Consider the following 72,089-nt stretch of genomic DNA (forward strand, 5'->3'; position numbering starts at 1 on the left):
GCCAAGGGCTGAAGCCTCTCCATTGAGTTGATCGTACCTATACTTGAGCTTCTTACAAAAGTCAAGGTCCATTATTCTATCGGCAACATTATAAGCTTTCTGGTACGTTAATTACCTTTTCCTCATGAGGCAGAAAATTATGTCAACATGCTGTGAGATAAGAAGTCAATTTTTAAATAGGTTAGTAATTGTAAAGATGTAAATGATGGTCCGTCTGTTGCATAGGGTTCTCTGAATCAATAATCCAACGTAACTTATGGAACAGATGGATAATAAGTTGCAATAGAACCACAACCAGTTGCACTAGTATACCCAGCTGTTGCAACAGATGTGAAATCTGTTGCATAGCTTTTTTTTCATGGGGTATATTAGAAGGGCTAGGTTAGGAAAAATAAACTTTCCTTGTCCTCGTACGGCATAAGCATATCAGTCATAGTCTGGAAGTCTTGGGAGAAAAAGAGAGGCCTGGGGTAATCTGGTGCACCTGTATTGGTATTTTTGGCCTATAGCAGATCCCTCTTCTCCTCGACACCAAGTTCCGTGTATATGTCCACCTTCTTGACTGGCCCCTGAACTTCAACAGCTTTTGGAGAGGGAGGAATTACAATTTCTTTTGATTTTTGAGCAGAGTGTACGTCTCTAATTGCTCTTTTCATTCTCCTAACCAACGCTGTAGGAGTGTGTGGCTCCCTCACCTTCTTGGATGGTATGGCACACCTATTTGATTTGAATTCCTCAATAGATTTAGACATAGCGTCTACTTTTTCAAAGAGTTTAACCTATTTGTCCTTGGACTCATCGCATTCGCAATGAGAACACGAGGGTGAAGAGGGGTGAGAGGGACTTATGTAAGGGCAAAAAAGGGTGTTTTCAAATATATTTATTATTTTTTGAGCATCAACATCCTTATTATCACGAGTGGTAGCAGCATCAGTATGTTTGCCACCAACACCAACAACTCCACCAGAAGAAGCACCCGGATCTGCCTTAGTAAAAGTTTGGTCATGAAGAGCCTCAACATTAGGCTGACCTTGCCTAAATACTCTTCTTATGGTTATTCCTCCAGCCAATTTCTTCTTTATTAGCTCCACTGTTGGGTCTGCAATAGTATCAACATGACCTAGAGTAATATAAGAAGTCGTCACCGAATTCTCCTCAGTAGGCATGATCCATGGATGCACAACCTAAAAAAAAGAAAAAAAAACAGATGCATTTAAATAATATAATATAATAATTTTCATAGTTGGGCTACATTTTTTTTTAAAAAAGACACATCTGTTGCATAGTTTGCAGTATATGGATAAAATCCATTTGAGTCTGGTTCAGAGAAACAGAGCAATACATGGATAATCTGATGCAAAATATCAATCATTTATTGCAACAGCTACACCAGATGAGTAATCTATTATGCAATAGATGATCTGTACATTGCAACAGATGAACGATATGTTATCAGATTACACATCTTTTGAATAATTTGCAGTAGATGGTTAATCTTTTAGGAGTCGAGTTCAGAGAACCAAAATAACAGATGGGTAATTTGATGCAAGATATATCCCATCACAATAGATGTCCCATCTGGTGCATCAGATATAACATCTGTTGCACCAGATATAACATCTGTTTAATATCTTTCTTATCTTTGAGTAGAATTATTTTACTTGAAAAAGACGTACTGCATCATTCGGAGGGTTAAAGAGATAAGCCTCTTTAATATTGGTGTTGTTCTTTGCAGACAACCACCTAAACATCCTTAGATGAGAAACCTCATTCGGGTAATCCATTAACTACTTTAGGAGGGGAGAAATGGCTTCAAATGCCCAAGCCTAAAAAATATAAACAGAAAGCAAGCAAAAAAATCATAATAACTATATTCAATATAAATTAATGGATGAGTAAAATTAGTGATTAATTTTACCATGAAAGCCCAAGGAAAGTCGTATAATGTGGTCATCCCTGAGGATAGCTTTGTCAGTAAATATTGGACAGTCAAGTAGAAGCTGTCATATCCCCAGGGATAATTGTTAAATTTATCAAAATCCTCAGCACACGCCAACAAATAATCTTCTATGACCTTGTTGACGTCTCTTGCTAATATAACCGAATGGGAAAACCAAACTAAGTACAATTGCTCGTTGTACTGCTCTGGTATGGTTTTATCCTCGAGATCTATCAACAAATCCGATGCTTTGTAGCCATGTCGAGCAATGTCAAACAACCCATCTATTTTTTCCTTGTATTTTCTTGCCTTGGATATTTTGTGGGGTGGTGGTCCTTCTGGACGATGGCATCTCAATCCTGTCACTATGGCAAACTCTTGCAAGCCAAAACAAACAGGCATGCCACAGTAGGTGATCCAGATTTCATCCATCTTCTTTTTCCCCCCTCCTCCAGATCTTTATCATCCCCCACGTACTTAATTCTATTCTTGAAAAAACCATATACCATCGTAATAGGGAAATGGATACGGGCAGAGGGTTCCTCAGGCACCTTAAGAAAGCGTCCAAAGCAGATCTTCTTAAAAAGTCCACCTATGTTTTCATTCTTCATAATTTTCATAAAATATTCAAAAAAATTCCCCATCTGACATTTAAGTACAATTTGACCAGTTAGTTGTTTTCCTTCTGGATCATTTATCAGCATTGAAACTTGAAACCTGTCAATACTAAAAGTTTTAAAAGGATCATGCTGGGATGTCAATATTAACTTACACCCCATCGGTGATCCATTATCATCATATTGATAATCATCCTTTTTTTTTTCTGACTCTCCAATTCCTCCTCTTTCTCATTTTTATTTTCTTCATCACCATCTATGGACCCTTGTCCACCTCTCTCAATGTTATTTTCACATCTCTCCTCAGCTTCACTTTTCCCTGAGTGAGATTATTCAGGAAGCTCCTCCGAATCCCTCTGTACTATAGCCTTTTTTTTGAGTGGTCAGACGTTGATCCACTTTCACTTTCTTTTCTTTTGTGAGATATGTTTTATCTATAGACAAAGAAAAACAAAAATTACATTACAGTTGATGTATGCATAGATTTTAAAAAATACATTACAAATACCACAAATACCGACACACCAACAGCCACCACCACAAACACCACTAACCAATGCCAACAAAAAATAAATACCACAAATACCGACACCACCACAAACACCACCAACCAAAGCCACCACCGTTGCCACCACGATGACCACAAACACCACCGCCACCACCACCACCAACACCACAAACACTATCCAACTATACCATGACAGTCAACGGAAACTAGGGATTTCTCGAGTTCTTTCTATGATTTTACCATCAAAACTCAAAATTGTAAACCCATTCTCAAAGATAATACAACTAAAAGTTTTATTTTTCATCATTAACTTTAAAGCCCTTATTTTTTAAAAAAAAATATAGAGCTCTTCTCAAAATTTTTTGCCTACGAAGGTAAAGAAAATGACTGATACAAGAAAGAATAAAGTCAAAAATAACACCTATGTGGTCAAAAATGAGAAGAAAAGTGATCTGTTGTGGAGGGTTGAGCAAATTTTTTGAGTAGTTGTTGTCTGTACTGTATTGTTGAGTGAGAATGAGAGTGAAAGAGCCAGACCTCGAGATTTGAAATGATGAAACATTTGTATGGGTTGATTTGTATTTTGGAAAAGAATGACAAATAGTTTTGAAAATGTTAATTTTGTCCAAAATGATCTTAATTATTTTTAAAATCATAAAATATATGCAAAATTTTTAACTCTCTCATCATGCAATTACTGAAAGGGTAATTCAATTGAAATTGTATAAAAATAATTGAAGTTGTAGTTGACCGAGTACTCTAGGAGGTGACCCTGTGAAAACTCACCCCTGGTCCTAGATTAATCAATTTAGATACTATTAGTCTAACATATGAACTCAATTGAAATTGCAAAAAAAAATGTTCAACATGTAGCGTTAGATTTCTCATCTGTTGTAAATTATCAATCAGATTAGGTAACAACAGATTACAAATCTGATGTAAATTATCAAATAGATTAAGTCATCTATTGTGACAATTACCCATCTATTATAAATTATCAAATGAATTGTTATATGTCATAATAGATTACCCATATATTGTAAATTATCAAATAGGCGTTGCCATCTGTTGTGGCTGACGCTATGAGAACTCACCCCTAGTCCTAGATTAATCGATAGTTTACCCTATGAGAACTCATCTCTAGTCCTAGATTATTCAATTAAGGTATTAGTACCCTAGTCCTAGATTAATCAATTAAGATATTAGTCTAACATATGAGGTAGTAAGAATTGGTTTGGCTCAGAGTGATCGATCGTCGACTCTGGTCGGGAGGAACGCAGTACCATTTCAACATGCAATTGTCAAAAGACTCAATTAAAGTTGTAGTTGACCCTATAAGAACTCACATTAAATTAAGGTATTAGTCTAACATATGAACTCAATTAAATTATATATAAAAAAATGTTCAACCTATTGCAACAGATGTCTTTTCTGTTGGATCAAATCAAACAGATTGTGTAATTTATTACAACAAATTACGCATCTGTTGTAAACTATCAAACAGATTAAGCCATTTGTTGTGATAGATCTCGAATCTGTTGTAAACTATTAAATAGATTAAGTCATCTATTGCAATAGATTACCCATCTATTGTAAATTATCAAATAGATTAAGTCATATATTTCAATAGATTACCCATCTGTTGTAAATTATCAAATAGGCGTTGTCATCTATTATAGTTGACATTATGAGAACTCACCCCTAGTAATAGATCAATCAATTAAGGTATTAGTTGAACATATAAGGTAGTAAGAATTAGTTCAGCTCAGAGTGATCGATCGACAATGTTTGTCGGGAGGAACACAGTACCGTCTCATTATGCAATTGACAAAAGACTCAATTGAAGTTGTAGTTGACCCTATATTCAATTAGGGTATTAATACCCTAGTCCTATATTAATCAATTAAGGTATTAGTCTAACATATGAGGTAGTAAGAATTGGTTCGACTCAGAGTTATCGATCGACGACTCTAGTCGGGAGGAATGCAGTACTGTCTCATCATACAATTGCCAAAAGACTCAATTGAAGTTGTAGTTAACCCTATGAGAACTCACCCCTAGTCCCAGATTATTCAATCAAGGTATTAGTACCCTAGACCTAGATTAATCAATTAAGGTATTAGTCTAACATATGAGGTAGTAAGAATCGGCTCAGCTCAGAGTGATCGATCGATGAATTTGGTCGGAGGAACACAGTACTATCTCATCATAAAATTGACAAAAGACTCAATTAAAGTTGTATTTGACCCTATGAGAACTTACATTCAATTAAGGTTTTAGTCTAACATATGAACTCAATTGAAATTATATATAAACAAATGTTCAACCTGTTACAACAGATGTCTTTTCTGTTGGATCAAATCGAATAGATTAGGTAATATGTTACAACATATTACTCATCTATTGTAAACTATCAAACAAATTATGTCATTTATTGCGACAGATCATAAATCTATTGTAAATTATCAAACAGATTAAGTCATCTAATGCACTTAAATATTTTTAGATCTTTTTTTTATAAAGCAATTTAGGTATTTCATATTCGAGATAAAATAGTTAAAATACTAAGGAGGTAAAAAATATTACTCGGTACTACTTGGATAACTCAAAAATCTCCTGAGTGAGTAGTTTTATCTGGTCTTTTCAATGTCACCATCTCCTCGTGCCCCTCAAAAGTTATTAATGAATATTTAAAATCTCTCATATCTAGAACTCTCTCTCCTTCATCCATAAAGTAGTCTAGACTCAACTCATAACTCTTCTTTATTCTTTATTCTCAATTATCTTTGTTATTTCCTTTTTCCCTCTCTTTTCTCTCTTTTTTCAGATGAGGATCCTTTGGGATCTCAACCAATCAATATCTTTTCTCGACTGAACTGGATGTTTTGATCCGTTTGCTTTTTTGAAATTACAGGTATGGTTCAAAGTTGCTCTTTTCATCACATCTTCTTCTTTGTATGTCATTTAAATTAGATATTTACATATGTTGCTATTAATGATTTACCCATTACCAGTTTGCTATTTATTGAGAAAATTGAAGGAAAGGTGGCTTTTAAGTCTTGAATGAATGAACCATTGTATTTATTACAATATGCAAAAAAAGTCATCTATTAGGAAAACTTAAAAAGCCTTGTTATCAGTATAGTTTTTTTATGTCTTTTGTTTGGTACTTTGGTGGTGCTGTTGTTGGGGGTGGTGGTTGTGTTGGAATATGTGATATTTGTATTATGGATGGTGTTGGAATATATGGTGTTGTTTTTTTTGTTTCTTTGTTGTTGATGTTGTTGTTGGTGGTGTTGTAATAGTTTCCTCAATTGTTGCAACTGATGAATCAGCTGTTGGAATATACGGAGAAACTTTTTGAAGAAATCAAACCAGTAGCAAGGCTGGTTTGATTTATTCCAATAGATGGCCTATCTATTGCAACATGTCATCCATCCTTTGCAAACGATGCCTCATCGGTTGAACAGATAGGTAATCTATTGCATCATATTGGTTATCTGTTGATTCACTCAATTTTCTGTTACCCTTTTGTAATGTTCTTTTTGTTTTTCTCTTGTTTGACATCAAATGTATTTCTCTTATTTGCAGACAAAAGGAAGTGAAATTGGATCCACTTTTTCCCAGCCAGTATTAAAGGCTAGAGTAGAGATGGATTCGGAGAAATAAGCTGCTTGCAGATGGAACCACTTCATATGTGGGAGGTATGTATTACTGATAACCTATCATAAAAACACACATCCAGTACAATGATTTTGTGAATGTTTGTTCTTTACCTATTAGGCATTAATTCTTCAAACAAGATATGGCATTTTACATTTAAAATTGTTAGGTTCGAACTGTTAAGGCTAAGGGAGCAAGACGGTGGTGTCGATACCCCGTTACAATTTAATGACAGTTTATGCTCATGTTTTTGTGTCAAGTTTGGGGAAGGGCTCAAGTTTTTGGCGGTAGTGTAAATATCCAATAGTGATTGGACCAGTTTTAATGGCACAATGAACTTGTTGAAAGACCTTCGAAGCCTCACACTGCAAAAAACAACGATGGATCTAATAGAAATTTCCCTGGTCCAAATTTATAAAGATGGATTATTGGAGGAGACTATTATACAACAGAAGGTGTTTGGGAGAAAACCTATGCGGGAAGAGGGAGGTTGAGAAGGCCATATATCATCTTATTACTTATTTAAGAAGATACACAGGGTCGAAAGGAAAGTGTAGTGAAATTAGCTTATGAAATTGACATGAAAAATGAAAAATTGGATGAGATGCGAATGTGAAAGTGTATCCAAAAATGAAAATCCATCAGTCGTTGAAGAAAAAAAACAATGGTCAAGAGAAATTGAGCTGGTCACTTTGCTAGAGACTGCAACTAGCGAGCGTGGCCTCAACGAAGACCCACAAAATGCAGGACTTGAACTCTAAGGAATCAGCTTTGCGAGCATGGAAGGTGGTAAGATTGTCGATCTGAATTGACATGTAGGTTTTAATTTTGACCGACAATCTTACCACCTTCCGTGCTCGCAAAACTTTTTCCTTGGAGCTCTTCTCCTGCACTTTATGGAGTCTTCATTGAGGCCACGCTCTCTAGTTGCATTCTCAAGCAAAGTGCTTTGTCCAGCTCCAGTCCTGTTGACCATTCTTCTTTTTTTTTCATCGACTGACGGATTTTTATATTTTGATACACTTCCATATTTGAAGCTCATCCATTTTTTTCGTTTTTAATGTGAATTTCATTGGCCAATTTCACTAAACTTTCCTTTCTACCCTGTGTTTTCTCTTAAACAAGGTCTGAAATGATATATGTCCTTCTCCACCTCCCCCTTCGTGCATAGGTATTCTCCCAAGCACCTTCTGCTGTAAAAAAGTCTCCTCCACCAATCCATTCATATAAATTTGGACCAGGGGAATTTCTATTGGTTCTATCATTGTTTGCTGCATTGCGAGGCTTCGGAGGTCTTTCAAGAAGTCCATTGTGCCATTAAAACCAGTCCAATCACTATTGGATATTTACACTGCCGGCAAAAATTTGAATCCTTCCCCAAACTTGACACAAAAACATGTGCATGAATCGTGTCATTAAATTGTAACAGGGTATCGACACCACCATCTTGGAACCCTTCGGCCTCATCAGTTTGCACCTATCAAACTAAACTGTACAATTCAGGATCGTGTTTGAAGGATCAGTGTCTAATCGGTAAAAAATTACATTCACAAAATCATTGCACTTTATGTGTGTCTTCACGGTAGCTTGATCAATAATATACGTAACTTGCATGCATGAAAATGGGATCCATTGCAAGCATCTTATTCTTCCTACCCCATCAGGACATGTCAATGTTATTTATTCATCTGCACGAATGTGATGTCTATTAAAATGGAGGTGTGAAGAGTCGTAACTTTTTATCTTAACACATTCAAAACAGCTGATGAATCAAAATCTCCATCTGTTGCAACGGACGAATCAGCTGTTAGAAGAAATCAAAACATCTCCTCCAATATATGGTCCATTTGTCGCAACAGATAGTCTATATGTTGCAACAGATGGTAAATCTGTTGTGATAGACCTAACTTTTTTTTAATTAATCTACACGCATGTGATTACTTCTTTCTAAAAATGTTTGTTTCAATTTAGTTTTTCTATTTATAAAATCAAGATAATTTTATTATATTCTTCCAAGATTACCCCTATTATTAAATGACTACATAAAGTATATTATTCACATTTATACTTTCTAATCATAATTAATAAGGCCAATTTAGTTAAATAATCACCTAATTTATATTTTTATTAATTGGTGTGTCAAGCCCATAGGGCCCAACTTATACGTAACGGAAGGACTATTAAAAAGAGGTGAAGACTTTTTATCTACCGCATTCAAAACAGCTAATGAACCAAATACTCCATCCGTTGAAACTGAAACTGATGAATCAGCTGTTAGAAGATATCAAAACATCTCCTCCAACTTATACATATTGTCCATCTATTGCAACAGATAATACATAAGTTACATCAGATGTCTTATTTGTTGCATATATAAACCATCTATTGCAACGGATGGTAAATCTATTCTGACAGCCATCTGTTGCACATTCAATCCATCCATTTGTTGCAATAGATGCTAAATTTGTTAAAAATATTGGACGATCTTTTGTAACACCTCAATAATAATAGCTTTTATCGATTCTCAAACCGCTATGAAAAGGTGAGAAGTAATTAGTGTAAAAGAAACAGTTGCGACTTTTCATAGAAAATAAAATACCACCAGTTTGAATATAATTAATACAATGGAGCTAAACAGTCCTGCTTTTTGGCCTAACACATTCAGATTATATTATAGATCCCTCCTTAATCTTCATTCAACTCTATTTATTTCTTGCATTTTTTCCTTTCGTGTGACATCTTCAACCACTTCTCTTCAAAGAGCATATTCCTTTCTCGTTGAGGTAAGTTTTTTTTGGTGTAAATTTACCAGTTGGTTGTATACGTTGTATTACATTGTGAACATTTTTCTTTACATTTGTCAATTCATGCGTGTTCTAGATATGGCTGATCCTTTTCCAAACATTACTATTCTACGCGACACAATACGGGAACTTCAAAGATAGGTTAATGACCAGCAGAGCGAGTTGGTCACTGTGAGAGCGACAATGTTCAGAGAGATGCAGAGGCTAATGAGAGCCCTGCTGCTGTGAGCCGATTGGCTGACTGTCATTAATGATGATGATGATGATAATAATAAATAGAATGTGTTTTTTCTTTTAGCGTATGTATTTAAATTTTTCTATATCGGATCTATACCTAATGTAATTTATTTTTCATTTAATGAAACATTTACTTTTAGTTAGACTTTGGCGTTTTAATTGTTATTCAATTTTCATTCTATCTATTTCTTCTAATCTAATAAATGTTAACATGTCAACGGTTGGAGGCAATGTTGAATCCAGTAGCACTAGCAATTTTGACTTTTGACTTTTTTCAACAGATAGACCATGTGTTGAAACCGATTGGTCATCTGTTGGGTTTTAACTGATTATCTATCTGTTTTGACTTATTTTCATCTATTGGAGAAAAATATTCCAGTTGTTTGTGCAACTGTTGAGAATAATCGTGGTCTGCTGTATTATTTAGTTCATGTTTTGCCTTATTTTATTGATGCAGAAGTCATTTTTTTAAAAAAGATATTTTATATATAATAAATGATAACATTAGGTTCACAATAATGAGTTAAATATATAAAAGTCCACAACAAACAAACAAACAAGCAACAACACAAGTTTCTGCAATTACAACGATCATGGTGGATTATGATTCGGGCATGTTGTTCTTTTGTGGCTAGCGCACTTACATATGGAGCACTTGTTTCTTCTTGATGAAAATGATTCTCCAACTCCACTCCTCCTTTTATATGGATTTCTTCCCGGTTTGATAGTGCTTGGGTCAATTTATGAAGAAGGTATTAATCTCCCCATAAGCTCTACTGGAATAACCCAAGATTCTTCGGGAGGCACCGGAGTAATATGCCCACTATATGCCATTTCATATTTTTCCACTGAATAATATTGAGAGAAGTTATCATAAACTTTAGGTCCATATTTATGGCCGTATTGAGCTAGAAGGGCTGCCATAGCATGTGGACAAGGTATTTTGTCCAAGTCAAAAACTCTACACGTACCAGATCTTATTTGAAGATCGACCGTGGCAGTATCACCATGATCGGTGATACAGAATTTGTAATCTGCTATTTTATCAGAGAATAACCTATTCCCCAAACTAATGTTCGTTGATATTTTATTTTCAATTTCAAGAACAAATCAGGTTCTTTTTTCTGGGTACTTGAACTGCACACGCCTTTCGTTAAAAAAATTTCTATATTTCTTGCTTATTTTTTCAAACATAGCCTTGATGGGAAATTCTCTTTCATCGCCAAACAATGAATTCACCGATTCAGCTATGTTTGATGTCATAATATTGTACCTATAGAAAAGAATCACTTAGTACGACATCAAACTAAACTTGTAAATCAAACAAGACATTAAATTCATAAGAATGTACCTATTTGATAGACAGAATGCCCGACTCCATCTCTCAAAACTAAAATGTACAAGAATTCTTCTACCTTGGGATTCACATCTGCTATTTGATTGAAATGGTCTAAAAACTCCTCTCTACTATATGCTTTAGCTGCTCTATAAAAAGGGGTGATGACCCTTTCGTTGTGATCGTTGTTTTGAATGTTCTCTCTAAGATGCCTGATACAACAACTAAAGTAATATGAAGTGAATAAAAGTGAACCCATCCTTGGAATACTTGGATGCCTATCCGGTACAAAATACAACTCTTCAGTATCTTCGACGCAGTGTCATAGTTTTTCAAAAATAAATCCATAAGAGGTATCACATTCCTTGTCCGCTACATAAAAAGCGACAGGAAAGATGTGATTCTCTGCATCCTGCACCACCGCCATTAGCAGAACTCCATTATACCTGCTCCTCAAGAAGGTACTGTCGACGGCTATTCCTTTTCTCATATGTCGAAAGCCTTGAATCCAAGCATCATAGGATACAAAAAAGTACTTGAACCTTCTGTTTTTATCCAGATGGAATGTCGTCTTTCTTTCGAAATTTGTGGAATCAATTATGTAAGGGTAGGCATCCAAGACTTCATACCCATGCTCGAGTTTCCCTCGAACCAGGTCCTTGGCAATCCCCATGGCCGTATATACCTTCCTTTCAATAACTGACCAGGACACCCAAATCCGTAAGGAGTTGATTGACCATAAGCCTTGTTGAAGGGCCTTTTCCATCGGGAAAACCACTCCTGAAATATTCACAGAGGACCTTTGTCGTTGCGTGAGGATTTTGGCCCGAGATGTGCTTCGAACCACATGTGTGATGCTTTTCATATTTATGAATGGCGAATCTATCAAAATTTGCGTACTTCACCGCTCTCAACCACCACTTGCAGTTCGAATTAGCACATTTAAAGCAAAAGACACTGCTCGAATTAATCACCTTCTTTATTCTGAAATCTTTTTTCAAGCAAGAAATAAACAAAGTGTTAGATAGTTCATTCTTGTCCTTGAATGACATTCCAATAAAAAAAAGTCGATCCTATCATCTTGAAGATTTCCAGATTGTGTTGATTGAGAAGAACTGCACATCGTATTGGTCGCATCAACGGGCGTAGGTGTTTGATCATCATCTGGAATATTCATGTCAAGATCATCCAACCTATCATCAAAGAAGTCTTCTTTTTCTTCTTCTTCTACATTTTGGTTCTCATTCTCTCTCGTCTTTTCAACCATGTACACCCTTAACATCGGCCTGGTTGAATCACTTAGATAAGAACGCAACCAAACCTGATTGGTTATCTTGAAAGGCAGTACCCTCTGGTTTTCAAAGGAGCTGTGCATGTAATTGATGGCGAATTCTTCCAGTTGATAATTCAGTCCACAAAAGCTGATGATTAAGTTCATAAAATCATCATACAAAATATCATTTTGGACTGTCATAGCTATCGTCTCTAGCATTTTACCCTCCTTCCAATGCCATACATATCGATTGCTTTTCTCGACCCATTGACCATGACAATCCACCCCTATTGTTATTAATCCCTCCATTTGTGGTACCTAAATAAAGTCATTTGTTAAAATAGGTTGATAGTGATTTCATAGTGCTATGAATGAATCCCAATAGATGTGTTATCTGTTGCAACAGATAAGTGATGAGTTGCAACAGATGCTTACCTATTAGGATTCATGTTATGGGTCTGAATATCTGTTGCAACAGATGAATTGCATGTTGGAATTGATGTTATAACTAAATAACCTTTGAAGCTGATTTCAACAGATGAGTAACAGTTGTAACAGATATTTAACCCATTGCGATAGATGACTTACCTGTTGCAACAGGTTATTTATCTGTTGTAACCTATGTTGGAATTATGTTTAGGTTCTATTGCAACAGGTAACTAATCTGTTGCAACATATATATTAAATATTGCAACAAATGACCCATCTATTTAAATATGAATCCAACATATCAGTCTTCCATTGAAACAGATGTCTCATCTGTCGCAACAGATGATTTATCTGTTTAAATAGATGGATTTTATATTGGATTCATGATTGGGCTCTATCCATTGCTGGAAAACAACAACACAATAGAAGTTATCCAGATGACAAATTCAACTAAAAATGGTCAACAAGAACAAGATGAAGATGATAATGAAGTAGAAGATGATGATAATGAAGCAGAAGATGATGAATGAAGCAGCAGCAACAATGAACAACAAAAATCACTAAGAGAGAAAACAACAATGGGAGAGAAGAGAGAGAAAAGCACCTTTTTTTCCTCCGTTTTCCGTTATATAGGCTAACATTTGGATCAAAGTATAAATTTAAAAACTTGTGGGTTATTTTCAAACTTTTCCAACTTTCTTAATCCATAATAAAGTAATTGTCACCTCCACCTAATAATTAGAACTTGTGTCACCTACACCTCATTTTAAAACTCTTTTGTCACCTGTGGCCCAAACCCCCTACTGACTTACACACGAGAATTTATTTTGTATGTATATTTATTTTGAATTAACGCTTGATACACTTATAAAATGACTTACACACGAGAATTTATTTTGTATATATATTTATTTTTAATTAATGCTTGATACACGTGCAACGCATGTATTCTAGACTGTTACATTAAATACCAATTTGGTAAAGTATTTACACAAATTCCAAACTAATTACATAAATTCTTTTTTTAATTACTTTCTCTCTCATAAACCTTACACATCTAAACACTATATTTTCTTTCGTATTTTGCTCCCCATCTGCTCCCATTACACCCGATTTTTTCTCCATATTTGAAAACCCTTTTTTCACGTCAAAATTCAAGTAATCTTCTTGGAGGTTATCAATTTGTAAGTTTTGAAGCTTTAATTGATTTTATTGATTTACTTTTTTTAAAACATTACCAATTTAGGATTTGTTTCGTTTATTCTCTGAATGCATGTTTGTTTCTATGAAATCACTGTATTTTGCAAGTATATTAACTTTCGTAGTTTGATTTTTTCATTTTTCTTCATATACTATAAGTTAGATTTTTTATTTTCTTGGTTTATATAACTTGCTTTTGCTTAATCGATATAGTGTAAAATTGGTAATGGATTCTCGTCCTAACTTTAGTTTAGGACTTAGTCAGTTAGATTCTCAAAAACAAGATATTCCCATTGGGTTTATTCCTGGTACATTTGATTGCGAAGAACCCAATTTTGCAGAGAATCATTCAAAGCATCGAAATGAACTGGCAATAATGCAGAAATTAAAGGAAGCAACTAGTTCTAGATCGAAGAAGTCAGGTTCTAAAGTGGCAAGTAAGAAGAAGTTTGATAATTCTGGTCGACCACGTCTTCTGAAGATATTGATTATGAGTTTATGTATAAGTTGACATATGTATAATAAGACATTATACATTAGCTATTTCGTCCCACTAATGCATAATGTAGGTATTCTGAAATATATTTCTATAGGTTATACATTGACAGTTATGAAAAAACAAACCATTATAAAGTATTAATTTTGTATAAGGTGACATTATACATTACAACAGTTTACTTTTTAAATGTGTAAGCTACCCTCATACATGTATATCTGTTGCTTAATTAGGTTTGATATTAATTTTGAGATGTGTAAGTTACCCTTATGCATGTGTAATTGTTGTTTATTTAGGGTCTGATATAAATTTTTAGATGTATAAATAACCATCATACATTTGTATCTGTTGTTTAATTATGGTCCTGATTTAAATTTTTAGATGTATAAGTTACCCTCATACAGTTTTAACTATTATTTTTAGATTGCAATGAGCAAATACATGGAAACTTGCTTCAAATTATCAACTTTCATATATTGATGAGAATGGGAAGGAGTTGTGTTTGGATTATGATACTTATTATTCTTCATCTAAAGTTTTGGTTAGGAAATGTGCTGGCTTAGATGAAAAAAGTATTGATAATTCTAAAACTCAATGGTTCAAGTTTGTGTCAGCCAATGTTTAGTAGAGTGCAAGAGATTTTTTCGATAGGAGCTCATATGTAGAATTGCATTGAGTATGCTGTTATGTTGACATGAATAGAGTTGCAACTTATTATATTTTTTACATAATTTTTGAATAAATAATTTTAGTAATATTGAGTTGATCTTATCTATTTAATTAACTCTCGAGAAGCAAAAACATTACTTAACTTGAAGCCGATTAAGTAAATAATAGGTCACAATTTGAAGCGATCTACATGATATACAAATATAGATTATAGTCTTATCTATTACTATTCCATACCAATCTTCTATCTGTTAAATAAGACTCTAAAAGAGAATGTGTATCTTATGAACCAAGCCATACTACAAATTTAACAGGTTATAGTAAATCATCTATTTTATTTTTCAACCAAGTTTACATAATATGGTAAATTATGGATAATTTATCTTTTAAGTGACGTGATTGGATACAAATGAAGAGATGGTGTATATTTGACCCAAAACATACTACAAACTTTTCACGTTATAGTAAATTACCTACATTTTGTTTCAACTAGTTTTACGTATGATAAATTAAGTATAGTCTTTTACATAACCTGATAGGATACAAATTCTTTTAAGCTATTACCACTTATAATTCGAACAGAATTCTCCTCAATAGATCAGATAAGGATTAGTTTTTTAAGATAAATTTTGTTTTGTCCGATCATATCAACATTAACTACTACTATAAATATACGAGATCAATCAATTCTTTTCGTTCAACATAATCAACTTTATTTCATAAGTGTAATCGCTATTTCTGATAGACCTTCAGCTTATGTTCTTTAATACTCTTCGGATAAAAACATGGTGAAATTAACCATAATATTTATTTTTCTTTGCTCTTTTGGAACTTTTTCTCATTGTTTACCATTATCAGCAAGTTCTAGATGGATAGTAGATGATGCAACTGGTGAAAGAGTAAAATTAGTTTGTGGTAATTGGCTTGGCCATATAGAGACCATGTTACCAGAAGGCCTAGATTTGCAGTCCATTAGCCATATTGCTAGGCACATTTCCGATTCATTCATAGAAGACGTCTTCAAGAACCACTTGCAGTCTTTGTTATGACAATTCAGTACATAGCTTTAATTTTTTTACACTGAGTCAATGTATTAAACAAAAGTATTAAAAAAATATATATATAGACAAAATGCAATTCCAGGCACTGCCCCAGTTTTCATTATACATTTTTCTGAATATATAATCAAATATTATACATTCATAATTTAATTATTCAACTACACAAAATCCAACTATAAAACACAAACTACTTCAGAATGTCTAAAACCATATTACCATACATTTCTTGGACTAGCATAGTTTCATTAAACATTGACATGAATGTATAATAACACATTATACATTCTTACCTTTATGAGCTCCAGCAACACAGAACCCAACTTTAGAACATAAACTTCTTCAAAACCTCTAAAACCATATTACCATAGATTATAAGATTAGAAAATAAAATTGATACACAATACATCACCTGTTTCTTTATCAAACTTTATTTCCTTATTGGATTTGTCGAAAGTGAAAATATAAAGTGAAAAATTAACCAATTCAGAAAATTGTTTCTTCAACTCAACATAAACCCTCACTCCATTATCGTTTCTTATGACAATTGGAGAAGAATTTCCTTCAACCACATATTTAACTTCAATTTTTTACGTACTTCATCGATATCCAATTCTTTGGCAATCGTAGCAACCGATTTCAAGAAAGTTATACTTTTCGAAATAATTATTGCGTCACTTTTGTATGACTGATAACTAATTTCTAACTCCCAAATTCCAGAATGTTGCAACAATATGGGGATATTCATATTGATTTTAGTAGTATTTAAGAACGTATCTAGAAGATATTGGTTGTTAGTGACTTTCCAGATCATGATTCCTAGAAAAACATTAAAAAAAATGATGTTTAAGAAAATTTTTGAAATTCAAACATCAGTTACTAGTTTTATCCATAAACGAGTTAATGTTAGCTAATTATTGTCGTTAATTAAGGAACTGTAAAATAATTTATTATTTTTCTTACCTTAAATTTAGGATTAGTTGTTTCATCATACATTCGACCAATGTATAATAGCAGACCGAATTTATGAGTATCTTGGCAAAAATTGGGAGAGAGAAAACAAGAAGAGATTTTGTGTAATTAGTTTCATTAACAAGGGGATATATGTTGTTTACACTTAAAATTAAAAGGGAGGTGGGTTTGGGCTGGTATGAAATGACCCAATTAAAAAAAATAGAAAATTTCAAAAATAGCAATTATAGAACCTTAATTATAACTTTTATAGCAACAGTTTTAAAATTACGAAAAATAGCAAGTTGTATTATGTATTTAAGTAAAATGTTGCTATATAAATACATATATAAATAAAGAATCCATTCCTAATATAACTCTAATCAGTTAGAGTTTAAAATGGAAGAAACTGTTCCTTAATTCAAGCAACATTTAATTACTCAGATTCCTTTACCTTATATGACTTTTTTTTTACCACAAACGTAGATTTAAATCAAAAAAGGTAATACAAATCAGCAACCCAAGTCAAATTCAAATTCATAAAACGTTTTGCATAATCAACAACTCAAATCAAATTCAAAAAACATAGTTCATTCAATACTATTGATGGTCGCCTAAAATTTTGATGAAGATAGTGAAAATACAACATTCCAATTACAGGTATCGATAATCAAATTTGATTGTGTTTGTGAATTTTATAAAATATAATTGCAAAAAATCCTGAAAATTTTATAATTCATTCGTAACATTCATCTATTTCAAAAGTTGAGATCGTATTTTGAATTTTATTAGTTCTGAGATCAAATGTTGACAGTGATTTTTTTTTAAATTCAAAGTTGTCCTTTTCCTTCTGTATTTATGAAACTAAATCACAATTGTTATACGTTAAATTTGAATTTAAGACAAGGATATAGTATTCGAATAAAAGATTTATTTTTGTTGGAATTCGTTTTTCAATTTTGTGTATACGCATTTGATAATCAAAGTTATATTTACAGATTTGTAGTGTTTCGGACATTAAAAATGGGAAGCATACTTGTTATCATTAAATAGTCTGGTAGATGGACATATGAACAACAATATGAAGATTACATCAGTGATGCGATATTGTTGAGCATAAATGCTTCATATAACCAACTCTACATACTATTGGCTTCACACATTGATGTAGATGTATGAATTAACAGATATATATGTTTTCAGCTATATATATTTATAATATACATATCCAGTCTATTTATGTGTTCACTGACAATTTCATATGTTTCCAGCTCTATGTATTTGTATTATGCATATGCAGTTTTTTTTCTGGCAGTTACATATGGCTCCAGCTATATGTATATATATTATACATATGCATTATGTTTATGTGTTCACTGACAGTTACATATATTTTTAGCTGTATGTATTTATAATATACATATGCATTATTTTATGTGTATAAAACATGTACTCTTATGTGTACTTTTTTATATGCAGGCCATATATTTTCATTGGCATATAGTGTACTAGATTCTGAAAATGATGCATTTTTCAAAATTACACACTACTGGTATTTTTTCGTTAGTAAAAAGTACATATGTTTTATGTATAAAACTACGTCTGCATGTAATAACAAGAAACCATACGTATTTTTGAAAAAATATATTTACATTAGATATAAATACAAATGCAAACTGGAATGCATATATGTATTAATCATAAATATGCATTGTTCAAAACCTCAATTGCAAATCTGTAAAAGTACATATTTTGTATGTGTATTAGGTAGACAAAAATATATGGACATCTTGTAATAAATACATATGTATTATTGATGGATATATACGCATAATTAGAAAATACATATGCATTATTTATAAATATACAGAAACTTACTTATTGATATATGCATTGCAGACAAAAACATATATAGAAGAGTATGAATACACATCAGGAAAATTATATTTTCAGACTTGTAAAAAAAGACGTATGCGTTATTAAAAGTACATATATACACTGGAATGAACATGTGTATTATTCATAAATACATATGACTCATAAATCTATATGGCATTCTGCTTCAGTCCACAATAACTATGCGTTGTTCAAAAATATATGTGCAATTCTGTAAAAATACATAAATACATATGCATTAGACATAAATACATATGCAAAACTGGATAGAACAGAAGTTCATAAGGACATATTGCTAACATTTACATAAACTAACCATGAAAATAATGGAGTTTAAAAGATTAAACATAAAAAATCTTAATATAACAGTAAATAAACATTAATATAACATCTTTGAATATTAAAGTGACATATAAAACTTAAGAAATATTCAACATATTGTTTATCCACCTAATGTTAACTGTTGTAAACTTCAACAAAATAAAAATACACATCAAAGATCATGCACTTCAGTGTCTTCTGTTATCCTAATTTTTGTAGGAGGCCTCATTGGTGCTTCATCATCACTTTGTGCCTTCGCTTCTTCTTTTCTCAAACAATAATCCCAGAAAAGTAAAACATATCTTGTGCGAATAAGATCTGGGTCAAAACCAACAGATGGAACACCTTCACCAAAAGTAAGACACTCAGCATATGTTAGCATATATAAGCCACAATCCCTGCAAATACATATATCAATAAGTAAGAACCTGTTATAAAATTAAGATGTTTACGAAAATACATCTTAAAGTTACATTACATCTTAAAGTTACATCACTGGTCCATATCTTAGTTATCAAACATCAAAATACAAATATTGTTATCGTCCCATGAATAACAAATACAACTGAGCAAAAAATATAAATGTTATCAATAACTAAAAAAAATATATCTAACCTGTAACAAATACATTTCATATATTTCAAGCAAATCAAATACATATGTATTTTATTTATACATATCTAGCAGAAAAATCATGCTTAGTAAGAAGAAAGAAGTACATATCATAGTCAAAATCTAATGATAACAAATACAATTAACATTAAATACAAATCATAACAGTAAACAAAATAAAAACATATCTAAATTGTAGCATGTATATACTTTACATGTCAAAACAGTGTCATTTATGTATTTACAGAATACATATTATACTTATATTACAACATATACATATGTATTTTATGAATACATGAATGGTCCAAATTTAAGTAACCAGAATATAATACAACTGAACATGAGAACAAACCTTATCAGTGACAAATACTAATGTCTTACACATAACATAAATACAAATACATACAAAAATATATATATAATACATAACATATACAATTCTATCAGTAACAAATCTTTGTACAAAATACATATCTTACATATAACAAATATAAAATAAATACAATTAGGGACTACAATTTCATATCTTAACAGCACATTAGGGACTACAATTTCATATCTTAACAAAACTGAAAAATAAATACACACCTAATAAATTGTATATATAAAATACATATATGAACATGTTGTCCAGAAACTATAAAATTTTACAAATAGCATCATACCACCTCCACTTTCTCTTCTTCGAATTAGAAATTAGATGAAATAGGACTTGAAATTTTACTAGATTCACCTTTTTCATCCAACTTCATCTTTTCATCAATTTTTGAATTTTTGTGGATTTTGGAGATGAAGATTTTCTCAAATTTTTTTGTTTCATTTTTTCCACAAAGTTTTTCGGATTGTTACGGTGCTTCAATCTCACATCTTCACTACTAACACCTCCCTTAGGCTGAATATTAGTAGAACACAAGTTAAAATCTTCATCTTCTGTTAACCTAAGACTAAACGATAGTAGTTCATCAAAAATCAAATTCATCGGTTGAATACCTTTAATGAAACTACTACGATTTACATGTTGTGCCATTATAGTGGAACTCCGAAAAATTTCAATACGCACACCAAAAAAACCTAATGAACGAAATCGACAAAGAAGAATGAAAAAATTGAAAAAAAAAAATTCGACAATAAACCACATAAAAGAATTTATACGAAAAATATAACTTGCATAAACTTTAAAATAAACTTACCTTAATTGAAGGATGCAATTTTTATCAAGATCTTGAGAGATAAAAATGGTATTTGAAAAAAAAAATTGAAGATTGTAGGGAATTGGATTTGGTAAAGTAGCGTAAAAAGGGGATGGATAAAAAGAGAAGTTCAATACACACGCTTTTATCTAACAAAGATAAAATATTGCTATGTTTTGTTATTAGTTGTAATTTTGAGAAAGTATTGCTATTGATTGTAATTGTCACACCCCTATTTTTACCGCATCCGACCCCGCTAGGGAGTTGGTTTTAGAGAAAATGAGTTTTTCCAATTAAAGTAACGTTTTGAGTAGGGATTATTTTATTTACAGAGTCGCCACTTGAAATTGAGTTTGGGTGTTCCAAGTCACCTTATTGAATCCCTATTCAAAAGGAAATGACTCTTTATTTTTGATCTGTGAACTAGAAATCCGGATAAGGATTTCTGTTGACCGAGGGGAAGGTATTAGGCACCCCTCGAGTCCTGTGGTTCTAGCATGGTCGCTTTAATGACTTACATCTGGCTTAAATTAATCTTTTAGATATATAAAACATTTGTTAGCCTAAAAGCTACTTACATCCTGCTTTTAATTTATTTTAAATTATTTGATATATTGTTTTGTTATATTAATGTGTGGCTTGCAAGTAACAGTACCCTCCCGCCTCACCACGAGTTTTGATACATTTCTCGTGCCTTTGAGGCATTTATGAGTCGTTCCCATTTTTCTAGTCTAAATAAGCACCTAATAGGTTTAAAATCTACCCAACCCAATTCAATCGGCTTCAAATGGTAGGTTAATTTATTATAACGAATGGTCAGTAGCAGGGCTTTCCAACTTCATCATTAAATTTCACTTGTATCAAATTTAAAGTTTTCTTGAGATTAAGAACCTAACTCGTTCTTTTACAAGTCTGCTCCCTTACAAATGAGTTTTTCCTCTTTTTTTATCCGTATGCAGTTATGATTATATATTTTAATATTTTTAAACGAAAAAGATTAGTCTTACGCTTTAACGAACAAAACTATATAGAAGCTAAACAAAATTACTTAAAAGTAATTTAACATAATAACATAATAAAGTTTAATTAATAAAATTACAGTTAACAAAGTTATCATAATAATGAAGTTAACAACAAAACAAAAAAAGAACAGAAAATATATAATCAACATAACAAATTTATTTATTAAAAAAATGATAATACTAAAATGAAATAAAGAAAATACTATTGTCCTCTTAAATCTTTTCTCAAAACTAAATTGTTGCTCTTGATTTTCTCTAGGTGATCTTCTATATTGAGCCAAACATGTACCAATTCTATAGTCTCAAAACTATATGAAACAATTGTACCCTTCATCAATGTCATATACTAGCAAACACAAACTCCATATCTAAAACAATTTTTGCATAGTAAGAAAAAAACTTATATTAAAACATTCTACTCTTTTCTTTTGTACTGCCTATTTCTTTCTTCTTTTTTTTTGTTTACTTTTCTTTTTCTAAGTCTATATCCATCTCACAATATTTTCTTATAAGAATGTTTAGGGTGGTAAAACGTGTGCATGAATGTGGATTTTATTTTTAAATTCTTTTTGCATGCATGCACACATATAGGTCGAAGATTCTAGTTACAACGCAATAGTACTAATCACATGTCAACCGAATACAACATTACATCTTTTAACGCTAATGACCCTAACGACTATCTCATTTGGAAATTAATCAAATTTAGTTAACGTTACTTTGGAATAGCAAACTAGTTATAAACGGAGACATAAAGTAAACTATATAAAAATAATAAATTGCACATAACGAATAATAGAAAAAGTCATGAAAATAACTCTATTCATGCTTTGATTCATAACCAAATTTACAAAAATAATGGTATAGGAATTAAATAAAAACCTGTATGATGAACTAAATCGAAAGAGGAGCTCTTATGTCAAACCAAAAAAAAAATCGAACGGAAAAACCCCAAACTCCACTTCTCACTCGTGTGTTTCTTCTTCCTCTTCTTTGTTCCCTATTATTTTCTTTCTTCTTTTCCTTACTGTTTCTCTTGTTTTCTCTCTTACTTTTCCTTTCTGTTTTCCTTAGTTTTCTTCTTGTTTTTTTGTTTTCTCCTCAACTTTCTTTTTTTGTAATACGTATGGGTTTCTCCCTCTTTCTATAGTGTGTTGTGAGTGTGTTATATAGGGAGTGTATTTGTATGGAATGTTGTGTGTGAAAGTGTGTGTTGTGCTTATGGGTCGGAGGAAGTTGGAATTGTGGGGTGGTTTGGGTAGTGGAGGTAATGGGTGATGGGGTAGCTTTTAGTTTTTTTTTTTAAATATTTTAAATAAAAATAAAAGTGATAAAATCTATTTAAAATTAATAAAATAAGTTAAATAGATAGCCTTAGTAATATGATTTAGAAATATTAATTTCACTGGATTCTTTATTAAAAGTTAAAAGAAGAAGACAAATATAATTTTTATTATTATTTTTTTAAATCAATAAATCAATAAAAAATAATAATAATAAAAATAAAAGCTTATTAAAATATGACCCTATTTTTGTATTTTCAAAACTTTTAAACAAACCTTGTAAAATAAGATAAACTTAAAATATCTAATTTAGACCTAAAAAAAAAAAATTAAACACTAAAATGACATAAAAACTTTAGGTTTGGTAAAAAAAATTAGGTGTTTACATTAATTAATGTCTTAGGGTTGCTAGTTTATGTAATTTTTCCTTTAAAAAAAGAAAGAAGTTAATTTTTGGGTTAAAAAAAGGATTTTGGGGTTATTTAAAAAATAGCCCCAATTAATTTAGGATTTAGCTAAATTTATTTAATTTTTAACCAAATTGAAAATCGATTGGTCAATTGCATTGTAATTGTTATCATTGTTTTAATTATGGTCAAATTTAATAATTTTGGCTAAATTTAGTTACAATCCGATACGAATTAATAACCAGTTTTATCTTGAGTTTCTTGATTTGATAAAATCAAACACCTTTTTTTTTTTCAAATAAATTATTTTTGACAACAAATTATATTTAAATCAAGACTTTTCCCATTTGAATTGATTTTCAAGATAAATCTTAATAATAGTCCAATTTTGATAAGATGTTCATTTAAGTAACAAAATTTATACAATCACGCATATGTAAATATGCAACGTATAATTGTCACTTAAATGACAAAATTAATCCAAAATAAATTTTTAGAGCACATTTATTCGAATGATATAAACATTCCGATTTTATTAAAAATTAAAGAAACTCAGGATTAAATTTACTCGTGGAGGGCAAAAATTTGGTGTCAACAGATGGTATATTGCTTATACATAATCATGGTTGGTTGATATATTGATTGGGATTCTGAGCTTATGTGTATATTTATTGAATAGATTTTGAGATCTTCATACTGATTTGATTGTGAGCACCACATCCTCATATCATACATACATTACGAGATATTACTACCATTGTGGAAATACTAATTTTGAGAGAAGAGAGATATTTTTACAGAATCCTCCGTTGTAGCTTATGAGTGGGAGAGAAGGTCTGGATATTGAGATTGAGATTGAGTATTGAGATAGTATATGGATTGTGAACCCCCTTGGGTTCTACTTGAAAATATTGAGGCTCGGTAGGTATATACGGAGGTTATTTGATAACCTTAGTCATATCACATCATTATTATCATCACCATTACATTTCATACTTTATGCATCTTCAGTGTTGTACTTTTATGTGTAATTTGATGCATATTTATTCTTGATCTTTTATGTACCTGTTTTATTGCTTATGTGCTATATTTAGAATTGTTAACTGAGATGGTGTGAGCTATCGTTTGGGATATTTTCTGATTGCATTTTACGTGCTTATAGTATGTATATACATGCTCATCTCTACTGTGTCTTTCGGTGTAGATCCAGGTATAAGGGCGTCGCACGACAACTGAGTTTGTGCGGTGATCTTTGACCCTTCGAGGTATTGACTACTCTATGCCTTCAGAGTCGACCTTAGACCTCCTCATATCCAGTTTATGTCTTATTTTGTATTTTGAGACAAACTTGTAATTTTTTAGATTTTTAATTATATTTGCAGACTTTGAGTTGTATTAGATTGCTCTTGCACTGTGATACTAGGTCTTGGGATGATGTGTGATATTATTATTATTATTCAGACTTCCGCTATTGTTGTACATGAATTATTCGACTTCGCTCTAGAAGTCTCACCTTGAAATTCAAATTATGATTTCCTATTATATATCAGTTTGGGTGATTGACTTATTTGTCAAGGCTTAGCCGTGATAAGTGTCATCATGACCTTAATTTTTGGATCGTGACAAACACAAACACTATATGTTCATTCCATTAATGTGTACTAATTCGAAAATATCTATTTAAGATATTAACATGAAAAAGTTCTTTTGATTTTTTTTTTTTAAATATACTTTTAATTGTCTAAATATTACTTTCATATCAATTTTTATTCACATCAAATGATGTTCTACAAATTAATAAGATCCAATTTTAAACAACTCACAACGCTTATAATGTAACAAGGTATTGATTGTTATTTTATACACGAGACTAAGAAATTACGGAACATCTCTTGATTTACTAACAACAAAATGTCTTGGCTTTATTCTCCTAAATAAATGTGGAAAATAGATCATAATTTGCTTTGTTTAAGTTTTAACTGTTGATTACTCCTACTATGGCATTAATTCGAATGCTAACTAAAGCAATAAAAGATGAATAAGTCAAGAAGAGTTGTATAGTTAAAATAACATAAGATATTTTATATATGCCAATTATTCACTCAGAATGCTCGACAGCTTTCATTTTCTTATCAGTATTATGTTCTCGCCTCTCAATAATTATCTAACCAATGACAATTAATTTTATTACATGAGAATTTGTCATTGAAGTTCAATCATTATAGTATTCTTGAAGATTATGCAAAAGTCAAAGTTTTTTTTAGAGGATTAAAATGTTAAATTTAGAGGAAAACAATTAAGTGGAAATTTTTTTTTTTTTAATATTTTTATCTTATATATTTATCTTTATGACTGTGTGAAGCATGAATAAGTTTATTAATTGGTGCTTTACCAAAAAAAAAATTTACTAGTTGGGGGGGGAGAAGAATTTTAAGTAGTTATGATAAATTAAATTATGATATGATATAATTTTTTTTTTTTAAAATAAGCTTTCGCAAAATAGGCTGACGAACAATTATGGTATCGGATAATTATATGTTATAGTTTTTGCATTTAAATTTCTATAGTCAATAACCATCCTACTTTTTCCTCTTTTTTGTTCACTATGTTTATTTACTATAAATGCTGGACTATTATGTTTACTATTACTTTTTTGTATATATTGTTTTTCTAATAATTCATCTATGTGCATTTTAAATTCTTTTAAATCATCGAAATTATATGTTAATGGTTTTTGTGTTATTATGCTGTTCTTATCTATTAATTCAATTTTTATAGTAGTTTTGTGTTTTTCCCATCCTTTTAATGGATCTTCACTATATAATTGTTCTAATTTTTTCTGAATTATTTCTATTTTATTTATTGAAAATATAGTTATTTCTGTTTTATTTATCGAAAATACTACTAGTTCTACTGTATCTTCAGTATTGTTTATATTTTCTAACTTTTGTGTAATTTTTTCACTTCCTTTTATCCAATCAGTTTTCTTTCTTATTTTATTATTAACTCTTTTTGCTCTTACTTTTTGTTTGCATGGTGTTGTAAACCATCAGTCTGTTTTGGTTATTATATGTGGGTATAATTTATCTAAAAATGGCATTCCTAAAAGTATATCTTTTGATGTTAATTCATAATTATAAATTTCTTCTATTGTTAATATCTTATCCCATACTTGTATTTTTACATTCCTAGCTTTATAAGTAATTAAGCTTCCTTCATTATTAAATCCTTTAACTATTATTGGTGTTTTTAGTTTATCCCATTTACTTTCTGGTAAGCAATTATATCTACATAAATTAGCTTCTGCTCCTGTATCTATCATAGGCGTATAATATCTACTGTAATATCCTTCTACTACTATCTTCATTAATACATATATCTTCATTTCATGTTAAGGCTCTTTTTAAGAATATCTTTTCTTTGTTATATGTTAAGGTTAGTTGTGTATGTTCTATATTATATGGTTTTACTTGTTCTAACCATTTTATTCCTAATATTATATCTGCCTTTTGCATTTCTTCCTTTACTTCGAATTCTATTTTTATTTTTCTAACTCCTAGCATTATTTCTTTTTCTGCTATATTTTTATTATTTATTAAACTTCTTGGTAGATCTGGGCATATATCATTGTCAGTTTTTATTTCTTCATTTTTTACTAGATACTTTGCTATATGATTTTCTTCTTGTCCTGTGTTCAAAAGTATTAAATATTCTTTTTCATTTATTTTTCCCGTTATGTAATATTAGTTTAAATTACTTATTGAATTTATTTCATAACTTGTTCTTTTTGATGAGCTTGATGATTCTGGTTTTTCATTAGCTATTCTTTTCGTTGTACTTAGTCTATCATTTACTATTTCTAAATTTTCTTCTGTATCTATGTCTCTATAGGTATAATCATTATAATCTATTGTTTTTACTATTTGTTCGAATGGGCTTTCTATTTGTATTTTGTTAATCTTATTTTTTCCTGTTATTTTATGTTTTGTTGTTAATACATATAGATTTTTACATCTTGCTGTAAATATTTTACTTCCTGGGTTAATTCTATTCCTGATATTTTCCAATATAATACTAATGATTTATCTATATTCCTATCTGTTACTGCTACTGAATAATTTGCACTTATTATAAATTTAAATTTTTGGTATATTAGATTTCCTTTTACGGCAGTTATTATGCTTTTTTCTATAGGTTTTATAATTCTATCGTCTGCTAAATATAATTCTATTGGTGTATCTATTCCTTCTCTAAAACATGCTTTTATTAATATCTCTGTACCTCCAAGGTGTACATATTTTATTGGATCTCCTTTACTTTTTATATCATTTATTTCTTTATTAATTATTCTTTTTGTTACTAATGGTATACTAGCTTTTCCTTTTGCATATCTGCAGTCTATTACATGTTCTTTTTGGCATACTACATAATATTCATCTCTTTTCCTAGTAAAAATATTTTTTATTGTTGGTATTTTAAATATTTTCTCTACGCTTAAATCTAATTCTTTTCCTTTTATTTCATCAAATATATTATTGTCAAATATTATCTTTTGTTCCGTTCCTTCATCATTTAAATATTCTTCCTTTGTTATTATTTTTATATCTTCTTCAGTCATTTGATTCATCTATTTCGCTATCTATTTCATTATCTGTTTCGTTTTCTGAAATTTCATATATACTGTCTTCACTTTCTAATTCATAATCTATATAATCTATCTGCATATATTCGGTATTATCTATCTTTATTTCTGATATTTGTTTATTTTTTGGATTTTTAGGTAATTTACAATCTCTAGCTAAATGTCCTAACTTTCCACAATTATAACAAGTACATTCTTTTATAGATTTCTTCTTTCTATATGGTCTTTTATGTTTATAATTTTTTACATAATATCTTTTTCTTGGTTTCTTATATTTATATTTTGATTTTTTATATTTCTTATATTTCTTATGTCTTTTTCTTTTCTTATAATATCTTTCTTCGCATCCAAATTGGGGTGCTATTTTATTTTTGCAACAAGCTAAATTTCTTATTAATGTTTTTTCCATTTTTAATTCTTCTCTATATTTTTCACATAAGTTTCTATACCATTGTTGTAAATATTTTATTCTTGCTCCTAGCGTATCTACTATTTTTGCTTCTTCCCAACTTTTTATTATTTTCGAACTAAATGGCTCGGGTAATTTATTAAAATATAATTTTCTTATTTCTTTACTTTCTTCTATACTATATGCTCCTTTGTAATAATATTCTTTAAATGCGCAAGTATATTCATCTATATAACACATATTACATATTGCTAATTTTAACATTAAATTTCTATTTGTATCTTTTTCTTCATTTTGTTCTTTTTCGATTGTTGTCGTACTACCAATTTCATCTTTTATAGCTGTTTCATATTTTTTTAATAGTTCTATAGGTGTTAGTTTAGTTGTTGTCGATGAGATTCCTTCTATAGGTTTATTAGTTCTTAATACTTTTTTGCTATTTTTGGTTAGATTTGCAAACCATAGTTTTACTGATCCTATTAGTGTTTTTTCTATATATTCCGGTGGATCTGTTATATTTATATTATTATCTAATAATTGTTTTGTCATATATCCTATCCATAATTGTATTGTTTTTTCTGTATCTATTACACAGTCTAGATCTAAAAAGTTATAATTTTTATTCACTATTTGTTTTGGTATCCATTTATCATATTCATTATATTTTTTAAACTTATTCTTATAATAAATAGGTTTTCTTATTTCTGTTGTTTTAGGGATTATATTTTCATTTTCTTTTTTATCAAGAGTATTTATTTCTGTTTGGGTATTTTCTAAGTTTTCATTAATGTTTTGTTCTTCATTAATTTCTAAATTTTTTGTATTTGTTAATATTTCTGTGTATGTTTCACTATCTTCGGACTCATAATTATCTGTCTCTTCAATATCTATATTATTTATTTCTAATTCTTCATTTTTTATTTCTATTTTTTCCTTAAATTGATTTATCTCATTTAGTAATTTCTGTTCTCTATCTTTTTCTTCTTTTTCTTTTTGTCTTTGTTCATACAGTTCTTTTAACATTTGTAATTCTTTTTCTAATTCAGCAATTCTACTATTTTTGGTTTCTTCTATTTTTCGTATTTCTTCCGTAGTTTGTTGTTTTATTTTTTCTATTTCCTTTTTCCTATCTATCTCTTCATTTTCTTTTTCTATTCTTACCATTGCTGTTAATTTATCTTCTAATTTTAATTCTTCTTTTTCTAACATTAGATATAAATGTTCACCTATTTTCTTATATCTTCGTCCTAGATTAGAAAATACTATTTTTATTTTTGATCCTTCGTAATTTTCATATATTTTTTCATCTATTATAAATTCTTCTTTATTCATTTTATTGTGAATAGGTCATGTTGATATACATATTCTAAACTATCTATTTGAGATTCTAATTTTGATATTTCATCTTTTTGTGTATCTATTGAATTTTTACTAACTCCGGCAAATATATTATAATGTAGTCTTTTTATTCTTATTTTTAATTCTTTACGTTTTTCAGAGATAATTTGTTTTAATTCTTTATATTGTTGTACCTTATTCATTTTAAATTATATTCATAATATCTTGGTGGATATCTAAATCTAATTTTAAATTATATTCATATATTTTATGTACATGGTTGAAGGGAATATTTTGAAAAAAGCAATTTTATGAAAATGAATGATAATATATCTGATGTGATGGTAGATAAATTCAAAATACTTATTTTGTATGCACTTAGAAATATAAAAGTAGCAGATATAAGAAAAATCATATTAGAAAAAGCTTTTGGTGAATATTACATGACTAGAGTAAATTATATATCATATCTACCTAACTACTCTTACAAATATTTACGATGGTGCCCATTTTCCAACTGTATATAAACTCGAAATGGGCGTTGGTTTCTTCGGTTATCCGTAGGAGTGTGTATCGGTCGGTTCGGTTCAATTTTATATATTATCAGTTTAGCTTGTCGATTTTTTATTTTTAAATATGCTAAACCAATAACAAACCAATAAGATATTTTTTTTATCAATTATCATTTATCAATTTTTAGTTTTAGTAGTTTGATTTTCGGTTTAACCAATAAAAAAATACTCATAAAATAAAAATAGTAGTAACTAACATGAAAAAAATTCGTTGCAACCAAAAATCCTACATGATACGTTTTAATTTACAAGAATCTTCAAGCTTAAACTAGATGTTGTTAAAAAATATTAAGAGTTTGTATATCTATTTACCCAATAACCCAATTAAAAAAAATCAAAACCGAATCAATAATCCAATAAATTTATTTTATAAAACAATTAAAAAATTATTAAGCCAATAACACAATAATATTTTTATCAATTCGATTTATTGCGTAAGCAAACACAAAATACCCAATAGTCGAATTTTTGAGGTGATTCTTTTTAGTTGCGTAGTTTATTTTTAAAAAAGAAAATTACATGCATGGGATTTTGAGATTTTGCTTGAATTATTGTAGTCCCCAGTTTCGTTATTTTCCGCCTCTTGTAGTTTTTTTAATTTTTGTGAATGTTTTTTTTCAATGATCCAACTCTATGTTAATTGTCAAATTAATTCGCTTATATCAACATCACATGTAGATGCAGTACTAATATAGATGTTGTAAATCGTTAACAAGAATTAACAGTTTCAGTGGTACTCATTATATATTGTTTGACAATCGCATTAAGCTTGACATTCTTGGCAATTCATAATTTATCCTTATGATTAACTATAGTTATTCTTCAATATATTTTTTTAGTCTGTCAATTTCCTCGTATATTATTATCCAAAGTATTAAGTCGTGAAATTTGAATGAGTTGAAGTCATAATGACATGTAACTTTTTTTGTTACGCATTTGAAAAATTATTTGTATTTTTTTTACGGGCGAAAGTAAATTGCATATTTTATATCTTTATTTGTAGAATGATCCACTTGATTAATTTGTTGTTGTTTTTGTATTGATAGGATGATCCTACCTATTGTGCAAGTATACAACTTAAGATTTCAGAAGATAAAGGAATGTCATAGCTAAAGTATGATTATCATCAGCTTCACTTCTTTTGCCAGAGTCTTTGAGAAGAGGCACTGATTAGTTCTGATGGCGGGACTTGAATGGGGTAGCAATTCTTTTTTTATCTGATATAAAATAGAGCTAAAAGTTGATCTTTACATTGCCCTATAAAATTTTTATATTTACACGATTTGTTAGTTTGCTTCCGTAGACATTATCTACATATTTAAAGATTTGGGATTTAGAAATTAAGGAAGAAAAAATTGATGATTTCTTCATTCTTGAGTTATCTACATATTTAAAGATTTGGGATCTAGAAATTGAGGCAAAAGTTGATTATTTCTTCATTCTTTAGTGACTAGCTACTGGATGGAAGAGTGCATTAATACACCAATTAGAACAAAATTTGTGAGGTGGAAGTATTAAACTTAATAAAGTGAGGTACGCGTGAGATGCGTACAAGTAAACTAGTATATATATATATATTCGGCAAATCGATTTGTAAGTAAAGAATCCAAATCCGTTTTCCAATTTTGAATTAAAATTATAAACTTCAAAGCCATTTACGAAAATCAATCGCCGTCCAAATAAATTGGGGCCATAATCTGTGCAAGTTTCAAGTTTTAACTTCTATTTGTTTTGTAATATATAAGGAACATGTAGGGTTTTATTTACTTAGCTTATAAATGAAATTTTAAGTCTTACAAGACAAAGAAACACACTTCCTCATTCCTTGAGGAACCCAAAACTGAAATTGGGGCTTAGACAAGTGTAGAATCACTTGTATTTGCATTTGCTTAGAAACATTGATGCTTAGGAGGTAGATTCCGATCTTGTGTCTTTGTAAGAGATAGGTTTATTATTGTGTGTAATTTTAAGGGTCCAAGAGCTATCATTATTGGGTTATTAACATTATAGCTTCATGTGGTCTATCTATCTATCCTTTTTTTCTTTTGTAATCATGTATCCGTTTTATATCTTGTATTGTGTAGCCGTTTTTGTTGTTGTTGTTGTTGTTCTCATTTTTGTAACATCTTGTGTTGTTAACTTAGTTTGTTATTGACTGCAAAAGGTGTCAAACACATAGTTATATTGTCCTTCTTGTATTTCATTCTTGAATCCGAGAGTGGTCTTCAAAAGGGTCCTCGATTCTTTGAATTAGTGGACTATTTTTAGAGTGTGTTTGGACTATTTTGAGCCAATTCCGTGTGTTCCTTGGTTTTCTTGTATCACCTTCTTGAAAAGAATTCAACCTTGAATCTGTACCTTACAAATCAAGAGAAGACAAACAAGTACACATCCTCATGGCATGAGGGGTTAAGGTTAGCAAAAATAACACATCAGCATGCCATGCTGAGGCGGGAAAAATATGAAGTATAGCCACGAGTCCTTTGTTTTAATCATAAAATATTAGTACAATTGCTACAAAGGAAGTGGCTCAGCAAGCATCACGACAAAAGGAAAATGGGCTGAAAGTCATCCTTTCCCACCCTAAATGGTACCGGGATTAAATGGAAAATTTAGCCAAGGGCCTAAGCCGAGGCTAGCCCTTTCTTCCCCTAGAATGTCACTCCCACATTCACGCACAAAACATTTTCATACATATGATCTCTATGAACAAAACTAATTGTAATACTTTTACCACACAAAATGTTCAAAGAGTCATGCGCATTATCAAGATCAATTCTATAGACACCATCACTAACTTGAGAATTTTTAACCACTCCATTTATATGCTCAAGTAGTGAACTAAATTTAAGAGTAAATTGATCATCATGCACACCAAGAGTACACATTTTTGAGACTACACAATCCTTGCCCATAAGAGTACTTTCATCTTCCAAGAAGAGATTTCCATCTTTCGGAGAAATGTTGTCACACCATAGTGGGTTAGCATATCGGATATAGCCTTCAAGGCAAGCTATACCATCATTTTCACCATCAGGTTCATTAAGAGTGTTTATATCATCTTCAAACAAAACATTAAACCTAAAAAGAGCATGATCTATCTCACGGATAGATTTGGAACTAGCAAGTGCTTCGCTTTCTATAAGTTCATTATCAAGTACCAAAGATGTTTCAATCTCCTCTTTACCTTGGTGTGGGTCGGGGTAGCCCACCTCTTCCTTTGGAAAACTCTCGGCACAAGGTGTTTGGACAAGAGAAGTTGGATTTTGTGGGATAAGTTTAGGTAACAATTGGCGTAGCCTTTCCAGGTGCCATTTTATTTCTTCAATATCGTCACTAATGCGATCAAACTTGGCATCAAGATTAGTGGCATCCATGGTACCTAAAGCAAAGGACAAAAACAAACAACAAAACAAACTTGTTAGTTCAAAATGCCTCACCACACTCTCACTCTCGGTTTTACCTTACACTTGGTTTCACAAGTGTTGAAAGCCAGCTTGTACTTCGTGAGTGATTGATGGTCGAGTTTACTCTTGTCCGGAATGTATTTTCGTTTGAGTTGACTCAAAGAAAATTTATTTGTGGACTTGAACCAACAAGATACAATGAATTCACAAAAGAGAAAAGCACACAACAAACGTTTAACACGAATGAACGAACACAAAAACTAACTAACAGTCTAGTAGATGAGTACTAGTTTGCCAATTAGTATTGGAACCAATGAAATTGAAACTAAGAAACAGGAAATGGAAACTACGAAATCTGAATTTGAGCCAAAATTTGACGCGTGAACAGTAACTTGACGTGGCAGCCACGTATTGGTTGCGGTCTTTCTAAGAATTGTTATTCTCAAATGTTCATGTCTTGGTCAAAAATTTAATTTGGATTGGTGGAATTTTGTTTTAGGAGGGGAAAATAAGTTTAGGAGCCTTTTTCAATTTTCAATTTGCAAAACTTTGTCTTAGTTGTACTTCTCCTTAAAAAATGGGTCCTTGAATCATGGAAAGTTGTTGGAAAGTTGTTGAGATATGATTGACTAGTTGATGAGGGATGGTAAGTTTTTCAAGACTAACAAAGCTGCACCTTTTTCCCTTCACCTTTATAGATCTAAGGTTCACTTCATTTTAACAAGCTATGAAGGTTGTGAAGAACTTCAAGAACAAAATCAACAATCACCAAGAACAACCAATAACAATCTCCAAGAATATCAACAATTTCACATGGCCAACTTCTAATTTTCACAATAGAATATCTTCAACACTTGGCCAAAACAACTACAACTTCAACAAAATGCTTCTTAGGCCACCAATGAACAACAATATCATGTGTCCAAGCTTATAAAAACAACAAGATGAAGGCCACTAGGCCAAAACAGTACACTATAACAATGTTAAACAACAAATCGGCCAAGTCCAAGTTCACGACTATAATTTGAACAATACAAGCTCAAACTTAGATTTAGACTTAAAGTGTTAGTGGTAAACAAAAATAACACTATAAACACTCAATACAAGTAAAAATCTCGGTTCAAACACAACAAGAACACAATTTTTAGCCAAGAACACAAAATGGATAGATTGTTCTTTTTCTAGAATTTTCAGATTTCAACTTTTTTTTTCAAGTGAGCTAGCCAAAGATTTGATCTTGTAGGAACAAGATCAATCCATGCTCTGATACCAAATGATACAATAATGACCACGAGAACACTAAATACACCCCAAACAGTCCACTAATCAAAAGGATTCTTGGACCAATTGGAGACCTCACTCGGATTCGACAATGACAACAACAATAATGAAATGAATAAGGTGTTTATCATACCAAAATAGCAAAAACAACAATAATATGAAGACAATATAAACAACAACAAAGTGGTAACAATAAAAACACCTCACGGGTTACATTAACAAACACAAGAAACAACGATTACAACAAAATAAAAAGGATAGATAGTTAGACAAAATAAAGGTATAGTCGTAAAAACCCAAGAGCCTATTCCACTCTTGGACCTTTAAAAATACACACAAAGAATACCTAACTCCTACGTTGGCACAAGAGTGACCTCGATCTCCCAAGCATCCAACGTTTCCAAGCTTGAAACCAACACGAGTGATTCCACACTCAAGTTGATTTCCCTAGTTACAATTTCGGCCAAGGAGGGCCATTCTTACAAGAGAGATGTTTCTAAGTGTTGCACATTCATATTTAATAAAAACTAAGACTAAAAACCCTAAGAGGTTCTATATATAGTGTATTACAAAATTTAATACAAAATGATCACAATACCCCTCAAGGGTGAGGTGCCCATCAAGTGTAACTTAGGGGATGTTTTTAGTGCATTTAGGCCCTCTTTTACACTTCACTTGTGAACTTCCTTGGACGGATTCAATACGCACTTGTTCTTGTCCATTATCGTGGTCGTACTCGTATCATCTTCCCCTTCTGATATGAGAATAATCACGGAAATAAACTTATGTGGGTATGTATTGAAAGCAACCAAGTGTATGTGCAAGAGAAGTGTAATTAAAAGCCCAAATACATGCCAAAGCAGCCCACTCCATACACTAGAGGGGTAACCCATTCTTGAAGGGCCTTTTTGGTCATTTTAACTTCTATTTGTTTTGTAATATGTATGGTACATGTTGGTTTTTATTTACTTAGTTTATGAATGAAATTTTAAGTCTTACAAGACAAATAAACACAAGTCCTCTTTCCTTGAGGCACCCAAAACTGAAATTAGGGCTTAGACAAGTGTAGAATAACTTGTATTTGCATTTGCTTGGAAACATTGATGCTTGGGAGGTGGATTTTGATCTTGTGTATTTGTAAGAGATAGGTTTATTATTGTGTGTAGTGTTAAGGGTCTAAGAGTTACAATTATTGGGTTATTAACATTATACCTTCATGTGGTCTATCTATCTATCCTTTTTTCTTTCGTAATCTTGTATCCGTTTTGCATCTTGTATTGTGTAGCCGTTTTTGTTGTTGTTGTTGTTCTCATTGTTGTTTCATCTTGTGTTGTTAACTTAGTTTGTTATTGGCTGCAAAAGGTGTCAAACACATAGTTATATTATCCTTCTTATATTTTATTCTTAAATTCGAGAGTGGTCTTCAAAAGGGTCCTTGATTCATTGAATTAGTGGACTATTTTTAGAGTGTGTTTGGACTGTTTTGAGCCAATTCCGTGTGTTCCTTGGTTTTCTTGTATCACCTTCTTGAAAAGGATTCAACCTCGAATCTGTACCTTGCAAATCAAGAGAAGACAAACAAGTACACATCCTCATGGCATGAGAGGTTAGGGTTAGCAAAAATAACACATCAACATGCCATGCTGAGGAGGGAAAAATTTGAAGTATAGCCACCAGTCCTTTGTTTTAATTATAAAAAGATTAGTACAATTGCTACAAATGAAGTGGCTTGGACAAGAATCAAGACTAAAGAAAAATAGGCCAAGAGTCATCTTTTTTACCCTAAGATGGTACCGGGATCAAATGGAAAATTTAGCCAAGGGCCTAAGCTGAGGCTAGCCCCTTTTTCCCTAGAATGTCACTCCCATATTCATGCATAAAAACATTTTCATACACATAATCTCTATGAACAAAACTAATTGCAATGCTTTTACCACACAAAATGTTCAAAGAGTCATACGCATTATCAAGATCAATTCTACAGACACCATCACTAACTTGAGAATTTTTAACCACTCCATTTACATGCTCAAGTAGTGAACTACATTTAGAGTAAATTGATCATCATGTACACCAAAAGTACACATTTCCGAGACTACACAGTCCTTTCCCATAAGAGTACTCTCATCTTCCAAGAAGAGATTTCCATCTTTAGGAGAAATATTGTCACACCATAGTGGGTTAGCATATCGGCTATAGCATTCAAGGCAATCTATACTATCATTTTCACCACTAGGTTCATTAAGAATGTTTATATCATCTTCAAACAAAACATTAAACCTAAAAAGAGCATGATCTATCTCACGGATAGATTTGGAACTAGCAAGTACTTCGCCTTCTATAAGTTCATTATCAAGTACCAAAGATGTTTCAATCTCCTCTTTACCTTGGTGTGGGTCGGGGTAGCCAACCTCTTCCTTTGGAAAGCTCTCAGCACAAGGTGTTTGGACATGAGAAGTTGGATTTTGTGGGATAAGTTTAGGTAACAATTGACGTAGCCTTTCCACATGCCATTTCATTTCTTCAATATCATCATTAATGCGATGAAACTTGGCATCAAGATTAGTGGCAGCCATGGTACCTAAAGCAAAGGAAAACAACAAACAACAAAACAAACTTGTTAGTTCAAAATGCCTTAGCACACTCTCACTCTTGATTTTACCTCACACTTGTTTCATAAGTATTGAAAGTCGGCTTATACTTCGTGAGTGATTGTGGGTCGATTCTACTCTTGTCCAGAATGGATTTTCTTTTGAGTTGACTCAAAGAAAATTTATTTACGGACTTGAACCAATAAGATACAGCGAATTCACAAAAGAGAAAAGCACACAACAAATGTTTAACACGAATGAACAAACACAAAAACTAACTAACAATCTAGTAGATGAGTACTAGTTTACCAATTAGTATTGGAACCAATGAAATTAAAACTAAGAAACAACAAATGGAAACTACGAAATCTGAAATATGAGCCAAAATTTGATGCGTGAACAGTAACTTGACGTGGCAGCCATGTATTGGTTGCGGTCTTTCTAACGAATTCTTATTCTCAAATGTTCATGTCTTGGTCAAAAATTTAATTTGGATTGGTGGAATTTTGTTTTAGGAGGGAAAAATAAGTTTTGGAGCCTTTTTCAATTTTCAAGACTTTGACTTTACTTGTACTTCTCCTTAAAACATGGGTCCTTGAATATAGAAAGTTGTTGGAAAGTGGTTGAGATGTGATTGACTAGTTGATGAGTGATTGTACATCTTTCAAGACTAACAAAGCTTTAGCTTTATAGATCTAAGGTTCACTTCATTTTAACAAGCTATGAAGGTTGTGAAGAACTTCAAGAAAAAAATCAACAATCACTAAGAACAACCAACAACAATCTCCAAGAACACTAACAATTTCACACGGCCAACTTCTAATTTTCACAATACAATATCTTCAACACTTGGCCAAGACAATTACAACTTCAACAAAATGATTCTTAGGCCACCAATGAACAATAATATCATGTGGCCAAGCTTATAACAACAATAAGATGAAGGCCACTAGGCCAAAATAGTCCACCATAACAATGTTCAACAACAAATCGGCCAAGTCCAAGTTCACGACTACAATTTCAACAAATACAAGCTCAAACTTAGATTTAGACTGAAACTGTTAGCTGAGAACAAAACTAACACTATAAACACTTAATACAAGTAAAAATCTCGGCCAAGACATAACAAGAATACAATTTTTGGCCAAGAACACAAAATGAACCGATTGTTCTTTTTTTGGAATTTTCAGATTCTAACTTTTTTTTTCAAGTGAGCTAGCCCAAGATTTGATCTTGTAGGAACAAGATCAAGCAATGCTTTGATACCAAATGATACGATAATTACTACGAGAACACTAAACACACCCCAAACAATCCACTAATCTAAAGGATTCTTGGACCGATTGGAGACCTCACTCGGATTCGACAATGACAACAACAATAATGAAATGAAGAAGGTGTTTATCACACCAAAACAGCAACAACAACAATAATATAAAGACAATATGAACAACAAAAAATTGGTAACAATAACAACACCTCACGAGTTACATTAACAAAAAAAGAAACAACGATTACAATAAAACAAAGAGGATAGATAGTTAGACAAAATAAAGGTGTAATCTTAAAAACCCAAGAGCCTATTCCACTCTTGGACCTTTAACAATACACACAACGAATACCTAAATCCTGTGTTAGCACAAGAGTGACCTCGATCTCCCAAGCATCTAACGTTTCCAAGCTTGAAACCAACACGAGTGATTCCACACTCAAGTTGATTTCCCTAGTTACAATTTCAGTCAAGGAGGGCCATTCTCTCAAGATAGATGTTTCTACATGTTACACATTCACATTTAATAAAAACTAAGACTAAAAACTCTAAAAGGTTCTATATATAGTGTATTACAAAATAGAATTCAAAATGATCACAATACCCCTCAAGGGTGAGGTGCCTATCAGGTGTAACTTAAAGGCAGTTTTTAGTGCATTTAGGTCCTCTTTTACACTTCACTTGTGCACTTCCTTTGACGGATTCAATATGCACTCGTTCTTATCCATTATCGTGGTCGTACTCGTATCAACCTTTAACCTACAACCCAACATATGTGACCATATTTGTTATTTTCTTGTTCCTAGTGATCGCATTATCTTAGATGTTATACTGTATTATTGGCCGGATTTGAAAAATATGAATTGGTCTTGAAAATTTTGCCTAAACGTTAGCTTTATGGATACTTATTTGTTCTCTTTGTTGGATATTTTCTATCTGAAATGGGATTTCCATCATGTGCGCCTGTTGGATTGTGTCTTCGGGATAACTTGGTGGTTCTGTGGATCTTCTAGACCATTATAAATTTGGAAAACATCTTGATTTTTTCTGTAAGAGGTCATTACCACCCTTTATATTTGGGATACAATACCTCAGGAATATGGTGGGGGATACAGAAATAAAGAAAGCTAAAGGGATGGAACTCAATCAGCTGTCCAAAAACCCTCTTATGTGAGACACCAACGTGTACACTCTTGGATCTTCTCACCGATGCATTTCATCTTAGAGAAGCAACATCTGTGGATAATTTGTTGGTTTGAGTCCACCTTATAATCCTTGATGTGCTCTCTTAGTGTTTTGGGATTGCCAACTCAAGGCTTGGTTTGCTCTACTAATGCAGTTTAGTCGTAAGATTTCCCGAGTAACTTATCTTTATGTTATTTATAGGAAGGTATTGTGTTACCTTCAGGTGCACCAAATTTAAAGAATGAATATAAGGAAAAGAAGCATAAAAAGAATAAACATAGAGATGGGTTGAGAAAACAGGATCCTAGCAGTTGCATTGACAAGGATCACATTCTAAACAGGGATAATGATAAGAAAAATGGGAGTAACTCGCAGAATTATGGTCCAGATTTTTTCCTGAGACAACAAGTAAAGGTAACACGTAATACGGGATTCATTTTTGCAATATTGGTTAAGATCCAAGATTAAAATTTGGCATTTTTTTTGCTGTAGCAATTTTCAACAACAACAACAAACCCAGTATATTCCCACATAGTGGGGTCTGGGGAGAGTAGAATGTACGCAGTCCATACCACTATCTCTACAGAGGTAGAGATTGCTGTAGCAATTTTCAATGGCTTAAATGATTATGCTTGGCTTGCAGACTTCAAATGAATTTTATGCTTCTTTCCATGATCCAGTTGCTTTCTGTGTTCTCCATGATCAATTCTAAGATATCATCTAATATTTTTTATGAACTCTTTTAGCATAAAAATGTGCAATTGTTGAAGATGTTATGCATTTGGTGGTCTATGTGGTTGAGATATTTACAACAACAATAACAAACCCAGTGTATTCCCACAAAGTGGGGTCTAGGGAAGTGAAGTGTACACAATCCATATCACTACCTCAGATCAAGTAGAGAGGCTGTTTCCAACAGCCCTCGACTCAGGACATATATTTCTATTATTTGTTCAGATGTTTGTTTAAAAAACTTCTACTATGGCATTAATAGATTAGCTAGTTAAAAACTTTTTTCTCTCTCTAAACGAAAAACCCTAAACCCTAAAACTGCAGTCGGCCAGCATGGCCGGTACCTCCGCCGGTGGGCTATCCCACCGGAGGTATTTCCACCTTTAACAACTAGAGCTGATATTAACTAAACAACAATAACTCCCTCACCCACAGTTTCATATTTCAAATTTCTTAAACCTAAGGTTCAATCTACGCCTACTGTTCCTCCTAAACTAGTTATTATGATACAAGGAAACCCACAATCACATGGAAGAAATCTGAGATAAGTGCATTGATCATACAAGAAAATCTTCAATATGCAATAGGAAAGTTTTCGTATGGAAAACCGAACATTAATAATTTAAGGCGAGTTATACCTAGTCAACGTGGCATTAAAAGTGCATGCACTATAGGAGTATTGGATACATGACATATTTTGCTGAGGTTGTCCATATTAAAAGATTATGTTCATATATTATCAGCAACAACATTTTATGTAAAGACTAAAGAGATGTACTGACAGATGAGAACCTTTAAGTGAGATCCATGTTTTGAACCTAAGGTTAAAACAACAATTGGGGCTACTTGGATATCATTACCAAATCTCCCACCAAATTTTTTTGCTAAGAAGTCAATATTCTCTATTGCATTAGCTGTAGGAAAACCACTTACAACAGACATGGCAACAAAGAATCAGACTAGGCCCAGCTTTGCTAACGTGAAAATTTAAGTTGATTTGGTGGCAAAGCTTTCAGAAAGGTTTAAAATCAAGGCAAAATGACCTTCTGGACCCCTGTACTATGTCGGTTTTGTAAGTTGGACACTTTTACTTACATGTTTGTGATCTGGACCCTTGAACCCATTAAAAAATAATATTTTGCACCCTATGACCATTGACCTTGCCTATGTGGCATTGAAATGGTGACTAGGACAAAGAGAGTGTAGCCACTCACTTGGGGATGCGAGTGGGGGTTAATTTTTGGCCAATTTTTCATTAAAATTATTTAAAAATAAAATATAAATAATATTAAAATTAAAAAAAATTTAAAAGGTGTCCTTTTTTTTCCTCCATCTTTTTTAATTTAAAAATATTTTTAAAAATTTAAATATAATTTAAAAATATTTTTAAAAATTTAAAAATATTTTTAAAAAATTAAAATATTTTTTTCCCTCCCTACCCCAGCACGTCCCCACCCCCACCCCACTCAGCCCCGTCCAACCCCACCCTCAGCCCCCACCCCACCCCAACACCCATCTAGCCCTTCCCCACCCTCCACACCCTACCCACCCCTATCCCACCCCACCCCCTTCTAGCCCCACTACCTCACCCAGCCTAGTCCCTACCCCCCACATCTTACCAGCCCCATCCAGCCCTTCCTTACCCCACCCCTGCCACACACCCTTCCCAGCCCCCCCCCTCCCCCCGACCTTTACTTTTTATTTTAATTTTCCCTCAATTCAATTCTTTTCATTTTTTTTGAATAAAAATTTAAATTTGAAATCTATTTTTTTGGGAATTAAAATTTAAATTCGAATTGAAAGTGAGTGATAGTGAATATTGAAAAAAATTAGTGAATTTCGCTCGAAAAAAATTAAACTTTTTGTGATTTTTTAAAGATATTCAAATTTAAAAATAAAAAATTTATTATGTTTGTGTATATGAATTTATAGTTAAAAATTTAAATTAGTTGCATAAGAATTTTAATTATTTGGAATGAATTTGAGATTTAATTTGTGAGCAAAAATAAAAACATGATTATTCAAAATTTTCTACAATTATAATTTTTTCTTATTTAATTAAATTAATTTTAATATTTAATTTATTATTTAGCATTTTAAAAATGACTTGGAATTTAATTTAATCCTTTTTTTAATTTTTTTAAATGACGTGGTAAATGACATGGCAGATGACGTGACAGATGAGGCAGACGTGGCAGCTGACGCGGAGAGTGTGTGTTACACTCACCAAAAAAGGGTTTAAAATATTGCTTTTTAGTGAGTTCAGTGGTCCAGATGACAAACATGTAAGTAGAAGTATCCAACTTATAAAACCGACATAGTACAAGGGTCCAGAAGGCCATTTTGCCTAAAATCAATGAAGAAGATGACGTTATAGGTGAAATCAAGTCAAAGTGGATACAAATTTAGTATGATTATATGCTAAAATATTATAGAGAATGTTGTTTATAAAGGCATGATGAGGAGATTGTTAGTATGTACATCCAGAATTATTTGAAAAGGAATAAGAGAAAAGTATCAAAAAAACTCCAGCAGAAAATATTAGTGAAGATAAAGGAAAAGATCAAAAAACAGGAATGCAAGGATGGAAAAAGACTGACACTAATAAATACAAACAAGAATGGATGACTAGGAGAAGGAATAAGTACAAAAAGGATCAGTATGGTCATATTCAAGGAGAAATTGAATACAAGGATAATAATTCATTTGACGCTTTACAAAATGTAGAGGAAGACAACTATGCAGAGAAATGCAGAGAAAGGCAAGCAAGTGGAGAATATTTCAAAAGAGAGTACTAAAGAATGGCTGACACACACATTTGGCAAAATAGTATAATTTTAACAAGGTGAAAATAAGAGAAATATAGATCCTAACACAGTTAAATCACATGAGATCAATAAGGATTTAGTGGAGAATATAGAAGATGCAAATAACAAGGAAATTACTCAGATTTAGAGAATGTGAAACAAGAGAACACCACAGAAAATAAGGCAACAACAATACAGCATGCATAACAGGAGAATATGGCGGAGGAATTAAATGCAATTGTTGTGTCGAAGGTGGAGTGTTGCCATTAGAAATACAATCAAAAATTGGCAATAAGGTTTCTTTAGGAAAGGGGAGTCAAGACATTACTGATATGGATAAAAACTTACCAAAGTGGCTAGGGAAGGGTATCTGTCTCCTAAACATGTCGATAAACTTAAAGAGAGTCACTCAAAATGAAAGAAGAAAAGAGTAGCTTGATATTTGGCTGTGCATGTGTCACACCCCTTTTTTGCACCCCTTTTTCGCACGAAGGGTCGAAGGGTTTTTTCCAATTAAAGTGATGGTTTTGAATATGGATTAGTTTATTTACAGAGTCGCCACTTGAAATTGAGTTGTGGTGTTCCAAGTCACCTTATTGAATCCCTATTCAAAAGGAAATGACTCTTTATTTTTGGTCTGCGAAAATAGAAGACCGAATATAGAATTCTATTGACTGAAGGGAAGGTGTGAGATACCCTCCGAGTCCCGTGGTTCTAGCACGATCTCTTTATTGACTATCTTGACTTAAACTATTTTGAATAAATTGTGTTAAGGCCTAAATTCGCTCATTTTTAATATACTAAAATTATTTAAAACTCTTGTATTAAATCGGAAAAATATTAATTTTTAACAATATTTATCAAGATGCATTATTGCATCCTTCAAATATTTTTAAATGTCTCAAAAAAGATGCGTATGCCGCATTCTTAATCGGGACAAAATTTACATATTTTATATTTGCCTAATGTTTGAAAGCTTGATATTTATCTATTTGAAGTTCTACTTAACCTTAACAATAACCTTAAGAAATATTTATTTGAGGCGATTTCAAGACAAAAATTAATTATCTTATACTTGCCTAACATTTAAAAGCTTTGCCTACTCGAAGTGTTACCTAACCTTAACAGTAAACTTGAGTAAAATTCATCTAAAGAGATAAATTACTTTAGCAAATAATTATCAAGCTTTGTTAATGACAATAAAATAACATAAAATAAAATAAAATAAAACAAATAATAATAAAAAATAAAATAGTACAAATACACAAAAAGTAAACCATATTATATTAATTTTATTATGATCCCCAAAAATTTATTCACTTTAAAATAATACAAATCCCAAATCATAAGATATATTAGTGTAATCAAAAACACAAATACTCAATGGTTTGAATTCAACTTTTGAAATAATAGAGGGGTCACTTTCCGATGGGCTTCGCCGGAGTAATGACGGATAAAAATCCAATCAGATCCAACCATTTCAGGTCAGTAGTGGCTGTGGATTTAGGGTTTTCAACGGTAGTTATTCCATTAAGGGTGGACGACTCAGGATCTTTCTGGTAAGACACGAGGAAGAGGAAAAAAGGAGAAGGAAGTAGTGGTGGAGGGAGACGGCGAGGCAGCTGGTGGTTGTTGGCGTCGCTTCACTGGCAGCTTCAGCGACTGGTGGCCGAGTTTTTTGGCTAGGTTTTGCCGGTTTTGGGGAGTTCTCCAGCGGATCTAGTTTTTTTTTGGAGGAGGGGTCATCGGAAGGAAAGAAAAGAGGGAGGTAGCGTCGAAATGGTTGATGGCCACCGGACTTTTGGTGAGTTTCATCGAAACAATAACGAGTACCGCCAATGATGTTTCTCAGTTGCAAATTTGGTGGATTTCCAATGTAAAACTCATCGGAAACAGTCAAGGATTACCATATTTCTCTCTCTCTCTCAATTTTCTCTCTGCTTCTCCTTTTTCTATTCTTATATTCTCAATTTTCTACTCTATCCCTTATTCAATTCTATCCTATTATTACTCTGTTTTCTTTATTTTTCTGTTATCTCTATCTATCAATCACTGATTTTTTATTTTTTTATGTGTGTGCCCGCAATTTTCCAATAAGGGTGTGTGTTTATGTATTGCTGTGCATGAGCATTTGAAAACCAGTGTGAACTACGTAATTTCATTGGTATGTGAGTGTGCAATATCTGATTGTGTATTGTAATGTCTATTTTTCTTTTCATCTGTTTCTGCTTTTCCTTTTTGTTCCAAATTTTAACTTAACAGAATTAATAAATAGAATTTTAATATTCAACACTTCTACTGAACAAATATATAAAAATTCAGTAAATTAATACTATAACATGTGGTAATAAAAGGTTCACATAATCAAACATATATACTAAATAGTGTATTGGGTCAAATATTTTTCATTCATGCTTTTTCATAACAAAACTCAGAACATAAGTGATATGGAATTGGATAAGGACCTGAATGATTTGCTGAGTAATGAACAATGAAGCTTGTCACCGGAAACATCAAGTGAAACTCATCACCGACAACTCGAACAAAATCTGAATTCAACTTCACACTTTTTTTCTGTATCTAATTTTTTATTATTGTTTTTCTCCCTCTCTAATTTTTTTCTATCTCAATCTCACTAATCTTGTACGTATCTGTTTTGGGGAGGGGTTGAGGGAGTTATATCTGACAAAGAGGTGTAGGAGGGCAGTTGAGTGAAGATAGAATTGTAGGTGAAAGTTGGGTAGTTTTTTTGGGATAATGCTATTTTTTTAAATATAAATAATGATAAAAGAATATTAATTAATTAATTTTTATATTTAAGAAAATATAATAAAAGTTTGTAATAATCTAAAATAAATATTTTTAAGAGAATAATAAAACTACTAGCCTATTTATGAAAATTAAAAGAAATATATATATATATATATATATATATATATATATATATATATATATGTATGTATGTATGTATGTATGTATGTATGTATTGAATTTTTGTATTATTTAAAAAAAATCTCAAAAATGTAACTTTATTTATTATTTTTTTATTTATTTTCAACCAAAACTTATCAAAGATAAAATAAAAGCTAAAATAAATATTGGATAATATTTAATGCAAAAAAATATATTAAACTCAAGGAGGGTGAAAAATCACGTGTGTACAACATGCATATTCAAGACAAATAAGAAGTACTACTTTAAAGGTAATAAGTCAACATGAATGCTTTGATTTGTAATATTAGATCTGTTAATACACAAAAAACATTCATAAGACTTATTAATTACAAAGGAGATACAAAATTTATTTTGTTGGGTATATGGAACCATTTTAAAATAGACAAGAGTTGGAGTTGTACAAAAGAAGATTGAGGCTCAAACACGCTTTTGTAAATATGAATGGTAAAATCTGGGCCTTTGTAAATGGATGTATGGATGCAGAAGTTTTATGAGATGAATATCATCTTTGAGAGTTTATGATCAAAACAATGAAGTGGATGTTGTGATAACTCTTGTGTATGCTAAAAGCACCCAAGGAGAAAGAATGCAGTTGTGAGAACTCCTGTATGAAGTTTCCATGGATTATCTAAAACCTTGGATAATGGGAGGTGACTTTAATGTGATTACTAATGAAATAAGAAAAGTTAAGGGGACAACTATATCTTGTTTTGATGATGATCAACTGACAATAAGGGACCAGGTCCCTAGGTCTTTATGAATTCAGTACATCTGTCACTATCCTGCGCAGATTTTTCTATTAGTGTAACAAACTGCACAGGTGAGCTTATACCTATCAGGACACCTAGCCCAATAATATTTCTATCCTAATCATTATTCAGTTATAAATAGAAAAGAATGATCCTCAAATCACTAGTTTTTGCAATCAGATTGTTCAAAGAGAGAAATCGACAAAAATTCAAATATCGCCCAAGTCCCAATCTTTTGTGTGCTGAGAGATTGTGTGTTCTTGAGTCAAGTCATGATCTGTAATTGAATTACTCATGTTATAAGAGTAATGTTTTTCTTTTGTTCTTGAGAGTGCTTAGGTAGAGTTACCTAAGTTGATATTGATTAGAGTTAATCAATATTGAGGTAAGTTCTTAGCAGAGTTGTCAAGGTAGGTTTGTAATAGAGTTGTTACAAACTGCTGGAGCTTAGAGTTAAGTTCCCATTTGAGTTTGTAATCAAGAGTTTGATTATAGTAGATTGTTGAGTGCTTATGAGGGCAAACTATGGGTTTCCTCCCTTTAGCAAAGAGGTTTCCACGTTAAATCTTTGTGTACTTTAATTTCCTGCGGTGTTTTATTTCTTTACCACTTTACTGTTTGATTGCCTTTGTTTGACTCTAAGGAAACTGGCCCCTCATAGTGTGGTGAAACCCCCACAGTTCAATAATTGGTATCAGAGCAAGGACACTCTAAAAGGCTCATACCTAGAGTGATTTGTTGATCATGGTTGATCCATCTAGTCTGGAAGAAGGGCAATTTACCACTAGACCACCCCACTTTAATGGGAAGTACTATGGTTGGTGGAAAACCAAGATGTATGACTTTAATATAGCTAAGGACAGTGAGATAATGGATATAATACTTGATGTCCTCATATGCCTATTATAGAGGTCAAAGAAAGAGACATAAAAATGACGGTTGTCAAAAATAGGAGAGAGTTTGATGATGCAAATCAAAAGAAAGTTGAAAAGAATTATAAAGCAAAGAAATTGCTTGTCTATGACATAGGACCTGATGAGTATAACAGGATTTTTTCTTGTGAAAATGATAAAAAAAAATCTTGGAATTCCTGAAGATTATTCATAAAGGAACAACTAATGTGAAGGATTCAAAAGTTGACATGATGACTAGTCAGTATAAACTTTTTCTATGAAGGAAGGAGAGACAATTCAAGAAATGCATACAAGATCCACTTCTATCACAAATGAGCTGCACTGCTTAGGAGAATTGATTCCTTTATATAAGTAAGTAAAAAAAATTCTAGGTGTTCTTTTTAAGTCCTTGGAAAGCAAAGTGGATGCCATTACTGAGGTAAGAAACCTGAAGACTCTCACTATGGATAAACTCATTGATAATCTAAAGACGAAGGAAGACGAAGGAAGCAAAAAAGGAAAAAACTCTAGCATTAAAGACTTCAAAATCTAATTCAAGTGAAAAAGACACTGATGTTGCCTATTTGGCCAAAAGGATTGTTAGAGTTGTGAAGAAAAGTGATCAGTTTCAAAGAAGAGGAAGTAGCAACAAGAAAGGAGGCAATGTAAAAGTTTTTCATAAAAGTAGAAGTCCAGAGCATTTCATTAAGGACTATTTAATGCACAAAGTGTATTACCAAGAATATCTCAAGACTGGAGGTTACAAAGGAAAGAACAGAGACCAGATCCCTATAAAATCTAAAAGAAAGACTGCAGCTGATTATGCAGTGAAGCAGGTCCTAGCAGTGTAGGGATATTTCTCCCGTGAATTTGATAAAGCTAAAAAGGCTGAAGATATGTCTATGCTGGTTGTGGAGGAGTATGAAGTTACCTATGATTCGTTGTTTTATATCATGGAAAACACTGAAGATAAAAAAAAATGAGGTAACTCTCTCTGACATTAAGGAAAATTTAGATAACTACTCTGCTTGAAAGATAAACAAGTTATAAAAAGTATTGATTGATTCTGTGTAAACTAACTACTGTGAAAAATGTTCTAGAAGAAAAATTAGAGAATCAAGAGCTTGAATTAATTACTTTAACTCTCCAGATATCTGAAACAGAGGAACAGTTTACTAAATTGAAATTTGAAAATCTGAATTTAATGAGTTAATAGGAGAAAGTAAATGATTCTAATGATAAAGGAAAAAAAGAAGCTTTAAGGATTTAGATTAAGCTTAAGAAATATTGATGGATTCTCAAAATCATCTTATGATTGCACCTCATAAGAATGAAAAATTAGAAATAGACCTGGTCCATCTAAGGGAAAAACTTAACAAAACACTAAAATGGACCACATTCTATCAAATACTTTCTAATTTAACTGGTCAGAGTGTTAATAATGGTAAATGTCTTGGATATCAGTATCAAACCCAATCACTTGGGTCTCAATGGAAAGTTGTTCACGGTATTAGTAACAAGGTCCAAAAACCTTTATGTACTTATTATGGAAGAGATGGACCCATGAAGGAAAACTATCAGTATTAGCTTAAAATCTAAATGAGCAATACTAAATACTTCCATCAGGAGAATTATTATCCAAGGGTTTTATGCCGTTGAAAAATATGAAGAAGAACTCTTTACCTAGACGGGACAAAAGGAATTTGATCAAACCTTTGTCTTTCTATTAGGAACTCAAACTCAAGTGAGTTCCCAAATCTAATAAATGTCTATATTTGCATATAGGAGGAGGGGAATACAGTCAAAGATGGTTCATGGATAGTCGAATTTCAAAGCATATAATAGGGAGGACTGACTACTTTCTTTCTCTTAAGACACTTCAAGGTAGACTCTTTTGAAAATGATAAAAAGGGCTATATCCATGGTGTGGAAAGATTGGAAAATCACTTGATCAAGAAATAAAAGATCTGTATTATATGAATGGCCTTAAGTACAATCTTCTAAATGTTTCTCAAATTTATGACAAAGGCAATGAGATTAAATTCTCAGTTGATGGATGTACTATGTCAAGCTTGAAGTTTGGGAGAGTTATTCTCAAAGACAAGAGGATAAAAAATATGTATGTAGATGATTTGGTGTCTTTGGCTAATGGAAAATTAACTTGCTTAAGTGTTCAAAGTGAAGATGCTGAGTTATGGCATAGAAGGCTGGGACATATAAGTTCTTCTTTGCTAAACAAGGTGATTTCAAAGGACTTGGTCTGTGACATGCCAAAGCTGAAATTTCCAGACAACAAGGTTTGTAATACTTGTGTTAAGGGCAAGCAAACCAGGTCTTCCTTTAAGTTGAAAAAGCAAGTGAGTACTTCTAAACCCCTTGAGATATTGTATATGGATCTATGTGGACCTGTTAAAGTCCAAAGTAGAGGATGAAAGAAGTATGTGTTTTTAATTGTGGATAACTACTTAAGGTTTACCTGGACAATGTTCTTGAGAACAAAGGATGAAACCTATGAGGTTCTGGTTACTTTTGCCAAGAAAATTCAAATAAAGCCAAATTATAAGATTACAGAATTCAAATCTGATCATGGAACTGAATTTGAGAACTCCTAAGTTGCTGGATTCTATTCTGAAAATAGAATCAGTCATAACTTCTCTTCTCTAAGGACTCCTCAGCAAAATGAAATTGTTGAAAGAAAGAATAGAACCCTCATAGAGATTGCCAGGATCAATAATATGAAGTAGGATGTGACTAGTTTTGTGGCTAAGTTCATGGTGTTCCAACAAGTGAAATTTAAGCACATGAGGCCCAGAGGATTGAATCAAGAGATTGAGTTATTTGTCAGAAAATGGGAAGTGATCAACATGGATTTCATTATCGATCTTCCTTGGTCTCGAAATCAGTTAGATTTGGTTTAGATTATCATGGATAGGATGACAAAGTTTGCTCATTTCTTGCCAGTGAGGATCAATTTTTTGTCAGAGGATTATGCAAGGTTGTACCTCTAAGAAATTGTGAAGTTGCATAGGGTGCCTATTTCTATCATCTCTGATCGTGATATGCAGTTTTTATCTCACTTTTGGCATTTATTTTAGAAAGATTTGGGGATCAAGGAGAGTCTTAGTACTGCTTTCCATCTGCAGTCGGATGGACAAGCAAAAAAACTATCTAGACGTTATAGGATATGCCTAGAGCTTGTGTAATTGGCTATGGTGGTAGTTGGGTTGAGAATTTGCATCTTACAGAGTTTGCGTACAATAATAGCTATAACTCTAGTATTAGAATGGCTTCATTTGAGGCATTGTATGGTAGGAGGTATAGATCTTGTATTGGGTGGCTCGAGGTTGGTGAGGCAGAAATGTTTGGCTTAGATTTGGTTCACAAAGTTATGAAGAAGGTAAAGGTGATTCGGGATAGGCTTAAAGATGCCCAAAGTCGCCAAAAGTCCTATGTGAATGTAAGTCATAGAAAGTTAGAGTTTGAGGTTGGGATAGGGTGTTCTTGAAGGTGTCTCCCATGAAGAGAGTGATGCGGTCTGGGAAAAAGGGGAAGCTTAGTCCCCGGTATGTTAGTCCTTACTTTGTTTTGAGAAGGGTTGGTAATATTGCATATGAGTTGGAGTTACCTTCTAGTTTGAGCTCCATTCACCTGATATTCCATGTTTCTATGTTGAGGAAGTGTACGGGTGATCCATCACAAATTGTACCTATCAAGGATATTGGTATTTTGGATTCTCTATCTTATGAGGAGATCCTGGTAGTAAAGGTTCAATAGAGGAACCACAAGGTCGAAGAGGCAACTTGGGAAGCTGAAGTGGACATGAATTCCAAATATCCATACCTATTTTTTGCTCTAAAAATTCATGTGTAAGGTGTGTGTTGTTCTTAACATCTTTGTTTTTTAAATTAGTTAAAGGAAATATTGATTTTCTTAGTATCTTTGTTTTCTAACTTGGTTAAAGGTAAGATTAGAGACATCTGGAGTCCAAATTGTGCTTGTACTTCCTTGTCCCATCATTTGAGGATGAATGATCCAAGTGGGAGAGAATTGAAACACCTTGGGTTTTGGCCCATGGAAATTTCCTGAGCTTTGAGCTCACTATTCTTGTAATGACTCATCCTATGAGTCGTATGATGTAGGTGTGGGTCATGTGGCCTAACTTGTAAGGTGTCCAGTGATGGTGGTTGAGTTTTTATTGTGGTTATGGTTTGGTGGTATGGGCCATTCGGTATGGTGACAGGTCATTAGGATGGTCCTTCATCAAATTAAAACTTAGTAACTTGACTTGGCTTTGAGTAAGAGTGGCTCACTAGGAGCCGTGAGGATTGGTTATGATTCATTTTGACAAGTCGTACGTTATCCAGTGTCAATACCTTTGCATTCTATCTTGAGTACTCTAGGACCATATGAGTCGTATGATCTGGTCACGAGTGGGGGAGATGGATCATATGATGGATAGTGTTTGGGTTTCCAACTCATTCTCTTGGTGACAACTTGATGATATGAGTCATATGTTGTGGTCACAAGTCACGGGGTCGACTTGTAACCACCTGTGGCATATTTACAGTTTAAGTTGGGGGTATTCTGTACATTTCCCTCTTTTAACTCCTTTGGATACCACGACATAAAACACCTTTTTGGACTTTATTAAACTATTATTCTCAATCAAACACTATTAAAATATCTCTCAAACTCTTGATTCAAGCAAAGGCTACGATGTTTTTAGGATAATCAATTAGGGGCTTTCAAGAGTGATTTTCTTCATCTTCCTTGGTGTGTAAGGCATGTTAATCCTCCCTCATTGTTATTTTACAGAGAGCATATGTTTTAATGTATGATTTTTATGGTATTATTATGGTTATGCAATAAAGGTTGGGGGTTTTGGGATGTTCATGGTTGAATAATGTTTCTCGTGATTTAATTATGCTTCCTTTCATGCTTTTAGTATGATTTTGACACTGTGGGATGCATGTTAATGGCAAATGGATTTTGGGATACTATGGATTCTAATGTTCCAGCTTTTTACGGAATATTTTACATTTTTTTTTAAAGGGAAATTATATATTTCAAGCAACTAATGTTGTATTTAATACTGAATTTTAGTGTTTTCAAGTTATGGAGTTAGTTGAAGAAGAAACTTGGAAAAATAGCAGAAAAAGGCCACTGATGGGCACACTGGTAGATCGTCAGCCATGCGACGGACTGCTAGGGTGATCGTCAGAGTAAAACAGAAGAGAGTAAATGATTGACCTCTGTGACGGTCCAAGTGGCGGACCGTCAACCATTCGATGGACCGCCAACTTGGCCGTCAGGATGAAATAGAACATGAAATTTTAGAGGACCAAGTGACGGCGCATGCGACGGACCGCTAGCCCCTGACAGCCCACCAACATGACTGTCAACCCTTAACCAGAATTTGTCACTTTAGGATCAGTAGCAATAGACCGTCAGTCTTTCAACGGGCAGTCGAGGTTACCGTCAACCTGGACGCAACTTTTCTGAGTTTAAATTATAAATCCTCTGTACCTGGGAACATATAAATACCCAGTTTAGGTTTTATTTAGGTATTTTTTTTTATCATATTTCCATCTGAGAAACAATCTTGTACGTATTATTCTCTGTGATTCAAGCAAAAATTATGGATCTAGTTATCTTTATTTAGATTCTCATTAAAGAATCAAGAACAATTATTGTAACCTTTGTAAGTAATCCTTTGAATCCATTTATGAAGAACACAATGATTTCCTCTTCTTCTTGTTCTTCTTCTTCTCTTGAGATGTGTGGCGAAACTCCCATAACTAGGGTTATGGGAGCCTTGATGTGATTAACTGATTGGGGTTGTGAGAATGCTTAATTTCTATTTGTAATAGAGATTGTACAAACCCTTCTTCACATTAAAGACCCTTCTTGGTTGCAAACTTAAAGGGTAAGCCCAAGGACATTACTTGTCTGAGAAAAAAAGTTTATGTTGGGAAAAGAAGGAGTTTACATGATATCTAAAGGCCTTAACCTTTGGGGTTATGAGTTGATGCCTTAACAAGGATTGACTCACATGAGAGATTAATTTAATAATTCATATGTTCTTTGAGTTCGAAAGAATTAAAGGGTAAACTACCCATTGAGGTTTAGAAACAAATGGGTAATCTTTAGAATTAAAATAACTCTTGCAATTGAAGTGTAAATTGGGAATTTAAGAGAATTCATAACCCCATCTGTTTGAACATCTTGGTGAACATAACTCTAGTTTGTTTGATATTATTGAATTAGTACTTGTAATAAAATTTATTGGCTAGAATGTTACTTGTTACAACCATTTAAACACTATTACAAATTCAGAACCCCCCTTACTCAGGAACCTTCGATCAACAGTCTGTTAACAACTATAACACTTAGTTTGCACAGTATTCCCTATGGGATTCAACCCCAACATAGTTGGGTTATATATTTGACAGCGACCGCTTACACTTTCTAATGAGAGTTATAAATTGGGCGTATCAAATTTTGGTGCCGTTGTCGGGGAATACGGTTGTCAATTAAGTTTGTCATTGTTAATTGAACCTTGGTCTAGTTTCCCAAATTTTACCTTTATTTGTTGTTTTTGATTCATTACAGGCTCATTGTTATTTATGCCACGCACCAGAAGTTCAGGAGAACCGTTATTACCCTTCAATCCTGAACCACATCTAATAAGTAGAATAGAAGAACAACAAGAAGCTGATAGACTAGCCGCCTTGGCTAGAGCACAGGTTAATTAGCAAAATGATAGTCAACCAGCTCATGACCGTAATCCTAATAAAGAGGATTTGGGGGATGATGATTTGATCAACCCAATAAATAGGAGAAGTGTGGAGAATGTAGAGGTGGCTGTGAATAGAAATCGGGTATCTAGAGGTAGAGCAAATTGCCAACCTGCTATGCAATTTAATCATGATGAGGATAAGGATGACTTGGATAAAGATGGTGCTACAAGAGCGATTATTGCACCTCTATTGGCACTTGAGGTGAAGTTCAACATAACCAACACCATGATACAACTGCTCAATCTCAAGGGGTTGTTTGGAGGACTTCCAGGGGATGACCCGAATATGCACTTGGTGAATTTCATCAACATTTGCAAATCCTTTGATAACCTTGGTGTTAACCAAAATGCAATTCGTCTTTAGTTATTCCCGTTGTCTCTATCTAGGGAGGCAACCATCTGGTTGAATGAGTTGGCTCTTAACTTTATAACAAACTAGAGGCAATTAAAAAGAGCTTTCCTAGAAAGGTTCTTTTTTCCTTCCAGGATGTTATAGTTGAGGGATGAAATCAGCAACTTCAGACAATTACCAAACGAGGCACTGCATAAAACTTGGATACAATTTAAAAAAAATTGACACAGTGTCCCAACCATAAGATGACTGATGAGCATTTAATGGTGATTTTCTATAGAGCTTTGAACTCTATAACCAAACCAATAGTTGACAATACAGAGGAGGTGCATTCATGGAGATTACATTCAATGAGGCTGTAGATATATGGAGCGGTTCACTAAGATAAGTAGAGCTTGGCATACCAAGGATTCTGTGGTTGCAAACCCCACTATATGTAGTTATATGTCGATAGAGAAATATAGGAAAGAGGAGGAACGTGACCAAGATATGGCACACATGAAAACCCAGATGGACCTGCTTACTAAACATCTGCTATCTGGGAAGACTGAGAAGGTAAATGGTGTGAGGTTACCAAGTAGAGTTGATTCTAATTCTGATGAGGAAGCCAACTATCTATAATCAGGGGGTTTTTGAGGCAATATCCAAGGGAATAAAGTTCGGAATTATTACGACAAGGATAGTTACATAGATAGGGACCAAGGGAGTTGGAAAAACAAAAATGACATGAGTGGACTGTATGTACCTCCTAAAAACTAGGATAATGCAGCTACCAGTTCAGGTAAAATGTCCATAGAGGATTTGATGGAGAAACTATTAAAGGGAGTTGAGGCAACCAATGCTGGGGTGACAACGATGAAGAGTGACATATCTTCCATGAGCTAGCTAGTAAATTTGCACTCAACTTCTATCAAGAAGTTGGAGAAGCAGATGATCCAACTCTTATCATTATTTAATCAGAGGAAGAGCAGTACCTTGTTGAGTGATACAGTGCATAATCCTCAAAATGATAGCTCTTGCATGGCAATCACTACTCAGAGTGGTAAAGTACTACCTGGCCCATCTGTGGGCAAGGCTGTGATTAAGGATGTGATTGAAGAAAAGGTAGAAGATAATGATACCTATCTAGTGGAGTCTGAGATGCTGGATGGTAATAAGAGTACATCTAACCATCAGTAGGTTGATGAGTTAGCGGAAGTGAAGAAAAAGGAGAAGGAGGCAATGGTTACTACTCTTCCAAAACCACCACCGCCCTTTTCTCATCGACTAAAGAAGAAAGATGATGACATAAAGTTCAGCAAATTTATGGCAATATTGAAGCAGCTGACAATTAATATGCCTTTAGTGGAGGCATTAGAGTAGATGGCAGGTTACTCCATGTTTATGAAGGATCTCGTGATGAAAAAAAGAATAGTTAGCTACAAACTGGTGTATAATATTCACCATTATTGCGCCATCTCGACAAGATCCTTGTTACAAAAAAAAAGTTAACTCAGGAGCATTCACCATCCCTTGTACGGTCGCTTGACATTTCTAAAGCCTTATGTGATCTCAGAGAAAGTATTAACTTGATTCCACTTGCTATTTATAAGAGGATGGGTCTAGGGGATCCTACACCTACAAATATGCGATTAGTGATGGCGGACAGGTCTATGAAGCGGCCAGTGGGGATATTGTATAATGTGTTGGTAAAAGAAGCCAACTTTATATTTTCTACAGATTTTGCAATTTTGGATTGCGCGGTACCCATAATATTGGGAAGACCTTTCCTCGTAATCGGGAGTGCCCTTATTAATTTGAGGGCCAATGAGTTGTTGTCTAGGCTTAGTGATGAGGTGGTTCACTTCGATGTGTGTCAATCGATGAAACAACCCAAGTAAATAGGTGTATTTTCTATTGTTGATATTTATTATAAAGATGAGAAAGAGGTTCCAATCGATGAGAAATTTGCTGTGGAAACTCTGGCTGCAGTCTTGATGAATTTTTATAGTAAAGGCATCGAGGAGTATGAAGAGGCAGTGTGTTCTTCGATGGGAATGAGATCCTATTCATATTCTCCCAAAAATATGGACTTAGATTTGAAGAACCAACCAACACCTCCAGCTAAGCCATCCATCGAGGATACATCGGTGTTGGAGTTGGAGGAGTTGCCAGGGCATTTGTGGTACGTGTTTCTAGGCAGTGGAAAAACTTTACCTATGATTATTGCTACTGATTTGGGTGAGAATTAGGTTGAAGCACTCATCTCTATGCTTAAATGATATAAAAGGGCCATAGGATGGACTATTGCTGATATCATTGGGATTCCTCCCGGTATTTTCACTCACAAGATCCAGCTGGAGGAAGATTACACACCAAACATTAAGCACCAACGTTGTCTTAATCCACCAATGCAAGAGGTGGTTAATAACGATATTATTAAATGGCTGGATGCAGAAGTTGTATACCTAATTTTTGATAGTAAGTGGGTAAGCCCTATCCAATGTGTGCCCAAGAAAAGGGGCATGCCTGTTATGGCAAATGAGAAAAATAAGTTGATTCCCCTTAGGCCTGTGACTGGGTAGAGAGTTTGTATGGACTATTGTATTCTCAACTCATGGACTTTGAAGGACCATTTCTGTAATACCCCGATCGTTTCTTAAGCCTAAATCCATCTTTTGAGTGGATATGTATAACTTCCAAAGTGATTGATATTTAAACCATGTTGTATTTCTCTAATTTCTACTTTTTGTCGTGTAGAGCATTGAATAAGATTTCCATCGATAACAATTTCATTGAAATCCGACATCGAACGAGGGAGTTTTGGCTGTTTTACTAAACGGTATCGGATCACCCAGGTTTGACGGTCGACCTGGCGAACAAACAGGTCCACGGTGGACCTTCAAGTGCCTCGTCAAGCCAAGGTAGTGACTCTTTTTTTAGGCCATTATGTGATGGCCAAGTTGGTGGACCGTCAAAAAGTTGACGGACCATCAAGGAGTTTGTCAGGTCGAGACAGAATGTCTCGTTTCTAGCCCTCGAGTGACGAATGACTTGGTGGTCCATTAGTTTCCTGACGGACTGTCATTTCGACCATCACATCGAGGTAGAATGGCCTAGATTTGGCACTCTAGTGATGGGCGACTTGGTGGTCCATTAGTTTCCTAACGGACCATTACTTCAATCGTCATGTCGAGGCAGAATGTCCAGTTTTGACACTCGAGTGATGGACGATCTGGTGGACCATCAGTAGACTTGACGGATCATCAGATCGACTATCACAGGCCTCGATTAGCTAATTTTAGCTTTTTGAAAAAGGCATTTTGATCATTTCTTCCCCATATGGTCTTATATATATATCCTAGTAGAGAATAGCCATTCATTTTCCTCCTTTCTTCTTTCAAGAAATATCTAGAATTTAGGGTTTTTTTCGAAACCCAAAAATTCAATCTTCTTCCAAGAAATTCAAGGATCTTCCATAGATTTCTCCAAGTTATTCGAGAATTAAGTTCCCAAAGTATAGGGCATCAAGAATCTTGGTCTAAAAGTGTGAGAAAGAAGTTCCAAACAAGTTTCTACATCTCCAAAATTATAATCCAAGGTATGTGAGGCTTGAACAATAACACTCCTTTTGTTTTTGTGCCTAAAGATTTAATTTCTATTATTGATTTACATGATTTTACAAGTGGTTTTACACCCAAACTTCTTTATTTATGATTTATGTGATTTGAGTTGAATAAGTTTGATATTTATGATTATTTCACCAACATGTTTCTTAAATTGAGAATTTATTCCGTGAGTTATATATTGTCATTACTTATTGATGATTTCTAAGCGATTTAAGACAAGTGTCATGATTTATGCCTTTCCATGAGAAATTTGACTATTGAATATATATCAATATTTAAGATTGAAAGTCAAGAATGAGTCCTATGATGTTTTCTTGAAGCTTTTGATATTTGAAAATGATTTGAAAAGCAAATGTACTTGATGTTGAGAAAAATTGTGTTGAGTTGAGTCAGGTTAGGAATCCATAAGATGTTTATGATTTACAGATGAGATATATATTTATGTTTTGGTCTTTAAAATAGACCCATAAGTTGATATTGATTAAGGTGGATTTCCTAACGCGTTCTGAGCTGAGTCTGGGAGGAGTATTTAGCACCGAGCAGGAAATGTGGTATTTCCCCAAAACTACATGCCACCGTAGGATTGATGTTGATAATTATGGGCCAGAGGCCGAGTATGAGATTGTGATAACGAGATTGAGGTTGTACTACATGGCAAGAGTATGACACCCCCGCTAATGTGGGGTTCTCTCCTTAGGAGGGCAAAATGTTGGACTCCATGTGGCTCACATGGTGTAGTTATGTTGATTATAAGAAACTCTCACGTCCATAATGATCTAAGTACCATGAGATACCGAGTCACTCTAAGTCATGAGTCAAAGAGTTTGAGTTGAGTTAAATGATTTATGAGATTTATGAAGCATATGTTATTACTGATGACTTACAGAAATGATGTTTTAGATAATTCAAGCGAAGAGAGTTATTATTGTCAGTATGCATGATTTTCTTATACATTTATGATATTATTTAAAATGTTGCATCCACCCCCACATACACAGTACATTCCCAAGTACTGACTCCCATACTCTTCTGTATTCTATATTTCCTCATGATATAGGTTCAGGTGCTCAATCTCAGCAGCGACAGTGATCTTTGAGTACCTTCATCTGTATTTTTGCGGTTGGTGAGTCCTCATGGTTTGAGGACTTGTGTCTCCAATTTTGTCTTGTTAATAGATGGTTATTTACTTTCAGTTCAGTACGAGTTAGTTAGGGATCTGTCCCAATGGCTCCTCAGTCCTATGTAGTAGAGGCTTTGTCAGACTAGTGTCCCAGCATGTACAGTGATTTTAGTAATTTGTTTGTACAGAACCGTATTAATTTGTATCTCAGTATGTTCATGTTATGATTATTCTTCCCTACTTTATGATGATTCGTGTCATAGAGAGTTCTGAAAGTGATGACAGGCTTAGAGGGTTAGCTTGAGGCCATGTGTGGCCTTGAACACCATGTGATTTCTCGGGATAGGTTCTCGGGGCGTTACAAGCTTGGTATCAGAGCCTAAGGTTCAAGGAGTCCTAGGGAGTCTGACATGCTACGTTACGTAGAGTCTTGATCATCGGTGTGTAGTGCGCCATATCTATGAGTAAGAGGCTACAGGACATATTAGGAAAAGTTATTTTTTTCTTTCAAGATTGTATCGTGCCTATGACTGTTTGTCTCTGCTGTTAATTCTGCTCTCTTATGATAGAAAATGCCTCCTCGTAAAGCTTGCAAAACCAATTAACAACCTCAACCCGTTGATTTTTTAGGTGAGACGATGTCCCTTGCCAAATTCCAGGCAACATTCTAAGTGCTAGCCCAGGCGGTCACCGCCAACGCCCAAGCTAACACCCAGGCTACTATTCCACCTCCGTAAGGGAATAATTCTACTGTAGCCCAGGTTTGTGACTTTATGCAAATGAATTCGCTTGAGTTCTTTGGGTCGAAAGTAGGTGAAGACCCATAAATTTATTTAGATGAAGTGAGAAAAATCACTCAGGTTATGCACGTGACTAAGGAGGAGAGTATTGAATTAGCTACCTATCAAATGAAAGATGTTGCTTATGATTGGGTGGAGATGTGGAGAAAGAGTAGAGGGGAGAATGATACTCCGGTGACTTGGCAATTATTCCAAGATGCCTTGTTAGACAGATTCTTTCTCCCAGAGCTAAGGGAAGCTAAATTTAAAAAATTTATGAACTTGAGACAGGGCCCCATGACAGTTAAGGAGTATTGCCATATGTTTAACCAGTTATCTAAGTATGCTCCCAGTATGATGGCTGATTCTAGAACTAGTATGAGTGAGTTCTTGGTCGATGTATCTAGTTATGTTGTGAAAGAGTATAGATCTGCTATGCTTAATAGGTACATAGACCTTTCAAGACTAATGATTCATGCTCAGCAGATTGAAGCAGACAAAGTGAAGGAGAAAGAGAGTGAGAGGTAATAAGAGAATTAGATTAGAGCAACAGGGGTATAGTCAGACCAGATTTTCTGGAGGAATTCGCCCTCAATTCTAGAGCCGTTCTCTTATGCCAGAGCTTTCATCAGCCGGTACTCCTGCATTCAGAATTAGGCTGGAGCAGGGTATTAGGCCTACTATGTACAGGTCCCAGGATAGTGTGAGTAACAGACCTCGTCCTCCCCCATGTTCAAAGTGCGGTAAGGACCATCCCAGTGAGTGCTTAGTCAGTCAGAGGGGCTGTTTTGGTTGCGGTAAGTTAGGATACAAGTTCAGGGATTGCCCATATGCTAGACAGGGGAGTCACGATGTTCGTTCTCAGAGTCAGACTATTAGTGCTCCAGCCCCTGTAGTTCATCCTACTCCTCCTCAGGGTGCCTCTTTTAGTACTGCAGGTGGTCAGTGCCAGAATCGCTTTTATGCTATACCACCCCACCAGGAGCAGGAGGATTCACCAGATGTTGTTACTGGTACGCTTCGTGTATTTCATTTTGATGTGTATGTGTTGATGAACCCTGGGTCAAGTCTTTCTTATGTGACTCCATTGGTGGCTGTGAATTTTGAAATCAATGCTGAAAAGATTTCTGAGCCTTTTCTAGTCTCTACACCAGTGGGTGAATCTGTTGTCACTAAGCAAGTATATAAGAAGTGTCCTATCACTGTTCTTAACAGAGTCATGTTTGTAGATTTGATTGAGCTAGACATGGTTGATTTTGATATTATTTTGGGTATGGATTGGCTACACTCTTATTATGCGTCTATAGACTATCATACCCGGGTAGTCAAGTTTCAGTTTCCCAATGAGCCAGTCTTTGAGTGGTTCAAAAATTCTGTATCTCCTAAAATTTATTTCATATCCTATCTTAAATCTAGGAAATTGATATCCAAGGGTTGTATCCATTATTTAGTCCAAGTTAAGGACACTAAGTCTGAGACTCTAACTATTCAGTCTCTTAGTGTTGTCAATGAGTCTCTTGATGTTTTCCCGAAAGATCTCCCAGGGGTACCTCCCAAGAGAGAGATAGAATTCAAAATTAATCTTCTCCCTGATACACAACCTATTTTTAGTCCTTTGTATCGTATGGTCCCCGCAGAACTTAAGGAGTTGAAAGAGCAAATCAAAGATCTTCTTGATAAGGGTTTTATAAGGCCCAGTGTGTCTCCCTGGGGTGCACCCATTCTATTCGTGCAAAAGAAAGATAGTTCATTGCGCATGTGCATTGAATATCGCCATCTTAAAAAGGTCACAGTCAAGAACAAGTACCCTCTTCCTAGAATTGATGACCTATTTGATCAGCTGCAAGGTGTCAGCTACTTCTCAAAAATAGACTTGAGATCCGATTATGACCAACTTAAAGTCAGAGAGTGTGATATTCCAAAGACGGATTTCCACACTCATTATGGTCATTTTGAATTCTTGGTCAATTCTTTTAGGCTAATGAATGCCCCAGCAGCTTTTATGGACCTCATGAATCGGGTGTTTAGACTATACCTAGATATGTTCATTATTGTGTTTATAGATGATATCCTTGTATATTCCTAGAGTGAACACGACCATGCAAATCTTTTTCGAATTGTCTTATAGACCCTTAGGGATCAACAGTTGTTTGCTAAATTTAGCAAGTGTGAATTTTGGCTTTCGTCAGTTGCCTTTCTGGGTCATATTATTTCTTCTGATGGTATTCGAGTTGATCCTCAAAAGGTAGAAGCTGTGAAGAATTGACCTAGACCTATTTCCCCGTCTGATATTAGGAGTTTCTTGGGTCTAGCTAGCTACTACCATGGTTTTGTCGAAGGTTTCTCTTCCATTGCTGTTCCTTTGATCCGATTGACCCAAAAGAAGTTTAAATTCCAGTGGTCAGATTCTTGCGAGAAGATTTTTCAGGAGTTGAAGACTCAACTCACTTTAGCCCCCGTTATGCCCCTGCCTAATGGTTTAGATGATTTTGTGGTATATTGTGATGCTTCCAAAGTTAGTTTGGGGTATGTGATGATACAGAAGGGTAAGGTCATAGCCTATGCCTCTAGGCAGTTGAAACCTCATGAAAAAAATTATCCGTCCCATGAACTCAAGTTAGTTGAAGTGGTTTTTGCTTTGAAAATTTGGAGACACTATTTGTACAGTGTTCATGTTGATGTCCTTATGGATCATAAGAGTTTACAGTATGTGTTCACTCAGAGAGAGTTAAATCTTCGGCAGAGGCAATGGTTATAATTACTAAACTACTATAATATGAGTGTGTTGTATCACCCGGCAAGGCTAATGTAGTAGCAGATACCCTTAGCAGATCGTCCATGGGTAGTGTAGCACATGTTGAGGAAGATAAGAGGGACTTAGCCCATGAAGTGCATTATTTGGCTAGGTTAGGTGTTAGATTGCTCGACTCAGCTAAGGTTAATGTTTGGATTCAGATTAGTTCGGAATCTTCCTTAGTTTCGAAAGTAAAAGAGAAGCAGGACATGGATTCTCGTTTGGCTGAATTGAAAGCGTCCGTCAAAGACCAAAAGGTAGAGGTTTTCTCCCAAGGGGGAGATGGTGTATTGAGATTTCAAAATAAATTGTGTGTGCCTGATCTTGATAATATGAGGCAGAGAATTATGGCTGAGGCGCATGGCGTGCGGTATTCTATTCATCCCGGTGCTACCAAGATGTACTGCAATTTGCGGGAAATTTATTGGAGGAATGGTATGAAAAAGGATATAGCAAAGTTCGTAGAAAAGTGTGCAACTTGCCAGCAGGTAAAGATAGAGCACCAGAGACCCGGTGGTGTGATGCAAGAATTTAACATTCTTACTTGGAAGTGGGAAGTGGTGAACATGGATTTCGTGACCGGTTTACCTCTCTCTCATCTTCATCATGATTCTATTTGGGCTATTGTAGGCCGTGGATGGTTTTAGGACGGTAAAGCTACACAATCCAGGTAAAGGTTTTAAATGCATGCTAAACCCAGTTCTCCTTTTTGGCACGATATATATATGTATCTATGTGATCACATATGGTTATTTACTTTGCGTACTGGCATCATTTTATATTATCCTGGAGTACATGCTAGAGTTTATTCTGCTAACCAACTTCGAGCGTTGTATCCCCATGCGATGCAGGAACCAACCATACTACCATTCCTCCTGCTCAATGACTTGGATCTGAGGACAACTTTGAGTCAAACTAAAGTGGTGAGCTTCCATACTCCGAATGGCTCCATTTCATGATATGGACTTCTTTATTTTTGTTATTTCTTTGGTTTGGTTTTTGATATGGTCGGGGGTATGTCCCAACTGGATGTAATTGATTCTGGATATAGGCTTTGTCAGACTACTATAGGCTTGAGTGGTGTAGGAATTGGTGTCACCCTTGGTATTGGCATTGTGGTTGGCACCGGTTGGATAATTGGTTGAGGTTGTTGGATTATGATTATAGACTTTATTTAATGTCCTAAAACTATTAGTGTTTTATCTTGTTATATTTTTATAATTTATCCAACATAGGGTGTAGGGCGGTTATGGTTGGTATTAGGGGTGGTCTCCGGTCCTGGTTGGACTAGAGATGCCTGACGCGACTAGGCCCTGGTTCGGGTCATGTCACTACACCTCCTACCAGACAAAGCCTTGAACGGAGCCATTCCAATGCTAGATTGGTAGATATTATTATAGGCAAACTCTATAAGAGGAAAATGCTCAACCCAACTGGCACCATAGTCAATTACGCAAGCTTGAAGCGTATCCTCCAATGCCTTAATAGTTGTTTCTGCTTGCCGATCTGACTGTGGGTGGAAAGTAGTACTAAGACTCACCTTGGTCCCCAAACCTTTCTGAAATGACTGCCAAAATTATTATGAAAACTATGTATCGCGATCTGAGATAATTGAAATAAGGACCCCATGCAAATTCACCATCTCATAAAGATACAACCTTGCATACTTCTCTGTCGAAAAATTTTCCCTATTGGTAAAAAGTGAGTAGACTTAGTCATCCTATCCACGATGACCCAAATCGAATCAAAATAATTTTGACACCAAGGAAGATCAATAATGAAATCCATGTTTATCACTTCCCATTCTACACAGGCAACTCAATCTCTTGATACAATCTTCCGGGTTTCAGGAGCTCAACTTTCACTTGTTGCCACACCATGCACTTAGCCACAAAACACGCCACATGCCACTTTATGTTGTTCCACCAATGTGATGATACATTTTTGTCAAACCAGGATGGATAGAATAATACGACTCATGCGCCTCAGCTAAAATCCTCTCTCGTAAACCATCTATGTCGGGAACACATAACCTCCCTTGGTATCGTAAGGTACCATCACCACTAATCTCAAAATCCATTATTTTCTGCCCACTTACATCACCCTAGATCCTCATCAAGATAGGATCTAACTCTTTCTTCTCCTTTACCTCAGCACCCCGAAATGACTGGGCCACCTTCTGCATTAATACACCATTATCCTAAAAGTACAAGAGGTGAACTCCAAGGTTAGCCAACCAGTGAACATTCTTCACCAATTCTCGCTTTCCCTCATCCACATGAGCTAAAATCCCTATGGATAACCTACTAAGAGCGTCAAAAACCACGTTAGCTTTACCTGGATAGTAGTGAAGGCTCATGTCATAATCCCTGAGTAACTCAAGCCATCTCCTTTGCCTGAGGTTCAGCTCTTTCTGAGTAATATATTGCAGGTTCTTATGATCGAAAAAGATATCCACATGCACACCATATAAATAGTGATGCCAGATTTTCAAGGCGAACACCACAACTAACAATTCCAAGTCATGAGTCAGATAATTTTTCTAATGCACCTTCAACTGTCTAGAGACATAAGCTATCACTTTGCCATGCTGTATTAAGATGCAACTAAACCCCATATAGGACAAATTACACTAGACCACAAATCCATCTATGCCTTTGGGCAATGTCAAGATTGGAGCAAAAGTTAGCTTATCCTTCAGCTTCTCAAAACTACCATCACAAGTATCAGACCACAATAACTTTACCTTTTTCAAAGTCAACTTAGTCAACGGGGCAGCTATAGTCGAAAAGCTTTCCACGAACCTCCTGTGATAACCGGCTAAACTCAAGAAGCTATGAATATCGATTGGAGTCATGGGTCTAGTACACTCCTTAACTACTGAAACCTTTTGTGGATCCACTATGATCCTTTCACTAGAAATGAGATGACCCAAAAAGTAAAGGCGTTTAACTAGAATTTATATTTCAAAAAATTGGCATACAATTATTTCTTCTTCAGGATCTGTAATACAATTCGAAGGTGATCGGCATGATCCACCTCACTCCTAGAGTATATCAGAATATCGTCTATGAATAAAATGACAAACAAATCCAAAAACTGACAGAAGACTCTATTCATCAAGTCCATGAATACCGCTGGGTCATTAGTTTACCCAAAAGACTAGAGAAATTATCCCATAGGGTTAACTCAGCATCATTACCCTTTGATTGTTCCCACTCCTCAAATCATTGGTATGATACATCTTTCAGCTGGTAGGTAGTAAATTCCACACCCTTCATGTTCGTAGTATGCATAACACAGATGATCTTTTCAATCTCATCAGTGAACACAAGAGGTCTCAACCTCATAAATTGGTCAACCCTAATGGATTCACAAGACGGAGTAATAGAAATACCATGTTCGGACTAAGAAACTACCAACTATGTCAACATATGGATAGACTGATAAAACTCAGCATTTGTCACATCAGCCTAAGGAGCTTGAGAAGGACTGGAGCAAACCGGTGGAAGTCTAGGAAAGCAATCAGGAAATGGGCCCCTAGATTGAGTTTGGAACCTATAAGTAGGATGGGCCCCATCAACATTGTCCCTAGGTGGGATAGAGGAGTTTCTGTGAACTTTAAATCATCTGGGAGGTTTGATCTAAGAAGCAAACAAATGGGTATTAGAGAATATTTCAGGACCTTAGACTCTACAACTTGCAAATAGAACACGGGAAAGAGAAACATTCATAAATGCCTTGTAGCCTCTCCCTTATGAGTGTGGCACGCTACACACCCTTAAAATAGACACTACTCAACACAGCTTTGATGGACACCCAATTGAATATAAACCTAGGGCTCTGATACAAATCTGACATGAACCAAACTAGGGCCTAGTCATGTCGGGCATCTCTAGTCTAATCATGACCAAAGACCACCCCAATATCCAACCATAACCGTCTTGCAATAATTCAAGGACACTAAATAAAGTCTATAATCATAATCCAACAACCACAACCAAACATCAAATCAGTTCGAACCCTAATGCCAATACCAATACAAAGATAAACACCAATACCAATACCATCCATGCCTATAGTAGTTTGACAAAGACTCTAACCCGAATCAAAGAACATTCGGTATGGACGTGCCCCCAATCATAGCCAAAACCAAAACCAATGAAATAATAATAATGAAAAGATATCAATACCATAAAATGGATCCTTTTAGAGTATGGAAGCTCACAACTTCAATATGACCCAAAGCTTACCCCGAATCCAAGTCATTGAGCAGGAGGAATGGTAGTACGGCTGGTTCCTGCATCGCTTAGGGATATAGCACCCGAACATGGTTAGGGAGTGAATGCTAGAATATAACTAAGGGATAAAGATAAAGAATGCCATCATTCAAAACCAAATCAAATAACCCTATGCAATCACATACATGCATACATAAATATGTAAACATATTGGGCCGGGATAGGGAACAAGGTCTGGCATGCATCAAATCCTTAACTTGGGCTGAGTAGCTTGACCGTCCTAAAACCACCCATAGGTTGTATGGGTTTAACTCTTCCTGTTGAAAGAGCTCCAGTGTGTGTTAGCCGTATGACCAGAGAAAATAAACTAAGATGACTAGTACATCTCCAAAATATAAAGTGTGACATCATGCACACGGTCACTAAGACCACCCTCACATTGGCAAATACTAGTTCTCAGTGTCGGTCCTCCTGGGACCCCCACCTTCCACGACTTTGCTACTCAACCCTCTTTAAGCCTATATTAAAACCATTTACACATTCCCAACCATTTACCAATGAGTCTTTTAATGAGGCATTAACCATTGGTATCATCATACCAAAATTAGAGCTTGCAAGTCTACTACCTTATGTCGTATAAACCAATAAGAAAAATTAGACTCCATGATTTCTAATTAACCAAAACCATTTATAATCAAACCATGAACACCAGACCGTTCCAAAACCTTATAAAACAAACCAAAACCAATTCATGTTTCTTTAACTATTTATGCAATGCAAGGATTCAAGAATAGTCAAGTTATGTGACAAACAGATTCTTATTGACAATTTCATAAAAAGGTTGAGGGTATGCCATTATCAAAGCCAAAATCAACAATAATTGGAGCTCAACCATGAACCCTCAATGAAATAACCATTCCCTTGCACCCACATGTGGAAAACCATAATTAAAATAAAGAAAATCATAAGAAACAATATTCATCCATGAACAACCCAAAATCACCAATCTTTATTTCAAAACCATAATAATAGCATGAAAAAACATACATCAAACACATGCCTTCAGTAAAATAACAATGAGGGAGGAGTCACATGCCTTAGACACCATGGAAGATGGAGATAAACCACCCTTGAAAGCCTTAATTGGTTATCTTGATGAAACCCTAGACTTTTTCTTAAAAAAGAGTTTGAGAGAGATTTTAAGAGTGTTTGATTAGGAATAATAGGTTAATGAAGTACCAGGTAGTTACGAGTCAATCCTGTGACTCGTGACCATAATATATGACCCGTACCATTGAGTCATCACCCCAAAATATATGACCCGTACCATTGAGTCATCACCAAAATAGTGAGTTGGACACCCATACACTTGTCTACCATACTCCATGATACCACTCGTTACCAAACCATACAACTTATATAGTCTAGTCGTACTGAGGACAGAAACCAAAGGGATTAGATACTGGACAACATATAACTCAACCTTATTATTCGTAACCTTATCATCAAGGCTCTTACTGAGCCACTCATACTAAGATCCAAGTCAAGTCACTAAGTTTCTTATTTGATGACGGATAGTCCTAACAAGCTGTAACTACCCCTAATGACCCATACCACTAAGTCGTAACTATAATAGAACCTCAACTACCATTCACTGGACACCTAATAATTTGGGTCACCTGGCCCATACCTATACCACAAGAATTGTATGGTGAGTAGTTACTAAGGTATAAGCTCAAAGCTCAAGAATTTTTCAAGGGACAAAACCTAGGGTGTTTTACAATACAAATGCAAGATGGAATTAATAATCACAAGTAGTGTTCAACAACAGTCACAAACATCTAATTCAAATTAGATTCAAGTAACAATGATCAAAACAAAACTTACATTTTATGAGAATCAAGTAAATATTATAAACAACCAAAAAATTCTTCATTCCAAGTAAAGAAAGAATATCCCTAAATAATTGAAATCATAAGTATGCTCAAAGGCCAATTTACCACTTACTCAAATGAGCATTACTAACCCAGTCATCAATCACAAAAATGTTTGAAGACCAAATAATCAAATATCCATTTTAGGAGTGCACATTCTAGATTGATATCTATAGTCTAATTTTTCATCCTATTTCTTTCACCAATCTAACTCTCATTTATTCTTATGAAAACTGATAAATTTTATTACTACCTAGTAATCCCTACACTCAAGTTATCAATAACCTCAAGACATATCCCATTTAGCCAATTATTCGATTACTCTAATCTATTCAATTTACAATTCTAGTTATAGTCTTACACCTTTAAATATCTTACTTTATACCACTTAGAAAAACTTGGATTTAGGTTTTTAAGTTATATCATCACCCTCTCTAATCCTAATTAATTCTCCTAGATATCTTCTAGCAAGAATATTCCATACATTAAATTTACACAAATACCAATTTCACCCCTTTTAAGGTATTAAAGAGTAGCTCTGTAGACTAAAGGTCATCTAATTCTATTATATTAACATTCACATATTAAACTCTATAAATCATCAAGTAAGTCATACAAATACAAGCACCCATCAAGGGATCCACATAAAATACAATAACATACAATTATATTAATATTAAATTATTTCTATATTTTATTCATCCAAACTCCATGCTCTTAGGCCTAGACATGAAATCTCCTATCAACTATATTTATTACATGAAACTAATTTAAATTTACTATACGGTAAACCATAACCAACGTCGGTCAAAGATATTCAAATAAGAATGTCACACCAAGATTGCTCTTTCTTTATCTTCATTCTTTTATAGCCCAATAATCTAGAAATCAAACAATTATAAGAGTGATTAAGTTACTACTTTTTGAAAAACTACCTTGAAAATTCAACTCAACAATTGTATCCTTATTCATGGTCGAAATAATTACCTAAGGTCAATTAACCTTAACTAGATCTATCATACTTAACCCATCTCTATTAGTGGAGTTTCAAAGCTAAGGATTTTATTCTTATTGAATTAAAGGTTCCCAATAATCACATTTCCAGTTTCAAAATTGACAATATAGAAGTAATTTTAGGAGATAATAACCCAACCCATAGGCTTTTCCCATTATCTTATGAACTTAAGGTTCAAATCTCCAAGAATTCCACCATTTAATATTATTCTAATGATTCTAGGATTTAAGGATTGACATACGAAGAAGATAATGAAAAAACTCACCTCAACAAAGAAGTTTCACCCATGAAGTTAGAAAATCTCCTCCCTAGAACATAGGAATGATGTTTTTGAGTAAAAAACCCAAACAAGTCAAATATAAGGCAATATATTGCCTAGGTAATCTATCGATGTAATTGTACCACTATGTTGGTTAACTTGTCAGTCTAGACATTGTTTAGTAAAATAGTTATAACTTTTTTACTCCAAAGAAGGATTAACAAATGGTCGAATGCGTTGGAAAGAAGACTCAAAGATATTTCATTTAATAGTTGTTGATCCCCATAAATCTTTATATTCTAGAAGATATGCTTTTTTCATATTGATCTTAGTCTAAACATAGCTCAGAACTCAATCAGTAAGAACACTTCTAACTAAAATTTATGCTCGGGGTATTGTATGACCTTAATTCATGTTTAATTCACTATCATACTATATTATTG

Source organism: Capsicum annuum, chromosome 8 (assembly GCF_002878395.1).
Source record: "Capsicum annuum cultivar UCD-10X-F1 chromosome 8, UCD10Xv1.1, whole genome shotgun sequence".
Taxonomy (NCBI): Eukaryota; Viridiplantae; Streptophyta; class Magnoliopsida; order Solanales; family Solanaceae; genus Capsicum; species Capsicum annuum.